Genomic DNA, 72,089 nt, shown 5'->3' on the forward strand with positions numbered 1-72,089 from the left:
GGTTGGTTTTCTTGGTTAACAAAATTTTAATCTCTTTTAGTCAGAATTGAAACCTTAATTGGTTACAAGAATTTTGACCAAAAAAATTGGTTACAAGAAAACAATCAAGCTTATGTGGTTAAAAGTTTAATTGGATTAAAAAAAAGACTTGCTCTTAGTATTCAATTAGTTCAGAATATGAACAAAAGAAACTGATTGCTAATGCAATTATTTTGCTACACTTCAGCAATATGAATTAAAATATTGAATTCATGGATTGGGAGGTTATGTCAAAAATTTTACTACCACTTGATTATAAAAGGTCAATTAAGTTCATTTTACATTGGTGAACACCTATCAAGCTAAAAAGATAAAAGTTCACAACTTGGTGATATTGGTTCGCACTCTTGCTTTGAAATTACACTTTTCACCTGTAAAACCACAATTTTTTTATGGTAATTGCTTAGTTGCTTGGGTGAATCGGTATGATTGTTTGTTATGTTATGATCACAATGAAAAGGTTTTGCTTGGTTTTATGTAAGTGCTCTCCTTCAGGACAAAAATGTTTGTATGAGATAAACTTAGATAAAAATTTGCTAATGCAACAATTTTAGAGTATGCAAGAACCTATTTTCCAAAATGACACTTAATCCAATAGCTCGATTTCTAATTTCATGTAATAAATTAAAAGTGGTGATTTGCAAATGAAAGAATTAAGGTGAGACATATTTTATCAAATTGAGGGAATCTAAACTTAGAAAGAATCAATATTTTCATTGGCATCAAAATTACTTTTTAAGACATGGAATTGAAATTCAAGCAAAATTCTCCCAACCGTCTTGTACAACTGTTTTTGGAAGACATAGTCAAATTTGATAACAATGTTAGCAATTGTAATTCAAGATCATAACCAGCTTAATACACAATTTTTCTAACTTTTTTTTAACAAGTAATTGCTTATAAGTATGTCTCACTCACTATATAATATATTTTTCACATCAATAGCTTTGCACAAATGATCAACCATACATATAGCATTTGTAGTTTCATTTTTACTAACAAATAAAAAGAAGAGTGAAAATTTTATTGGCAATTTAATTGGTAGGTAAAAAGTAAGTAATTTAACAATTAACACAAAACTTCTTCCTTAGAAGGTTAGTAAACCCTTTATAAGTGTATTTAATCTTGAATCTGCTCAAGATTCTAATTGCTTTGAAACTTTACAGGCATGAGTTTTTTTGTCTTCTTTTATATCATTAGCATATGACACATTAGCAACTTGTCTAATTAATTGCTCAATTCTTTATAGGAAGAATTACACTAATCATCCCTCACATATTGCTGATATGAAAATTTAGTCCCTGAGAATAAAAATGATCAATTTTAGTCCCTAACAAACAAAAAATGATCACCTTTGATCCCTTTTCACTTTTTCGAGCGAATTTTGGTCTTAACAAGTCATACGCACATCACATGCCCAATTTTTAAGGGGTAAAAATGAAAAACCATGTCATCATTGACCAGAAATGTGAGGGACTAATGCTTCTCAATCTTTATCATCTCTTCGAAACCCAAAATTTCTCCAAAGTTCACAAATTCTAAAAATAAGGGGAACTAGTTGTAGATACTAGATATCTGCTCAAGCAAAGACTCATTTTATTTCGTCAAGGATTCATTGGTGGTATAGAGCACCAAAATTCACTTTTATTGCTCTATATTGTTGCTCTAGTTTCTTTGATTTCCATCTTTGTGAGGACCCGAAAATTTTGCTTATTTTATTTATTTTATTGGCTCAAATAAGTATTTACTCATCCGATTTCTCCGATTATTATTTTCTAACCTTTTTAGGCCTAATTAAATGTATCCATAGCTTAGTTATATTTTTAAAGCGATTCGTTTCGAAATTTAATTTCTGAAGGCTCGTTAAGTGAAAATAGTAAATACGCGACTGGAGTAAATAATCGATTTGAGAAATTACATATATTTTGAATTTATTTTATTTTCTTGAGTTATTAAAATAATAATAATAATAATAATAATAATAATTTTATGTGAAAATTAATATAATTGTGCTAAACTATTAAATTACGTGGTTTTGTTTTATTAAATTAATATTTCTAGAGTTAGATTAATATTATTGCCTTAAAATAAATTCTTTAAATTCCGATAGCTAAGTTTAATCGTTAATAATGTTAAGGGTTAATAGGAACCTTAGTATTAAAATGCAGTTGATAAATTTTGGACAAAATTGATACAAGAACACTAAGTATACTTATGACGTTAAAATTTCGATAATCGAACTCCTGCGAGATTAGTGTATCATTAGGTGTTTAATCTACATTTGGGGTAAACTTTAGAAGTTGGTTAAAATTAAGGACTTAAGTGGAAGGTCGAATAAGATGCTAAAAGGCCAAATTAACCCTCCATCATTTCAAAATTCCCATGCAACCAAAAAACAATCCCTCGGCCCATCCTTTAAAACACAAACACTTTCACCTTCTACCGCATTTCATTCCCCTTTCTCTTCCCAAACACTCAACCTCTCCCTCACCGCAAATCACCTCCACCTTATCTCAGCTTCACTTCACACCCTCTGCCTAGTTATCATCGAAGAGAAAGAGAGGGAAGCGCACGAACTACAGCTCTGCTGTTCTGGCCGAGAGTGAGGAGTGAGCCGTGAGAACTAGAAACTTTGGAACTGATCGAGAGGGGGAAAGGAAGAGACAGTGTGCGAGCCGCTGCTGCACTCTCCACCTTCACTTCAACCAGCTGCAATTCACCTCCACCAACCGTGACCAACTGCAACCACCGCAGCTGCAACATCCAACCAGCACCAGCCATTCAGTCCGCAAGCGAGCCTAGAGGAGAGAAATTTCAGTTTCTCCGTCGCGTGAGTGAGCTGCGATCTGAGGTAATTTTTTTTGGATTGAGATGCATTGATCAGAGGTAGATTAGGCTGGTTATAGACATGCATGTAATATTGTACCTTCGGATGATAAGTTAAGGCAGTGAAAAATCTGATTTAGGAAGCAATGGTTCTGCCGAGAGCTTGATTAGAATAATGCAGCTCTGAATTCGATTATTGGTGATAATCTGAGCATGCAATTGTGATTAGCTAAGTAAAAATAAAATGATTAAAGCTTGCATGTGAAGATTGTGCGTTCGGATGACAAAATCGAAGCATAAAAAAAATCTGATTTGGAAGGAAATGGAATTGCCGTGAGTTGATTGTGATAATGCAGCTTTAATTTTGTCTCTTTGAAGTAGTTTGAGCTGATAGATGCGTTTATCTATCTAAGAACAAGGTGATTAAGCTCTGCATGCAGCCCCTTGGTTCGGTTATCCAAGAAAAATAAGAATGAAAAACAATCTGGCCGCATGTAAGATCATCCGAAGATAGCAAACAGAATTTCTGGATTTTTGGGATGATTATAACTGTCGTTTGAATCTAATTTTGAACTGGAATGTTAATTGGCTAGCTAAGGAATTGCATGCCGAAATTGAGTACTTAATATCATGTTTTAGCCGAGTAAAAAGTTGGGTTTATGACCAACTAGCTGCTGGAAATTTTTGTGAAAGCCGAGGAACTGAAACTGAAATTTTGCAATTGTTCTGGAATTTTTCTTTGGTAAATGATGGTTGGAAAATTTTGATGGTGGGCTCTATGAACTCCCACCCTTGGATTAATGATTGATGATGGTTACAATGCTAGTTTAGTGCTTAAATGGATAGATTAATGATACCTAGCTAGTCTCGACTTCAAGGGATGTGTAGTTAAAAAATGTTCAGATTTGCCCTATTTTAATCGCAACCCTTTTTGCAAAATTTTGAGGGTTTCATGACTTGTATATCATGTTGATATGTTGAATATTTGGTGTACAAAGTTTCATTGAAAAATATTGAGGTTTGGTTGGTCAAATAAATCGATTTCACAAAGCTAGTAAATCTGGAACTATTTCCGAAATGCTCTGACCAGCTTTCGTATTTCGGCCATAACTCTGTGCTCCAATGTCGAAATCGAGTGCCGTCAGCGGCATTTGAAACTAAACATCCCAGCCTTTCCAACGGTACAAAATGTTTGTTCTGGTTCCATGTGTGTGAGCCGAACCAACCATTTAAAAATGACTGTTCTGTTTCTCTGTTTTACAAGAACGAAATGCTGAGGCTGCAACTTGTGGCTCGAATTCGACCTAGTTGTATGCCGAATTTCAAAATGATTTCTTCTGTGAAATTATAGATTTATGAATTTATTTTCCAACGCCTTAAACTATGCCCAATTCCGAGTTAATTTGAGTGATCTGTGATCAAAATATGAAACCTGCTCTGTCCTTGAAAACCCTGATTTTTAGACAGATTTGATGCAAGGTTTGGCAAAGACTTGCTAACTGAATACTTTGATGCTAAACACTTACCAAATGTACCAGGAACGTTCTTTAAATTTTGCCTAAACAAATGAACCAGGTTAGGAGGAATTTTTTCTTTGACCAAATGTCTGAAATGGAAAAACAAAAGGTTCAAGGCAGTTTTGTCTTAGTATTTGTGAAATTTTAGGCGTTTGATTGACCACCTTTCCGAAGTTATTTTTCCATGAAATTTGGTAGAGGGACAACCCTTATATGGTAGTATTATACTGCTAATTATGGTATTATTCCGAGACCGTTTCATGGGTCAAATAAATTACCCAAAGTTCATGACTCGAGTTTGAAAAACCCATGTTTCACAAAGGAATTTTGGTAACTTTGAGCTACCGTATCTTGGTGCTCAAAACCCCGTTTCTCGTTCCGTTTGTTTTGTTATACTCTTGGATTACAACACTAATAGAGTTGAAAATTTCAAAAGCTAGTTCCAATCAAGTGAATTTTGCCGAATTTTCAAAGTTGGCCAAAAACCAACTTAAATCTGCCTTATGAACCAAAACAGAGACTTTGAGCTTATTTTTGAATGTTTTCCATGTGGAATCTTAGAAAAGTGTATTCTAGGAACTTTTAGTACTTTCAAAGAGGTTTCCAATAGTATCAAGTTTTCCAATGTTGGGCTTGTAGAGAGTAAGATATGATTTTTCAAAGATTACTTGTTAAATCTGGAATTTTCTAACATAAAGGAAACTCAGGGGTTTCGAACTCTTCATTTCTTTCAATATCATTTGATTGTTTTACATTTGAATCCAAAGATGGAAATCAGATTTGTCTTGTGGTTTAAAACCCCACTTTTGAACCTCGAGTTACATGAATTCTTAGGCTCGTCTCCGCGTTAATTTCTTAGATTGCACTAGCGTGCAATCTTCAACGAAAACTAGAGAATTCGTAGCGATATTGAGTGGTACTTAAATTATTGTTTGCTCAGGCAATCGAGGAGATCTCCAAGTGGAACTCGGAGCGGACGCCTAAAACGCTTGTTTGAGACCTATTGCGCTTGTTTGACTAGGTGAGTGTTCCATATAGGAATACGTAATTGAGTAAGTCTAGGACATGCTCATTTCATGATTGTTAAGTATTTACCATACTCGTACCTATTTAAGAAATATATATATACTTGCATTGCATATCGACATGAATTGGTTAAATGATTAACCCTATCAAATGACCGTGTAAACTCAATACGTGCTTAGCCTGCTTGGTTTATGCTTATTTGGTTAAAGTGCATTCGTGACTCGTTACGTGACAATTTGGAAAATGATTTCCGATCCATCGAAGTGAGCAGTGTGTACTTTATCAGACTAGCCGTTCGAGTGGTGACTTGCGTGAAACATTTTCTCGTGAATCTAAATGTAGTTGCGTCGTTGAGTGAATCTCCTCGACTCTCACATGATTAAAATGGGATAGCGGCCGATGATGGCCTATTAACATGGCAAATACCCGTCAAGTAACCGTCAATACTCCACCGTTAACCGTTTACCAACCCACATGACTACCCGATTACTTGACTATTTGCTCACATGATTTCCAATCTACATGACTATTTGCTACCCGTGAATTACATGCTTCCATGATATCAACTTGTATTGCCTACGTGCTTACGTGCTAAGTATCTACTTGATTACTTGTTTATCATGAATCACATGTTATTTGAAGTTGTCCATCATTGTTAGGCGAGTGTGTACTTTATCTCACTCGACCTATTCAAATGATGAATTTTATTTTTTTTTTGTCGAATTACTTGGTTACCTGTGCATGTTGTAAGCTCTAAGCTGAACTGGGCCCTGCTCATGGTTACTAACCTACTCGAGCCAGGACTGGGCTCGGTCGGGTAGGTTGGAACCTTGGGACACCGTTTCGGTATACTCGAGTATTACCACTGGAGGGATAAGGTGATGGCCAGTCAACCGAAGGAGTTACCGATCGGAGTTATAAGGACGGGAAGTGGACCGAGTACTGTATCCTTTTGTGCTTGCTTTGCTATTAATAATGTTATTGCTCTCCTAGTTGACATTTCTCGGGTAAGACTCCTCATGAGCATTGATCTCTGAGATGAAGCAATCCTTGTAATGTTCTTCTAGTCAGACGAGCCACTATTTGTTTGACTAAAAGTTCATGAAAATATATTTATATGGTCATTCATTCCAAAAATACGTTAGTGATTTTAGATAATTTATGAGTTGTACTCATAGTAAGGTTACCAGCAAAAGTACTACTTCTACATGTGTTTTCAAAGTAGCAATTACCCGAGTAATGATTATCACCTCATGATAACATGCCATTGTGTAACCTCGAACCATGCATATGACATGCACAACTTTCTTGATTTGTTTGAACTGTTAGAGTGTCTTGGAACCTCACTGGGCTGTGTAGCTCATCCCACGTTGTGGTTTTCTTTTACAGGGTTTGAGATCAAGGGTGCTCGGAAGTAGTATTAGATTGTTTACTTTTATGAATGTAATTCGAGTTTAAACAATGTAGTTTTGCCTTGGGTTGCCACTTGAAGCTGGAAAAGTGTAAACCCTGGACTTGTATGTGGCTTGTATGAATTTGTTACTTGGCTTGTAAGGATGTATTTGAATTGTATGTTTTGTTTCTTGGGTTGTAATCGGGAAAGTATTTTAAGAATCGACGTTGGCTATCTTAAGGCACTGTTATCTTTGAAGTTAATGTGATTCTAGAAACCGGCCTATTTGGAGGGAAACGATGTTGTAATAGATTAGGTTATACTTCGGAAGGATTTTTGCTAGCTTGCTTGCGTGAGTCCTGGCGAGAGCTAGGCAGACGGCCCGCCAACCCTCTGGTTCGCCTTAGGGGGAAGTGGGGTCGTCACAATCTTACTCTTTTGTTCTAAAACCAAATTGATACCTGGTGAGGCTGCAGGTCTAGATCTTTTGCCACATCTTGTTTCTTGGTTCAAGCTTTGCCTCTTGATTAAACATGAACTCAAGTGACTTCATTTGTTCATCACTGAACCTCTTAGCATTGTTGCGCCTCTTTCTTTTTGGAATTGGGAAAAGGCTATGCTTAGTGGAAGGCTTACAATTGTTCAAAATAGCCTACTTATTCAATCACGTTGCTGAGTTTTGGGTCTTAACTCCTTTATTTAACTCTATGTTCTAGCTTAGGCCTATTGCTCTTCCAAAGCTTGTTGCAAATGTGGGCTTTAGATATAAAATCTTGCATGTAGAAATGGCCCTTAGGTCATGTTGTCAACTAGCCATTTAAATGCACCCTCATCAACGTCCTTCAAAGCATCCATCAAATCTGCAAACAGATTTTTGTAGGATGCTCTTGCAAGAGCCCAAATTCTCTCCCAAGTTCAAAAATTTTGAAAATAAAAAGAATTCAAGAAAAACCTTACTTCATGGTAAGCACAGTCATAGAACCTCCTTCCCGGGTTTTTACCCGTCCACGAGGTCTTCACCCTCGCTAGTACACTGCACTCACAAGTTGGTGCTTCAACCATGGTGATGAAGTTTAGATTTGGGGAGATTTGGGGTTTGTAAGAGATGAAGAAGATTGAGAAGCATTAGTCCCTCACATTTCGAGTCAATGGTAAGGTGGTTTGTCATTTTCACCCTTTAAAAATTAGGCATGTGATGTGGACGTGACTTGTTCCGACGAAAATTCGCTCAGAAAAAGTGAAAATGGACCAAAAGTGATCGTTTTTTATCTGTTAGGTATTAAAATTGATCATTTTCATTCTGAGGGACTAAATTATCACATCAGCAATATTTGAGGGACGATTGGTGCAATTCTCCCTTCTTTATATCATTGGTTTCTGAGATGTCAAGCTCCATTATATTGTTAATTAGCCAATTTCCACCAACAATTTACTCTAAAGCTATTATCATAATACTATGAATATTTATTCAAAAATATACATCCATTCTACAATTTTGAAGAGGATACCTAAGCAACATTACCAAATTATGCTAAAACCTATAGATTTGACAAAACTAGTTACTTGCAGTAATATTAGTTATATTTGATGATTTAGAAAGCCAACTTTGTTTTTGAGTTTCTAGCTTTTGCTCAATATTATTTTGCAATCTTTGATTATCAACAATAGTGTTTTCAAAGGCATTTTCTGATCTAGTCTCGGGGGAGCCTCAAATGCCTGTGGCGATTGAATGGGACATAAGTATTGTTGGACGTTCATCCCATGTTATGGGGCGTACGCCTAAGTGTTTAGGATATTGGATGTTCGGGCGTTACGGATCTTTTTTTTCAGAAAAAAAAGGAGAAGTTATTTGCACTTCATTTTTCATTATTTGCACTCCCACCATTGGTTATCATAAGTATAATAAATGAAAACTATATGATTAAAATTCTAGTGAGAGTGTGATTAACAAAAATGGGAGTGTAAATAACATTTTTGCAAAAAAAAAATTGAACTTTGTTTTTGCTTTTCTTTCTTCCTATTTTTGTTTCCTATCTCATTATTGTTCTTTTATTAATCTTAAAAAAGGATTTTATTTGTTTTCTCTTTGAAAATTGTTTTAAAAAATACAAAGTAGAAGCATTTATGACTTTGCTTCTTATACTTTTTCCCTTTTTATTGATGCCAATATATAGTTATTTTCTACTAACATGACTAGATGACTAATGTATGGTTTAGATTTTAAATTTTGATATTTTATGATTATATTTTTGAAGGAACATAGGCTGTAGGTTCAAGCAATTAAGCATTAGCCATATAATTTGAACACTGTGTAGTCATGAAATCTCATAATTTCTAACAACAATATATTAAAATTTTATATTATGATTTTTCTTATGGTTTACATATGTGTGTGTATGTATTAGTATCTTATATTTTTTTATCTTTTTAAATATATAAAAAAAATAAAAAAAAAATATGTGGGGCTTACACTCCATGCCTTAGGGCTTTCACCCCATGTGGGTAAACATTAAACGCCAACCCAATGCCGCCTTTTGAACCCAACATTAAAAGCCCAATCAAATCTGGTGGCGTGATTGGTCGCACGACTGGTGAGGGAAGGAAAGAGAGAGAAGGGGTGAGGGGAAGAGAGAGGTAGGAGAGGAGGTGATGGGAGGAAGGAGGGGAGGGAGAGAAGAGGAAAGGAGGAGGAGGAGGGGGAAGGAGGAAAAGGAGGAGGAGAAGGGGGAGAGCGATGGCGATAGGAGAAAGAAGGAGGAAAGGGGTCGTTGGTACTAGTCGGCAGTGATGGCGAAGTGCCAGCTAATAGTTGCTGCCGACGAAGTGTTAACCAACGGTAGTTCGTTGAGGTGGGAGAGGAGAAAGAAGAAGAAAGGACAAAAAGGAAAATTTTTATGTGTTTTCGGGATGTGCATTTTAAAAATTGTGAAGGAAAAACTTTTTGTGTATATTTTAGGGTATGTATTTTAAAACTTTGAGGTATTTTTAGAAAGTTATTATAGGCAAAATTGTTTTAAAAAAAATTATCTATTAAAAACGGGACAAAAAAACTTGCCGTTAAGATAGAGCCATCGATCAATGGAACTCCTAATATAATAGAAAACTCAAAACAGGGGTAAAGTGAAATTTGGCTGATACTCCAAGGGCTTTACTTTAATTAACCCATTCATTCAAAATTTTGATCAAAGTACAAAACCCGTTTTACTGTATTTCGTGGAATCTCAGCTCTTAGCGTCCACTCTTTTCCATCGCCTCTGATGAACCTCCCTCTCCTGCACACCTCGTCTTTTTCTGCTACTTTAAAACGTTGTCGCATCAATGTCTACAAATTCACCCCACCGAAAATAATCTCCCGCTCCGTTTCTTCACGCCGGCGCCACCACCGTCGTCGTCTCCTCAAACACCACCCGGACGCCGATCACCGCTCTCCTCCAACGGTCAATCAAAACCTCCAAATTGTCCTAACCGTTGACCGACTTTCAAGCTCCAAACCAGTGACTTACATATCTGAACTCGTGGATGCTTCTCAGTCGAAGCTCAGTCGGTTCATTTATGCCGCCGACGATGCGTTTGAAAACCTTCGGACTCTTGTAACTGTGGATGGAGCTACCAAACGAGTTGTTGTGTCGTGCCGGAGGTCGACGGTTCATTTTCTAGGATTTGTTTTGCTCTCAAGTTTGGTTATTATCTTTGTTTTTAGGGTTTTGATTAAATTGTTAATTGGAAATAGTGATAGTTTTAGTGAAAATAATGGTGGAGTAATTTATAGAAGGGATCGGAGTTTGGGTGGTAGAGAAGTTGCTGTAGCGAAAGTAGATACAAATTTTAGAAAAAACGAAAACAAAAAGAAGGGAAGTGAAAACAATATCTTAATGCTGATGTTGGAGAGCGAAAATGAGATAAAGAGGCCGTTTTGGGAAAGGAGGAAGAAGAGGTCGGCAGAGAAACTGCCTCAATGGTGGCCGGTCTCCAGTCAAGGTCCCGGTTTGCTGGTGGAGAATAAAGAGGAGTATCAGATGATGGCTAACCGGTTAATTCAAGGTTCGCATTATATTTGTCTTTTAATCTATCTATTTCTGGTTTAGAAAATCTTCATTATTTCACTTTCAGTGAATTGCAGTTTCTGGTGGTTTGTTGTTTTTCCTTCTGACTTTGGGTATTTTCTAAAGTTTATGTTCTGCAGACGTGAGTCAATTATAAAGAAAAAGACAAAAGGGCCAAGTACATTTGAATTAACTAAACCATGCAGTTTAGATAAACCCAGAATTCTAGTTCTTAAACATTTTTGGCTGGTAAATTTGGAAACTTATGAAAGTTGTACAAGAGATTTGGACGGATACAAGCACTGATTATGTGGAAGTTCTGCTGACAGAATCAGGATTCAGGACTTCAAGAGAGAGGCTAGAATTAAGTCTTTAACATCTTAGTCTTGTAAGAAGTATCAGTTTTGGACACTTTAATAGTCAAATATATAACACTTAAAGCTTTACTTTGTACATCAATCCTTTTGAGGAGCCTGACTAACCCAGAGTATTAAAACAGGAACTTATAGGTTTGAGCACCAAAATTGGAGATTGGTGAATATGCTTGCAGGATATTTATCTCTTTTTAACCTCTGTATGTGAGCAGAAATAAACTCAAGAACTATTGGCTTAGAAATCAGAGAAGAGAAGATGATTTGACGAGAGAAGAGGAGAGTGTAGGCTTCACGCAATAAGAAAATGAAGTTTTCTGCTGGAAGTTCTTCATTTCATTGAAATTATCAGAAGATCTTTTACAACTGATAGATATGCGAAACAAGACTTCATGGGTAAGAATTTGTAAGTACCAAGCAAACTTCATGACTAGGGTAAACGAATAAATAGCAATGGTGAAAGCTAGTGTGTGTAGGATGTCAAAGTTGTATTTGACTACCTTGTGGAGGCAGTCACCAAATTTGACTTTAAACTTTAGGCTTTGATTTTAAAGCCCACTACTTTCTGATAATACCCTAGAAAAGCAAGCCTGGTAGTTGCTGTCTCTACATGCTGTGACATTGTCCAACATGTGCTGAAATTACAAAAGGTAGCCTTAGGCTACAATATACCTGAAATAGCAAAATAAATCTCATAAAGTTCTGATCAATTTTGAAGTGAAACTTTTTTCTGAATTTAAGTTCCTTGTCTTCTACTATTTTCAAGAATTTCTGTCCTACATCACCTAGTGCTGCTTGTGGGCAAGACCCAGATTAATCTGTAAGACTTTTTCCCCCCCTTCTTTTAAAACATTCTCTTTGGTACGACTGTTGGATGCAGTTAAAAAGGCTAAAAGGATGTCAAATTTGATTGTACTTTGCTTTTCAATTGCTTTTTGATTTTGTTTATGCATATGCTAATGGTTATTGTCTTCTCACTCTTTGAGAATTTAGACCTAGAAGAGACAATGCATTTTCTTTCCCTTTCTGTTTCGTCTTTCTTTCCCTTCCCCTTTTTTTGTAAAATAATTTAGACAAGGAGTGTTATGCAGTAGTAGTTAATAATGTAAAAACAATTTTTTGATACTTTTGTGCATGCTGGATCTTTGGTGAGCTTTTCTTAATTCAGGTATTCAACTGGTTAATGCAAATATGGCATTGACCTCTGAAATTGAATAAGTCATAACTTTTGTGGCAAAATGATAGAAATAAGACAACTTGGACCTAGTAAAGAGTTTATGCCTTGTGGTCTTTTTGAAGTACATACTTGATGCAAGCATCAGGCTTGCATTATGTTAATTGGAGATGACAAGCCCCGAGTTATTTGTCGAGCTCTCGAGGAGGAAGTTTTTTACAGATCAATTTGGGGCTGGGGTCCTAAGTCCTTTAACTTATACTGAATCAGGGGTTGAGATTTAGGATCGAATCAAATCTTGCATAAACACTACTTAGTTGCTAAATTAGAGAAGTAGACTTTAAAAGAATGGGAAGATGAGGAGACAAAGACAAGAAATAACCCCAGAAGAATACCAAGATGAGTAGTAGACAAAAGGTTAATATGAAATGTGCAGGAGTTTGAACCAGAACCTTTTGGGATTTTGATACCTCGAGTGAAGTGTCATAAACATAATAATTTTGGTGACTAAAGAGGATATACAAGGGGAAAAAATTGAGTTTGTTTCCATACTGAAGAAAGCTATTGTACTTTGTGCCAGCGTCCATGCTTTTTGGATAGAAAACTCATAGACCAAGTAAATTGAGTTTCTTGTTGGATACAGGATAGAGCTCCTCAAAGATAACTAATCTCTACTTACTCTGTGATGAAGTTGAAGTCACTTATAGCGCCCTGTACAATGAATTTTCTGAATCCATAATGCATGGGCCCCATGTATCACTTGGGATAATGAGATTTTTTCAACTTGCAACCTTCTGGCATAGTCCTGGCCATATTAAGCTGAACAAAACTCTTTTCTGTTTTCTGAAATCCAAAATGAGGCAATGTAAAATGTTATTGAGAAACACTTTGGATGGGCAACTTTTGTACTCCATATCTTGGAGATCTATGAAACTCAGAGACTGAGTAATCTTGAGCATAACGAAACTTGAACCACCAACATTGACGAAAAATGACTAGTGGAAAGCTTAATTTAAGATAGTGTGGAAGTAATCATGAAGAATGGATGTAAAGCTGTCTTCAAAAGAAAAAGAACAGATTCAAGGACCACCTTATCCAGCATATAAGTTGAAACCCCAAATTTTCTTTGTACATAAGCATTGCATCATTTTTTTTTTTTTGGGAAAACTGCTTTTCTATAGTTTTTGAGGTTGTTTTCTGAAAACTTTGCCCTTATAACAGCCAACATATCTACTATCATCGTCAAAACTTTTGAAAATTGCCCTGCCTTTAGAATTGAAGTTTATCAAATATCTTGTAAAAAATATGATTTTGCCCTCCTAATGTTCTTAAAAGCTATAGTGTAGCTCCCATGTAGTATCTCAGATCTTACCACTAATTATTATCCTTTGGGAGTAGCTTTCCATCAGTTCTCCAGCTAACTGGCTTTTTTATATCTTTTCATCCTTGTTAAATACAATTTCTCGGATAACATGGATTTTATATTGTTGTAGTTAAGAGATTGTCTTGTTGACCATATATCTTTCATGTCTCTCTTCTAGATGAACTTTTGAATTGTTTGCATGTCTGGAATAGTCTTTGGATGTAATTTCAAATTCTATAGTAGTTCTTCAAAATTTTAAAGTTTTCAAATCCTTCGTTTTGGCAACCACAGCATCAGAGGTTGCTTATACATCATTTGATCTTTAAGAGTTTGAATAGCAGCATAATAGTTAGCGATGAAAATGGCTGAGATTATAGGACTGAGGAGGGACAAACAATTTTCCCTGAGCTTATTAAGAGCATATGTTTGGTTTTTATACTAATGGAAAACCAGACAAGGATAGGAAAAAGGTTTGATTGGTGAAAAATACTCCACAGTTGTATATTTAAGTGAGTTCAACTTTCCAGGTTTTATAACTGAATGTCTATCTTCAATGCAGGTAAAGACCTATATTTCTCAAACTTGCAGTGTTGTGGTCATGCATTTCTCTTCGAATTACAGCTTATACATTTCCTTTCCAGCAATCATGGACAAAAGAATCAGAGGGGAAGACATTTCAATGGATGATATAGTCCAAGTTAGTAAGTTTATCTTGTATTAGATTACATTATCTTTGTGTGCATCTGTTAATAAGAATTTGCGTTTGAACATGCTTAAATATGATAGACTTGCAGACATTAATTACAATGTGCTTGTATGCAGTTAGATAGTTCTATGCTTGGATTCTATAATACTGATGCCTTGGTCATTTCCATTACATTTTACAGTAATTGAAATTGATTAATTAGTTAATCGAAATTATGGCAATAACTGTGCATGGACGTTATGAATGTCCTGTGCATTTGGATTTCTATATCTAATAGAATATGAAAGGTATTAGATGGTGCAAGTTTCGTCTCATTGGAGAAGGCATAAATTGGTATGTCAAATTTAAACCATCAACTGCATCCCCTCAAATTTATGAAATTTAAAATAGCACTACCAAGTTGGAAATTGAGTGTTCTTTTTTTAAACATTCAAGTTTTTTTAAACCTGAGGTTCATATCACGTGTTTAAACCATACTTTGCACTTTGAAGGTAGAGACGGTAGCTTCCATGCTGAAAAGTTGGCTTCACTACAGCATGATGTTTGTTTAAAACATAAGCTTTCTGATCATATTGTCACTCTTATTGTTTCTGAAACATGCTTTACTAAGACTTGCAAGCAAAGATGTATTCAAGGAACTGGGTTTTTGTAGTGAATAGCATGGTCCGCAAACTAAAATTAGGTGGTATTCAAAGGAAATATTAATTCCTTGCCACTCATATCAGCTATGCCATTGAAAATTTGGGGTTTGGAATTAGCTGTTTAAGGAAGTTCATTGGCCAAGTAAATCAGCAGCATTTATAGAGATGAAGTTCTGGAAGAGCCATGACCTATTTTAAAGAGGAAGAAGCATTAATATATTATGATTCTAGGTCTTCTAAATCTACTCAAGGAAAGGAGATCTGTAAAATCCAGGAACCATAAAAAAAAGATATCTTGAACTTGTTTGACATTCATAACACCATGCATGTGCTAAATATGAAGAGCAGTGTGTCATGTAAAGTTTGTAATCATTAATTCTTTTAACATCAAAGTTGCTGTCTCCAGCTCCAAAATGATTTCCTTGATGCGTGCTCCATGTTTTGGGTTTCCTGAGTGCCACTGTTTTCTCAGAGCTGTGGCAATAAAAGGATAATGAACTTTTGATGGTATACATGGAATTTCCAGAATTCAAACTTCTGCTGTATATGATAGTCTTTTAAGTCTACATCAATGTAGTTCCTCTTTCTAGGGTGAGCATAATGTGCATGAATATCTCTGATGAATTATATAGGTTGTACAAACTATTCTGCTCTAGCTAAGATACAATTTAGTCTGTTTGGATTGGTGGATTTGGATTTGAGGAAGGATTTGAATAAAATAGATTTGGAATCTGTATTATTTCAAATACCTTGCTTGGCTGAGAATTATCACAAGATGAGTAGAATTTATAGTTAACAATATTTGTGAGGGTGACATTTGAAAAGCTTAAGAGTTCAGAGGTTAAAAATTGAATTTCCCTTTTTGCCTTTTTCCTTCTGTCATTTCAAACGCTTGAACAAAGTGCTACTTCTCTGTTCTCTTGCTAATTTCCTGCAAATGTTGCACTGCCCATGGTGGCCGACAGCTCCTTTTTCTTGCACAGATATATGTCCTCAAACCACACTGAGCGCAAAATGGAACGAGCTCCCAAGTTTCAACTCTGTTGTTTTTGAATTTCCTTTGCTGGTGGCATGTGACGGCAGTGCGGCAGTCACTGGAGGTCCTGGCTTGACTCAAAAGAAAAGATATTTTACTATTTTTTTGTTGGGGGGGGGGGGGTGGAGAGGTGTGAAGGAATAAAATGATATGCAAGTTGAGTGAATTTGAATTCACTGAGTTTAGCCCTTATAATTGCTCCTATTGGTGAATGGATTTTAAACCCAAATCTCTGATAAGTTTACCAAACCACATAGTGGATTTGGGTTCAGGATTTGAAATTGAACCCACCTGAAGCCCTTAATCCAAATGGGAGCTGTACTTTCTGTAATAGTACTTATGCTTTGATGTACATAGCTACCAATTGCATTGATGTGAATCAAATGCATCTTTTCCTGCTTCATTAGCAGTGTTCTTTTTACCAGCAATTTTGTCATTATGTTCTAGGACTGTCTTCTAGATCTGTAATTTTAGATGATATTGATTATATTGTTCGTCACCAAATGTGGCAGTTGCGCCGTATATGCAGAATATCTGGTGTGAGGGTTTTGATTGAGGTGGAGAATGCCCGAGATTCAATTTATCGTGCATCAGTTGACTTTGTTTTGCAGTGCTGTGAAAGGTATGAAGGTTTTCCTATAGTATAGCTTACTGATTCACTTACATGGGAAAGGAACAAGACCCATCTTTTATTCTCATTGCACTTTATATTGAACTTTTCATGGAAATTTTGAAGTTTACCAGCTAACATAACTTAATTTTTAGTAATTATATCTACTTATGGTCATCTTGCTTTCTTGTCTGATATAGCAATATTAAACTGATCTCATTTTCTACAGGATAGAAAATCAATCGGCTTTCATTAACATTGATGGTGAGGATGTCCACCATTTCATTGCTGGGCTCGCTGAAAACATCGGTCTTGAGAACAGTCGTGCGTCAAGAATGGTGTCTGCAGCTGTGGCTGCACGTACTCGCTCCCGGTTCTTGCAGGCCTGGGTAAGTTATATGTATTTCATTTTCTCTATTGGAGATGATGATGAAGGTCAGGTTCTAGAGCATTTTCATGTTAGAGGATTGCACGTGCATTATTTACATTTGAAAACTTATATATTTCATATATAAGGCTTATTATTCGAGCGTATAAGGCTTATTCTTCCTAAATTACTAATTTGCTCTTTTAACTTTGTTAACTGGTATTTTGGGAGGAAAACATTTAGTCACCGTATTATGAGTGACCAACTAGTATTTATAGGAGTACAAACCTAACAAACTATTTACAAGAATACCCTTACTAATTTATTATCTACAAGAATACTTATATTCTCTTAACAAACTTAAAAGAGATTTTACTGCTTGCATGACTATCTGATGTTTCGAGTGTCAAGGAGAAAGGGATTACATTCAATTTTCTACTGGATTTTTGTTGCTGATTGTTGTTATACTTAACATACTTATTTGTTTCAGGCCCTGAAAATACAAGGTAATCATTCTGAAGCAGTTGCTGAACTATTAAAGATATGCCTCATTCACAAGATATTTCCTCCTGAAGAGAGCTCGGTAGTCTGTTTCTCTTTAGTTTTTCTCAATTATCTCTTTTCCAGCTCTCTTGGAAATATTAATATATCTTTTGTCCATTACATCTAAAACACAATATTTTGTGGTGAAGCGTGCATTACATGAGTGTCTCCTAAAAGCAACTAGTCAACAAGTTAGAGGTCAATTACACGTGGCAGGAACGTGTCAGCCATTTAATTTGTGACTTTGTAAACTTGTTGAATGTGGAGACTTTTGGTTGAGTAACTTGCCCAAAGCTTCTTCACCCTCTGGTTCTCATAAAGTAATTACAATTTATACGACCATGGCGCCAGGGGAGAAGGGGAGTAAGGAGATGATTTCTGCACCTAAATGTGAAGTTTGAACACAAAAGAAAAAGTTCTCAAGGTGGAATGCCTAATGTGAGTACAATCAAGCAAAAGGCCACAAAATAAATCCACTAAAAGCAGATAAATAGTGCAAGGGTAGAATATAAGTCTGCCACATTTTTTGGCCATGTCATATAACAAGGGTCATGCAGTCATTAAGTAGTTCCAGAAACAATTTAGGTGAAAGAAGGATATTTGGAAATAGTGTTAACGTTGGTACATGGTTATTGTGTGAGTGCATATAATTATCTTCTACATTTTGGTTTAAGTGTTTTGATTACAATGGAGCACTCCTGTCATGGCATAGTAGGTTAGAGGTGCAAAGTGCACTAAAAGCTCAAAGGCCTTCTGGGGCTTTGTTGCAGGGAGCAAGGCATGTGCTTCACAAGTTTACTACTTAAATTGTCATCTTCTGTTATACCTCACTTGTAGACATGGTATTACACAAGGGCAGAAAATAAGTTCGCTAAGGGCCGATAAATGGTGCAAAAGTAGAATCTGCCACATTTTTCGTTGAGTCAGGTATAATGCAGATAGGGTCATGCAGCCACTAAGTAGTTTCAGAAACAATTTAGGTGAAAGAAGGTGTTTTTGACATTGTTTCAAATTGTTATCAAGTTTATTGTATGAGTGGAGTATAATTATCTTCTGTTTGTGGTGTTTTGATCACAAAGGAGCACTCGTATCATGCATAGCATTGTGCGGGTGCAAAGTGCACTAAGCACAAAAGAGCTTCCGGGGCTTTACTGGGGAAAGTGAGGCATGTGCTTCACAAGTTTACTACTATAGTTATTTTCTTCTGATATATCTCACTTGTAGGCATGATGGTATTAGAAGCATAATTCCACTTGTGCTTTGGATGAACACACAAATTTTGTCAATTTATCGTAGACTATAAAAGCTGTGCTTGGCTTGATTTTGAACCTGAGTTTCCAAGGTGAATTTAATCAATCTCCAAGGAATAAATCCAATAAATATTTTGGCTTAGCAATATTTGTGGATTTACAAAGTCAACACTGAGCACTTTTTCACCCCTCAAGTCATTATACTCTACACAGTCAAGCTTTGAGAAATGGATTTAGCAATATGTGTTGTGTAATAAATATTGGACACTTCAGTAAACATGATAAATTTTCTTATAGAAGTATCAAATGGTTAATACTTGTAAATTAGCGTTCCTTTTGATTTATTCGAAGGCATGAAATGTTCGATATTAGGAAGCTCAACTTAGGAATTAATGGGCTGCGCATAATGATTCATGGCATCTCGATGTTAGTTCATTCCTCCAATTTTTGGTAGATTTGTTTTCATGGTCATGTTGGTAACTGGAAGCTCCTGTGAAATTTGCTCTCTTCAGCAAAAAAGCTTAAGAGGTTTTAGTTATCGAGTAATCAATAGAATGCTTGATATTTCTTATGTGTTTTTGTGATTTTCTGCAGGCTGAGATGGAAATGGTTGCCCGAGGACTTGAAAAGCAGTTAAATGTGGATCAAAGAGAACTTTTGTTAAACATGCTCATTAGGACATGTGGTGAAGGGACACGTAGAAGCATGACTGAAGCTCTGGGTCTGGTATTTCCATGCTTCTTTGCTCTTTCTCTGAAATGTTTAAACAAAATTTGACATCCCTGCTCCAATTGTGCATTGTGATCATTTCATTTATTGGAGAAACTCTTGAAAAATTTTATGTTGAAGCTGGTTGCCCAGTTTTTGATTGTAAATATGAGCAAAATTTGATTATTTGTAGAGAGGTGGTATTGTCACATGGTATCATGCATGTTCTTTCTTCATCTCATGGTCTCAGACTTCAAACTATGTCACCTTTCCCTCTTCCTGCATCTGGAGAAACCAACAGCATTTTGGTAATCAAGTATAATTTCTCTGTTTTTTCGGGTACAAATTTCGCTACTTGGATGGGAGTCTTTTAATTAATTTTCTTGCTCGTCTTGAAGTATCATTGGGGGATAATTCCTAATTGGATTTACTTGTTAAGAGATTTCACGGGCACCATCACTGGATTCTTACTTATTTATGGAGATACAATAGTCTGCTTTTAGCTCTTGATTCCATACTTACTGTTCAAACTACTCGTGCAGATACAACCACCTCAGAGTGATGTTGAACAAGAAAAGAGGGTTTCTTAAGTTGCACAGGACATTTTACAGCAGCTTCAATCAAGCCTTGACGCTCGAAAAATACATATTGTGTATATCAATTAGTTATTGTCTCCTCTTTGTTGCTTTATTAATATTACATTCCATCAACAACTATGATGCATACATATTTGACAAGCTTTTTAGCTCAATTGAAGTCCAGTCTTATGGAATTCCAAGTTGCTCGCCTACTTTCATTTCCCACTGAGTTTTGGTTGACAATGAGGATAATCCTGTTTACTTCAGTTTCCACTTGTTCTACCTTTTTTGGTTGCGCACTTGCTATGACCATCGGGAACACATGGTAGCTAGAAAAGTTCATGCATCTTGTAAGCACAAAGGTGGTTTATTGGCACCCCCAAAAAGAATGAATCCCCGGTATGTATACCTGAAGCCATAAAGGTAGGCGTTTGGGTACCCTCAGAAAGAATGAATCCCAGCTAAATACCTGAAGCCATCATTTAGGCTGATCCTAGCCTTTGTTTCATATCCGCGCGTTGCAAAGCCATAGAAGTGTACAAAAGCATGTGTGGAAGGAGAAGATATGAAAACAAGAAAAAGATTCAAACACCTAAGTCTAGATTCTAGTCAGTGGTATGTTCAAGATGATGTGTATACTTATTGGGGATCAAAGTCTTTGTTTCTGGTCTTTGAATCACTAGTTTGATTCCCTTCCAGGCATTTTCCTTAATCCCTCCCTATCAAAATAATATGTAAATTACCAAAATTAGGATTAAGAAACGATGAATAATTTTATGACATGAACAAAGAGATTTGGATAAATTTTATGAGCTTTATGAATCATTTATAATATTTTGAAATTTAATTATTAACCTGGACAGATAGCACAAAATTGAGGCTTTTTTTCCTGCAATTTTGTTATCAAATCATAACCATAATATCTTCTTTGAGAACTTATGTTTTTATGCGTGTTATTTGTTATTATTAGACATAGTTTGGTGTATTTTGTGTAAAAAAAGAAAAAAGTAATTTTGGAATTTCTTTTTGAAGTTGAGTTGCAAAAAATTTTTTAGTACTATTTCAAAATTTGAGAAATTTTTTAGTCTTACTTTGCATTTTCTTATGATGTTTTGAATTGCAAATAGAAAAAAATGCCTAAACTTATATTTACAAGTTTTATAGTGTGTTTGATGTACAAAAATTGTGTTTCTTTTTTGGTCCCCCATTTTTGGAGTTTTGAACAATTCAATTCTTTGTCTATCACTGTGATCATTTTAGTCATTTATCTTTACCAAACAAGAAAAACTAATCTTGGACCTCTTATGGAAAATGAAAAATTTTAACAGAATTAGTTATATGCACAATTAAAAATGAATGTTTTCATCCATCATCTTCATGATCATGTCCAATTTTGTGTATTTCATGTCATCACATACCAATTGGTGTATCTCTGTGTGTGTGAGTTTTTTTTCCTATTCTGCTTTTTTTTTAAAAGTTAAACTCATAGTGCATAGGACCGAATCCATTAGAGTTTTATAATTTTTCATTAAAAGTCCTATAATAACTTTATTTTGTGAAAATGAAGGTTTACATTTTTCAAAAGGCAAAATAGGACACAACCTTAATGATAATGTACCAAAGCAGTCATGTTTAATAGCACACACGCTACACACGTGACTAATTTCATTAGAACTTTTCAAATTTCCATAAGAGGTCCTAAATTGTTTTTTTTTTGGGTAAAGATAATAGAATAAAATAGTCACAATGATAGATAAGGGACTAAATTGGTCAAAACCCCAAAGATGAGGGACCAAAATGGCCATTTTTCATGAAGTATTTTGAGTCATAGTAATTTTATAAACTTTTTAAATTTTTTTCCCCAAACATATGCCAAAGAAATAACATTAAGGTCTTTCCATTTCATTGACAACTCTCCATTTTCTTGTAAAAACATTTATTGGCCACTTTTTTTTGGAAGTTAAGGTTTATTCTACTTTTTTTTCGCAAGGTAAACTTATAGTGCATGTGATCGGCTCCATTAGGGTTTTGTAATTTTTCATTAAAAATCCTGTATTCACTTTATTTTGTGAAAATAAAGGTTTACATTGTTCAAAAGACAAAATATGGCACAACCTTAATGATGATATACCAAAGCAATTTCTTTTAATATCACACATACTACACACGTGACTAACTTTATTAGAATTTTTCAAATTTCATTGTTACATTAATGTTGCGATGATAGATAAGGACCAAAATGGCCATTTTTTCCTAAAGTATTTTGAGTTTTAGTAGTGTTATGAACTTTTTAAATAATTTTCACCAAACATATGCCAAAGAAATAACATTAAGGTCTTTCCATTTTGTTGATAACTCTCCATTCCTTGTAAAAACATTTTATTGGCCACTGTTTTGGTAGCCAAGGAACTGAATTCATTCACCATCATAACTAAGAGGTAAAATTGGTTAAGGACACAAGGATAAGGCACCAAATTTGTCATTTTCATTGTTACATTAATGTTGCAAGTGCGATTCACGTGATCATTCTGTTAGTTCTCTCTAATTCTCGTTAAAACTCCAATTGCAACCACTTTTTACAAAAGTAATTAGATGACTTTTCCCTCTGTATCCTGCATCTACAAAAACCATTACGACTAGGGGTAATCAGGCATAATTTCTCGATTTTGAGAGGGAGTTCTCTACTTGTATAAGAGTCTTTACTTCATTTTCTTTCTTGTCTTGAAGTACCGGTGAGGGATAATTTCCAATTGACTTTACTTGTTAAGGGATGTGGGGAGCACCATCTCTAGTTAATTAATTCATTCAACTATATGTAAGCTTAGAGATACGTATACAAGGGTATAAAGGTGTACAATTGTACGAACAGCAATATCATTCTTCCACAATTGCCTACTATTCCTATTTTCATTTCGCTAAATTAAGTTTTGATAAGAAGAAACACGTAAATTACATATTTACAAGGATTTGGAAAATACAAAAAAAATTATGGAGTATTACACTCAACGTGCGTGTAACTAGCAATTGAGAAGCAGTGGGCATCTGTCATTTTTTTTTTAAATTGCGAATTGATTGTTGATGAGATTAATCAGTGTTTTTGTTGTATAATCCCATTAGATAATGTTACAAATGACATTAGATTATGTAGTGAATCATTTTTGGCTGTGTTCATTTTCCTTCATTATTAGGAAAGTGAACCTTGGTAATCATGGTTTCGCTAAATTAACCGCTAACTCTTGAATGAGATCAGGTGGAACGAAGTCTTCGTTATGTGGTTAAGTAAGCTAACATAAAGATTATCTGCTAGTTACCAACCTTTTGTAAAGTAGAGTACATCCTTTTAACTACTTTTGACCCAAAAAAAAAAAAAGTTGTATGTTCTTTTAGTTCTCTTGATTGGAGAAAATTTTGCTTCCAAAGAAGAATGCGGTAAGAGGTTGTCCATATTTTATATATACAGCCCTGCATTTTCTGTCCCTTGTTGTGTACCTCCATTTGAGTTCAGTTTCCACTTTTCCCCCTTTGAATAAATATTTTGGTTTTTAATGGGAGTTTATCTAGGATTTTGGCATTATGATTTTATGGGGGCAGGAATAAGCATTCAAAGAACAATTTGAGACTTGATTAATTTCCTCTTATGTAAGAATAGTTTGATGAGCATCTAAGTTGAGCTTGGAATGACCTCATGAGATGAGGGGCTCTTTATGACTTTTTATGATTTTTCCAAATGTGATCAATTTCAGCTACGAGTAATGCACAGTCTATTGCAATTCTTAGAAACTGCATCTGCAGTAGTCTCTTATACAACGAAAATGCATTGAACCATTTGATGGTTAGACAACTTGCTTGTTAAGCTCTTAGGTGTCTCTAGCGCTCTACTAATGGAGACCAATGCCGTCTTATTTTGTTTAGCCTCCTTGCTCGAGTAAAAGTGAGCACTTTTGTATGGTCGAGTTCGCAGGATTACAATTAGAACTAGATCTCTATGTTCACGGTTACTAGATTTTCCATGTCCAAGGAGCATAATGAATGTACCTAAGCTACTTAGCATAGATTTGCTCATACCAATGGAGGGGCCAGAAAAAAAAAAAAAAAGAGGCCAGGCTATTTGGCAATTTACAATGGTAATTTTGCCCTCTAACTCTGATTCAAGTTTGATCATATGCCAAATTTTGGTCACGTCAAACCAAACCATCTCAGTGAATTGTGATGCACAATGCGATCGCTAGGAGGCAATTTGCAATGAACCTTATAGTTAAAAGGGATTCAATGGATTTTGCGCTATATAAAACACCTTAGTATCTTGTGAGCTGCGTTGCCCTTTAGCCAAACCGGGTAGGAAAAAAAAAAACAAAAAAGGACTTAGCTATCTTGCTACTTAATCAATGTATGTGTATGTGTATACGTATGTTAAACACAAGCACACAAGCTATTTAATCTATGTATGTGTGTGTATGTATGCTAAACACACAAACGCTAACGTGCGCGCACACGTAAAATCTGCTGCGCCTAAAGTACCCACATTGAGAGACTAGTATAGTTTCAACTTGAGAATAACACTTAAATATTATCAGATTAGCTGTACATGAGCCTATTTTCTCAGCTACAAAGAACAGCAACTAAGTTATTAGAACCGCATTGTGACTGTCAAAATTGGCAATGAGAGGGGCGGCAACTGTTTCAGAAAACATGTATTACAACTCACATTTACATACAGCAGTATCACCATTTTGAAAGAGTCAAGATGCTTGAGAGTCTAGATTGGAAGTCAAACCAAACCAGTGGTAGTCCGAGCTATCCTCTGAGCTTCTTCAAGGTCCTTCAGAAACCTGGGTGCACATGGATCAATATGACTTTCTGAAAGATTTGTAAGTGGAAGGGAAACAAAGGTGATTTTGTTTTGTAAAGAAATGGAGTCTGGTAAATTCATATACAGCCAACCAGAAAGTAACAAAGCCAACATGCAATCCCAAAAAGTTTTTAAGCAAGCAAAAGGAATATGTACTAGGCCCAAGCAGATAAAAACAAAAAATGCAAATAAATCTACATAAAACCAATAACAGAGATGTATTTGCAATAAGAAAGTTTCATAGCATTTAACGTGATTTTCTTGGACCCAGTCTGAACAACAGTCACTCGGAAGTATATTTAAAACTCACAGACCTCTTAGAATTGAGAACTGCAGAACCCCCAAGAATGAAACGAATACCAGAGTTTGTAGTATTTTGTAAAGCAACTGCACGTGATTCTTCATATGTTGTCCCGCCAACAATGAATATAACCACTTCCTGCAACCTGTCAACAATAATGAATGTAGGGAGTGAGTTTGATCAATGATTCAAAACTCTGATAATAGTTGATGTCATGTGTTAAACATTCTTTGCGCGAAAGAAGATAACTTCAAAGCCTTTCATATTAGACAAAAACCTTGACTGTATAACTGGACTAAAAAACTGATTTTGATACATTGAATAGAAACAGAAAGGAGAAGTCAAATCGAAGACTATGGAGAAAGGCCTCGACATGACTTCACAAGGATCTTCCTACTGCTCTAACTTACTGTGGGTCTACAGCTAATTTTCTGGGTATTTCCTCCCTGTATAAGGAGCACTCACAGCTGCCACCTGAGTCATTGGCTTATAATGCAACATCTAGTAGTAAAAAAATATCCAAAAAGCCAACCTAAAAGATATACCACTAAGTCTACCAAAAACGTGTAGGAGCTTCACTATCTCAGAATCCCAACATACTGTGAATCCTAGGTTTTAAAAAAAAAAAATTCACTCCTTAACTTGGGATGCTGTTAGCAAGCACCAATACTATGTTAATTCCCGTAATTTTTTTCTCAGACCAATTGCAATTCCAGAGAATATCATCCTACATTCATGTCAACCAATAACACAAGCACAGAGAGGCAATCATAAATCTACAAAAGGAAGCCTACGTGGTTTTATGAAGTTTAATATGAAACCTATGTTTTCTTTGCATGTTCAATCTCAAAATTTTGATTCTGAATATAATAGTCAAGCATTACTATAGCTGTCAGATTTGCTGAGATTCTCTGCAGTTTCGTCCATGAGTTTAAAACAGGTAATGTAACCATAGGCAGCCTTATTGAAAGTCCAAGCTGTCCTTGTATGAGAAATGAATGGTTCAGAGTTTGAACAAAAAATCTGCAGAAGCTTAAAAGTCTCACACACCAAAGATTTGAAGTTAAAGAACAGTATGACAATCACATGCTTTCGTTTAAAGTTTACAGCCCTTTTGTTGCTTGAAGCCTTGGTGCGGGGCATTTCTGTGGAATCTACAACACATTCTTAGAGAATCTTCCTAAACTTTCTTCTTCTATGTAGCCTCCAATATTCTTAAAACTTATTCTTCTGCAAGCAGTGCCAAGGATGCCTTGATCTAGTGGCTAAGGTTGAGGTTCTAGGATTTAAAGTTCCTGGGTTCAAATCCCCCTGCCCCCTCCCTGCTTCTTAAATCCGACTCCTCTGCTTTTTTGGTTTTTTTTTTTCGGTTTTGGGGGGGGGGGGGGGGGGGGGCGCTTGTAATTAGAAATCAATGGAAAATACAAGATTGAAAAGCTTTTTCCTACAGCGTGGCAGGGTGAAGAAGGAAGATATGTGACAATACATACTTAGTGGCAACTTAATCCTTGTCATAGAAAAATTTTCAAATTCTATTACAAGGATATAACCTGAATGTGAAAGCTTTCAAGCAGATTCAAATGATTTCCAAATAACCTAACCTCACTCTCTTAGACACCCCCACCCCGCAACACAAGAAAGAATAAATAAAACCCCAAATCATCCTCGCTCCACTTAAGCCCTAATTCCTTGTTCCTTGCTAACAACCAAGCAATCTTCTTCTGTTTCCATAAAAAAGAGCAATACATTGAACAGCGCAAATCCACAACCACCTCTCATGAGCATGTACTGTTCTCAGAATCAACTGCTAAAACTCAAACAGATCTTCTGCTGTATTACTGCTTAAATGAAAAAAAATAAACTCTCAGCCCTAGTGTCATCAACTAAATCCATGTAAATCAATCTAAATGGTGTCTTGCATCGGTATATTTTCCACATAAAAACCAGACCTTCTGCATTCACCATGAGTGAACATTGGCCCAGTCACTCACCTTACAGGCATCAATTAATTTATGACTGGTCAAACAAGGAAGGAATAAAGAACTGGAGTGTGCATGATAAAGACTAATAAAGAACTTTCTAAATTAAATCCATAGGTTAAGGAGCACAAAAAAAATCAGTAAGGCATAAATACGTCAGTCCAGGAGGCAGAAACATGGTCTCAACAGAAAATGATGAATTAATTAATTAACTAACCTCCCTTGCTGAAAGTGATTCCCAACAAAAGGATAATCCACATCTTTCAGTCGCCCCTTGGTAATGCTCTCCATTATATGAAATAAAAGCGGCTGATGTTGGGTGTACACATTCTCAACCCCCTACAAGAAACAGTGACAATTTCATAGTGCCTATAGCAAAATAATGTTAAAGAAACACGAGAACAAAAGTTTGAAGGCAAACCTTGAGCCCACGAGCCATGTTGCGTGCAATATTTAGAAGATCCCGGTTTCCATAAAGATCCCCAGTTCGTTTATCAACTCCAGCCTGCTTTAGTAAAAACTGCACAAGCTGCAAATGGATGGAAGATCATTTAATAGGGGATCTAGTTTGACTCCAATGTCAAGATTCAACAGAAAATATAATAATTAATGCATATGCTCCAAATGATCTCAAGCTCCAAATCTGAAGCCTCAAAAGCAGAAGGAAGAGCCACGCAATCACAATTTGCAAGAATCACACAAGCAAGGGAAATCAATAGAAGCAAACAACCAAATGAAGCCTTCTGAATTTGATCTCTCACCCCAGGCTTATACTTGGGAGACCGGGATGCCAATTTGTTAAATAACTGCATCAGTTGAACAGGACTCTCCTTTTCATAACGCAAAGCATACAGCATGACTAGACGTAAGCGGTCAATGTCAGAGACACTGTCATTGTTAAGAAGATTTGTCACAGCCTGCACATAAACATGGTAGGAAATAGGTCAAGCTCATAAACTCTAATTTAAACTATAGGTATCACATTAATCTGCACAATCCACTACAACCTATAGAAAACCAAAATTGTTCAAACAAAGATGATTTAGCTATTTGAAAATTCACTACCACGGTGGAGGAAAATAAGAAACAAAAACCTAACTTTGAAATTCAAGTTACTGATTCAAGAAGACACCAAATTCCATGTCAAATATAGGTCAACCTATATGGTTCCAGCTCAAACACACATCTAACCTCTATGAAGTTACCAAAGATACTATGTGTTGCAACAACTTAGATATGCTAAACACCACTGTAAATGTCTAATAAAAAACAATCCAAACATTAGCAAGCAATGTATGAAATAAAAAGTAGTTTTCAGTGGTTCCTCCTCAAAATGAAACTAGATATAAAAAAGGAACATTTAATTTGTTTTTTATTCTGCCCATTCAATCATGTACAGCTATTCTACTCTTCCAAGGGCTATTCATTTTCATTACAATAACATACCATCAAAAAAATTACTCATTGACAAAAAATAAAAGGAAACAATATGATGGCTCAAGCTTAAACCTTGGTTAACATATTAATATTACTCAGAGAGAAGAACAAAAGCAAACAGAGGTAATTGAATAAGAAACTGTATTCAAGTCATATTTCCTGCTCTTTTACAAGTCAGCATTGTCTGTTCTTCTACAATCATTTCTAGTCTTTATATGGAGTGATTTTGCATTGGTACTTTGTCTCTATTCTTCTATGGTTAAATCATGCTACTTCTTCAGCCACTTCTTTTTTTCAAAGAAAAAATTCAAACAACTTGAAATACAAAAGTAACATGGCATTGATATCTAACAGATATAATAGAAAGAAGGACTTATTTTTCCAGTGAAGGGTGTGTATGATTATGTCCAATGGCATTTTGCATGTCAAAAGGGTTTAATGTTAACAATTTTTCTGCAGATTTTACTTTGAGTTTTTGAGGGTGCAGTGTTTGAGGCCATTTCATGGGATTTATTTTCATTTTGGGATAGCATATGTCAATGCTGCATGATTGTAAGCAGAACAAGCCCTTCAATCAACTAAATGTGAGCATTACTTTGTGCATTGCACCTAATCCCTCAAAGGGTTTAGTGCTTTTTGCAGCGCCATTTGCCTTTCAATACTATTTATAGCTAAAGTTTTACTCTGCTTGTTGGAGACTTGACAAATGCTAAGCCAAAATGAACTCAATGTAAAATCAGTGATAAACAAACTACTACACTTGGGCAGCAATTTACTCAAGGTAAAGGAATGACTATAATTATTGGTTGTGCATCTGAGACATGTCATTAAACTATAATCATCTTACGGAATTTGAAATCTATATCTGACTTGATTCTAAGAGATATCCTTGGGAATTACATCTGCATTTCAGGCAGAACATTCAACTTAACGGATGAAATGTGATTGGGGTATACAAAAAGCATAAGATGGACCCAACCAAGGACAAATCTTCCAAGCTCTGATATATTCTTAAGCACAATACAGTGAAAAAGAACCGACTTCCAGATATTCACTTTTTCAGCAAGCTAACAAAGAAAATAAAAAGTGCCAGATATTCACTTTACCTCAAATGCAGCCCCTTGGCCACCATTGCAAGCCAATTCCTGTTCTACTTCTGAAACTAACATGAGTTTTCTTTCTTCAACTATCTTGCTCATTTCCGTAACAAGGGTCACATGCTTAGAAACATTGCCATGCATTTTTCTGTATTGGGGGTAATTGTCAACAAATTTAGCCATATCCTCTGAAACAAATCAAAGAATGTGCAGTTCAGAATTGGTCTTGGAAACACTAAATTGACATATTCATCAAAGCAAAGTTCTTATTCATATAAAATACACAAATTTTCCAAACACAAACCTACAGTCTGGATGTTCTGGTTGCTCTTTGCAATTTGTTGGAAATCATCCACCATCCTTTTGATATTCATTCCAATATCTCCAAAGTTTTCATACATATTGGCTTTGAAAAAGGCATCTTGTTCAGAGGATAAGACAACCTCCTAAAAGCATTTAAGTTGTAAATGTATATTCGCAAGTTAAGTAAAAGAAAGCATGTATTGCAAGAGGGGGGTGGGGGAACCTGTTGATCCTTGGGAAATTTGCCAATGTTTCTCAAGTCCACTTTGTTGTCTTGAATGCCTATCAACTCATGGACCATTGCCTATGACAGATTTTAGAAAGTTTCAGCAGCATCCAATTCAGATTGTAAACACATGAACATAAAGGAAGTCAATGAAAGGCACTTTTCTTCTGTAATGACATAATAAATTAAGGTCAGAGCATAGCACATCTACCTGATAAGTCCATTGATTAAGCAAGGGAGCAACTGGGTCATCCCTCCTATCAATCACCAACAACAAAGGAGTAACCTCTGTTCGTCTAAAATCAAAAAGACCACTTTCCTGCTGGTACATCAGCTTCTGCACATCCAGAAGAAAGGAAAAAAATGAGCTCTTGAATTAGTTCCATCTCTGTAGAAATTAGACAACTTCTCATCTCTGCTAAAACAGACATGAAAATTTATGAGTTAGTCCTGTGAAACCAACAAGAGATTTGAAAATTATAAGTTGATTGAGAGGCATGAAACAGTCATAACTAGTAATGTACCATCCATCTAACATCACTTTTTCTTACCGCTGCCTCTTGTGCTATTCTTTTTGCAATGTCAGATGTTCTTGAATAACGAATAATAGGTCTTCGTTTCAAGGCCAAAAACAAAGCAGCAATTCCATCGACAACTCGTTCACAAAAGTGCAGCAGACTTGAAGGATCAACAACTGCTGGGAGCATATACATTTGGTTGGATGCAATGTTCAACGTGAAGTGAAATGGGTCTAATGCAACAAAGTCAGCAAAGAACTCCTGGACAGATCAAGTTGTTATTGATGAGGAGCAGTTAATTATAAAACTGAAAAGGCCAGCTCTTCAGTCATTTAGAATACGTTGCACAATAGTTTTTTCTTTCTTTTTTTTTTGGGGGGTAGATTAACACTAATGAGATCTGCTATTATTTCAAGGATCTCCCATCTGATTTTTCACATTAAAATGACAGCCTCTCAGGTTTCTTGTCAAGACGCTAATAGACTACGCTCCAAGTTAACTTGTTGATCTGAAAAGTCTACTCAGTTGCTAAATTAGCGACTGTAGGTTCTGAAAACAATGGCAGGACATTGTAGAAAACAAAGAGCAAAACACTACATATTTGGTTTAAGAACCAACACTAATAGTTCAATATTTTCAACACTCTCTTAGAAACCTCACAGGAGCTCCACAGAATCAATCCTTTTTAACATTTTTGTAATTTCAAATATGTTATCTTAAATTCTTAGTGATTGGGAGGATAGCAAAATAATAAGAAATATCCTATCCCAAAAAAAAAAAACTGCATCCAGAGGATCCAAAGTAACCTGCACTTGGCGAACAATCTCATGCTCATCTGAATCAGCTAAGATATGCAGCTGGGTATCTTTCAACATGTTTGAGAAAACTGCAAACATCATGACATACAAGTTAGGGAGTAAATAAGCGTCTCTAAATGAAACATAGATGCTGTTTAGCCACTGTGGCAACAGCCTGAAACTAGTAATATTGTTAACATCGCAATAAGAGCAATTCATGTCCAACAAATGTATTATCAAACAAACCATGATAACATACAAATACGGTCCCCACAAGAATTCAAAACTCATTCAACAATGTAATCAGGCTTAACAAACGATCCAATGTCCTTATTCAATTAACTTACAAAGGTGATACTCGCCAAATCGAGGTTTAGCCAATTGACGCCGCATAAGCTGAATATTCTCTGATGTTGGTCGAAGGAAATAAACTGCTTTTAGATGTGACATTGGCTCTTTGGACATGGATATTGAATCTACAAATTCAACCAAAAAAACTTCTTTCTGAAGAAGCTCTGACTGAGAATATGCAACGCTTACGATACTAACCTGCAGCCATGAATGCAAACATAATAAAACTTTGTCAAATCTGCTTGTGTCTCGAAACACAAGTTTTTAAAGTCAAATGAAGCAGCCAAACTCCAACTGAATAGTCCTAATCATGAATTCTTTCTAATAAGCTGCCCAAATCCCATAACTTAAACAGAGTTAATTCAAGATAATTTTAAATGTACCCAAGATAAGACTCATTTTCTCAAGGTAGGAACAATTCAGGCGTTCAACATTACTACTACATTTTCATTAATATACAACATGAGTACCTAAAATCCAGAAAATTTCAGATAAAATAGATTCTCATTACAGAAAATCGGCAGAAGAGATGAAGAGAAAGCAATGCATCCTGAAAGAACCAAGGAAAGGGTTTTTAACGCATCCAACAGAACTATCTCTAAACGCAATACCTCAATCAGTCCAACAAAAAATACTCCACCAAATTTTATCGTCAAACATCAAATTCGAAATAAACCGCATCACTTTCAGAATTCTACAAACTTTAGCTCCTTTTTGACAATTATTACTAACTAACCTCAGTTTTAAACAGAAAATTCCGCTCAACCAGAGTTATACTTGAGCAGACACTACACAAAATCTGCATGAAATTCACCCCAAAAAGGAAAAAGGACCCATACTTTTGACCAATCAATCACGAGATTAAGTGTGCAAAATGAACCCACAAGGGATCAATGGTATTTATAACTCAACAATTAACATCCAAAAGAGGAAATATAAAATATTAACGAAATCCACAAGAAACCCATAAATTTGACCAACTAATGAGAGACATTAGAACCAGGACAATTGACCCGCAATAGTAATGGCAATTATAATCCAAGAATTAACACATCAAATTGAAAAACAAAATTAAACACAAGGAACTGTAAGAATTACGAACCGTAGCAGAATCGAGGATGAGAATTTTCATCCCGGAAATGTCTTGAAGGATTCGATTGATGTAATCCCGTACGGCATTTACTAGCACCATTTCTTGAACTTTGAAATCTCACTTGATCCGACTCCAGAGCTTCGTTGAAATGATTTTCTCCAACTAGTACGACGTCGTTTGAGGCTATATGTACCAATTCAAATCTGCGTTTTGCTTCTCTCCCACTTTGTAACTATATAATCTAGCAAGAATAACCGGAAATTTTGAGAGACGAAAATACGAAGAGTTTTGTATAGCTCGCTTTGGTTTCTTTATTTTCTTTAACTTAAGTCAAAAAATTTTCCCCTTTTCTTTTTGAAAGGCTTATCTAAAGTTAAGAAGGGAAAATGTTGTTCTGCCGACTTTCGCCTCAATTTACCACAGAAAAATTGTTGATCATCAAAACAACTAAAATTTACTGTAAAGAGAAATTTCATTTATGAATTTAACTCTTCTAATTCAAAGAGACAACAAACATCAAATCTATCAAGTCCATTACTAATCTTGAGGTTAATGACGAAAAGATATGCATATGTCAAAAAATGTGAGTGCTACAGTAAACTCTCTGGTTTCTTATATAATAGGTTTTTTTTTTTTTTTTTTTTTTTGTCAAAAGTCTCTTATCAGCATAAGTAGATAACGTTCCAAGTGAATTCAGTCAAAAGTTTCGTCGTCCTCTCACGTGCCCAGCATGCGGATTGGAAGCATTCAATCCTTCGCGTCTTGCGCGTTAGCTTCCCATCCGGCCTCGCTGCCAGTAGCCCATGTGCCTGTGTTTCCTTTTTTTCTGTGCTTCTACTGCATTCTCTCTTTCCGCTGCCCTCTCTCTCTTTCTTCTTCTGTCATTCTTTTTTCCCTTTTTTTTTCCTTCCCTCTTCCCACAACGATTTCGCTCTGTCACTTATCCGCGTGTTCTCTAACCTGGTACAAAAGTTTTTTAAGGTATGGTATTCGGTTCTGCCAAGTCCATTGTCTTCTTACCGCCCAAGAAGCTGCCGCCTTAGCTGTTGGCTGCATCGGTCTAGTTGATTTTCCTCCTCCTTCGTCGTGAGCTTTCTTCTTCTTCTCCCTTTCCAGTGAGTTCTGACCTTTTCTGTGAGTTTCCTCTGTTCTTTCCCCCCCTCTGCAGTTCGTATTTTTTTGTCCCTTGTCTGGTGACGTGCAACTTCCTGTTTTTTCCTCCTCAGCCACTGTTTTCTTACCGCCACGGAGGCGCCACCTTCGCTGTTGGTTGCTGTTGTCCGGATCTTGTGCTGTTCGCCTGGTTCTCTTCCTCCTCTTTCGTTGTAAGCATTCTTCTTCTTCCTGTCCAGTGAGATTCGGTCTTTGCTACAGTATTCCTGTGTACCCCCTTTTTTTTTTTGCCTGGAGTTCGTCTGTTTTGTGCTTTGTCCGGTGAGGTACATTCTTGGTTTTAGTAAACTGTTCACTTGGCTTACTTCCGTTCTGGTTGTGCTGTGTTGGGGAACCTTGTCTTTCCCTTGTATTCTTGCGCTGTGTTGGGTTCTCTATGCTTACTGCCTCAAAAAAGGATAGTAGAGGCTTTTTCTGTGTCTTTGTCTCCCTTGTTCTCATCTGTTGTTTGTGGCTTGCCTTTCTTAATTAGAAAAAAAAAAGTAACCCTGTCGTGTCTGCCTGGAGGTGTTGAGACTGGTTTGTCTGCCAAAAAACCCTCTATGTCTTCTGCCTAAAAGAAAATTTCAAGAGAGGCCTATTTCATATTTTAATTGATACTAAAATTTATTTAATTCAAAACTTTTTGAATTTAACGTGTTTAATAATAGAAATGTCTTTAATTTCTTTCAATATAAAAAAAAATTCTTACCGCTTAATCTATTAAGCACTGTTCTTGCGCTGTGTTTGGTTCTCTGTGCTTACTGCCTCAAGAAAGGATAGTAGAGGCCTTTTCTGTGTCTTTGTCTCCCTTGTTCTCATCTGCTGTTTGTGGCTTACTTTTCTTAATTAAAAAAAAAAAGATCTTGTCGTGTCTACCTGGAGGTGTTGAGACTGGTTTGTCCTCCAAAAAACCCTCTATGTCTTCTGCCCAAAAGAAAATTTCAAGAGAGGCCTATTTCATATTTTAATTGATACTAAAATTTATTTAATTCAAAAATTTTTGAATTTAACGTGTTTAATAATAGAAATGTCTTTAATTTTTTTCAATATAAAAAAATTTCTTACCGCTTAATCTATTAAGCACTGTTCTTGCGCTGTGTTGGGTTCTCTATGCTTACTGCCTCAAACAAGGATAGTAGAGGCCTTTTCTGTTTCTTTGTCTCCCTTGTTCTCATCTGCTGTTTGTGGCTTGCTTTTCTTGATTTAAAAAAAAAAAGTGACCCTGTCGTGTCTGCCTGGAGGTGTTGAGACTGGTTTGTCCTCCAAAAAACCCTCTATATCTTCTGCCTAAAAGAAATTTTCAAGAAAGGCCTACTTCATATTTTAATTGATACTAGAATTTATTTAATTCAAAACTTTTTGAATTTAACGTGTTTAATAATAGAGATGTCTTTAATTTCTTTTAATATAAAAAAATTTCTTACCGCTTAATCTATTAATCACTGTTTGATTTGTTTATAAAATTTTATGTAAAACTTTCGCACTGAATTTTCTGAATTTACTATATGTACTACCCTTCTCACACATATAACACATTTTCGTGCATTTTTTGTTCTCCTATTGTTTGACACATATGCAAACCCGCACACACTCACGCACACAAATACACAAACTTAATGCACTATCTCTAAATTGTTTCATTATGTTTTCTCTCCCTCACACCCATATATACACTTTTTGTCTAAACTGCGTATTGAAGCTGTTTTGTGCTGTGTTGCTCTTTTGCTATTCTTCCTGTCCAGTGAGCTTTCTTTTCCTCTGTTAGTTTTAGCCTACGGTTGTAAGCTTAACTACTTGTTCCTCTGTTAGTTTGCGTGCTTGTTGTTGCGTTATCAGCTCTTTAATCCTATTGCCCATTTGGACTATGCTTTCTTTTTCATTCTTTCGCTGTATTCCCCTTCTTCTAAATCCTACTACGCATTACCTTTCTCTATATGAACCTGAGTTGTTTTTCTCCTGCCTTTCATAACTTGATGAATTTAGGCTTTCCTCAGCTTGCCTTTGTTTCCGTTTTCGTTTTTAGATAACCGTCGAGCCTTTGCGCGTCTCTGAGGTCCATAGTTCCCTGCCCCGTTGGACTTCTGTCATCCAGGTTATTGAGGCTTCTCATCTTAAAATGACCTATGCAGCTCATGCATCCAAGATGTATCGCCGCTTCGTCTTTGCTGATTCACACGTACGCTTCCTTTTGATTATGTTATTGTTTTATTATTTCTCCCCGCTCCCCTGTAGCTAATTCCCCCCCCCCACTGCTTTTTGTCTTGTGATGGATAGGGTGTAAAGGTTTCTGCTGTCGCCTTTGATGATAATGTTGCTCGCATTGAAGGTTTGCTTGTCCCTTTCAAAAAGTACTGCATAAGTGATGCTGCTGTTGAAGAAATTCCCAGACCTGCTCCGCCCGATTTGTATCGCTTCTTTTGGATTATAAACAGCGCTACCCTGATCAAAGAGGTCTTTGAGCCCGAAACGCCGACCCTTCCCCCTTATTTCGATCTTACCCCCTTCACCTCCTTCCAGCATTTTGCTGATAGCCAGATCTCTATAAGTGAGCCATTTCCCCTCAGTTCTTTTATGCTACTTTTTGCATTTTACCTTTTTGTAGTTCACACTGCTCCTCATTAACTCTTATGGCTTTGCTTTTTGATAGACATGATGGGTGTTGTTTTGTACGCTTTGCCTGTGAAGGAATCGCGCTCTGAGGTTCCTTCTGTTGTTTCCAGGGACTATGTTGTTGCCGATCAGAGGTTTTTCTCCATACTAATGCTCCTGGTTGTTTTTCTCTTGTCCTTGTACCGATTTGCTTTTAACATTTGCTTTCTATTTTCCCTCCAGTAATATGCCTATTCTTTTGACGCTGATCGGGGAGATTGAGTCTGAGGAGGGAGGATCTATAGTGAATGCAATGAGATCCACTGAATCGAAGCCAGTTATTATTGGTATTAGAGTCAGAGTGAAGACCGACAATTGTGAGTTCCGGATGCTTATGCCTACACCTATGTTAGTTTCCCTTTTTTTTGTTCTGTTGCTTATTATCTTTTCTTGTTTCCTTCCTTCCAGATTTGTCCCTTTGTACTAAAGCTACTTCCGCTGTTTTGGTTTCCCCTCAAATTCAAGAAGCTACGCATCTTGCACGATGGTTATCTATTCCTGCTTTCTGCATTTTTTGAGAACCAAGAAAAAAAAAATCCCCCTCTAACTGGTGACCACCTCAGCTTATTATTACTGCTTTCTATTTGTCTCTTTATAGGTACTGTCATAATTGTTCTGAAGTAATGACTTCTGTTTTGGAGAAGATATACTGTAATCCCCTCCTGCTTCTCCCTCCTGTTGGTGACACCATGCTGGCCACCATTTCTAGTGTTGCCACAACAACTCATTTTGTTAGGGACCCTTCCCTTCTGATATTCTTTTACTTTTTTTAAAACTTTTTCCCTGTTATTGTGACACCACTTGTTCCATTTTTTCCAGCTTATAAGTTCTGCATGGATTAAGGGCCGAGTTACTGTTGATCGCTTACACAGGCTATGGAATTTGGCCTGTCCATATTGTTTTGCACCTAACAATTTTATTGAGACTCTAGGAATCTCTTGTGTTGCCTGCCTCAAGGATCTTTATACTTTTTCTAGGTGCGGTAATGCTACTTTTCGGTTTGCCCTTGTTTCTGTTCGCTTGGAACTAATGAATTTATTTCCTACCTGGTGCCTCCTTTAACAAGGTTTGATGTATCTTTTATCCTCAGAGCGCGTGTTAAGTTGGATATTGCTGATGCTACTGCTTCCATAAGTGTTGTTGCTTTGGGTTACGAAGCTGAGAAATTGATTGGCTTTATTGCATACCAGTTGAGCCAATCGGAATATGAGGTGCGCTTTAGTTTGGTTATTCGTGCTTGCTTGTCCATTTCACAGTATATATGACACGCACATTTTTCTATTCCTTTTTTGCTTGTTGCAGGGTGTTAGCCTAAACCTCCGGGTTGCTGATACTCTTGATGGAAAAGAATTGTTATGCTATGTTAAGCGTTCTCCTGGATTCATTAGAGTAACTGGAATCAGGTTTACAGTTGTTACGTCTTATTTGGTTGGAGGAGCTGCATCTGTTGGAATGTAAAATGTGCTTTTCCTGATGTCCTTAGAGTTTTAGGTTCCTTTGTGCCAACCAGTGACTTTGTTTATGATGGGCTTTTGTTGTGATGCAATGCTCTGTATCTTTCGCAAGGACCAATTATTCCGTCAAGCGAGCCTTTTGTATTGCCATATCGGTTTCGCCTTTTATTTACTTGTGCTTTAAAAATGATCTGAATCTCCCAGGTAGAATTTGTGAGGACTCGCAAAATTTACTTATTTAATTTCCTATTTCTAGCTTATTTAATTATTTACTTGGCCATTTATTCCGAATATTATTTTCTAAGCTCTTTAGACCTAATTACATGGGTCTATAACTTAATTATATTTTTAAAGTGACTCGTTTCAAAATTTAATTTTTGAAAGCTCGTTAAGTGAGAAGAGCGAATGCGCGGTTGGAAGCAATAACCGTTTTAAGAATACTATAAGTTTGAAAAATTGGAGACTTGTACATTAGTCTTAAAATAGGTAATTTTATACTTAAGTATTCGAGTATTAATTAGTGAACCTATCGTTATAAGAATTTCTTGGAGATTTCGCTTTATCGCGCAAAAATCGGAAGTATGTGTAGACACCAAAATTTTAACTTTTTTATTTTATGTATTTATTTATCTTATTAAGTTGATTTGGTTTTAATTTTTTGCTCATCTTATTTTTATTTCTATTAAGAAAATTGTTTTATTATTAATTAATTCAAAGAAAAAAAAAGAAAAAAAGAGAAAATCATCAATCAAGCACAAAAATTTTAGCATGTTGTTTTTATCTTTTTATTCCTAGTTTTTGTTCATTTTATTCGATTTTACCTAAATTGTTATTTTTCGTTATTTTTGTTTATTATTGATTAACCGATTCATTGGGAAAAAAAGAAAAAAAAAGAAAAGAAAAGAAGCATGCGGGAGTAACCTAGAAGGGAAATGATCCGATGGCTAAAAGAAAAGGCAAGAATTGAGGATTCTTGGGGAGCCCTTTAGATGAGGGTTAGAGAGTCGAGTTCCCGATAAAAGGGTCACAGCCGCAGCAAAGTGAAAAGAAGAGGGGAATCGGATAACAGCTGAGAGTGGAGGTTTGCGGCTGAAGAGATAGAGGACGGCGGATGAAAAGGGTCGGGAGCTGGGTAGAGAGAGCGAGGGTTTTAAGGACAGCTAAGAACACCGACGACGGAAAAATCTGGAAGGAAAGGAAAAGGGTGACGGCTAGAATCTGGGCAGATAGGAGATAAGAGAGGGAGAGCTGAATATAGAAGGTGGCGGCTGAGAGTAAGAAAAATCAAAGGAGAAGACCAGGGGAGAATCGGGGTAGCGGCTAGGACTCGAGAGTTGACATGAGAGAGGGAAACGACAAAGAAAGTAAGGAAGATTGAATGGCGGCTAGGTTTTGAGGGAAAGGAAAGAAACAGAGAAAAACCGAGAGCTGGAAAGGAGGAGCTACTTCATCAGAGGAAAAAAAGCATTTCGTGGGTCTTCGTTTCCAGAAACAGCGTGTTTCTTTTGAGGTAAATCCAGTTTTGTTTCGTGAAGGCTTGAATTCATCACACCTGTTTTATTCCTTCCTTGTACATGCATCTGTTAATTCATCTTTCTGTGGGTTCTGATGCTTTTGAGAGATTCACGTGTATTTAAAAGCTTTAGGGTAAGTGGAGGTTCAATGATTAGATGTTTTGGTTAAAAAGGCAATAACTTTCGATGAATCTAGTTCCTGTTTGCCGCAATTTCTTTCTTTTCAGCATTTCTGTGGTTAGCAAAATGGTTAGAATTTCTGGAATTGGGCAATGTTATGTGGGTAATGCGATTATAGATGGGCTAAAATCATTACAGTGGGGTTTTGTCTACTGTGGGGCTTGTCTGAGTTTTTTTTTCACATAAGTAGACCTAAGCTGAATGAAACGGCTGCAGAAGGGTTTTGTGTGCATGTAAATGTCGATTTGCTATAATTTTGTTTGCTTGAAATTAGAGCACGACATTTGGGTAATCTCGTTTGGAGGCTGCATAATCTTATGTGCTTGAACCGAAAATTGGAGACAAAGTCTGCTGTGTGAATGGATCTTCGTATGATGATTATACAGTTGCAGAAAGCTTGTTCTCCATTCTTGCATGCCTAGTTCTGATTTTTTTCCTTGTGTATGTTTAACTCAAAGAGTTTTATGCTTGTGAAGTAGGAAAGTGTTTGAAGATTCGATTTTATTTTTCTGGTATGGAATTGAGCATAAAAATCTGCTGCAACAAGCTGGAGTCTCTCGGCTTGCTGCAGCAGCATGGAGAAGTGTTTTTTTTTTTTTTTGTTGGTTCAAGTTTTGGCATGTGTGAAGCTTATGATCTCCTTGGTTTTCGTTTAGCATGCTGTGAACATGAGCACTACGAGTTTACCTTTTCCTCTGCTGTTATTTTATACCGCATTGCATCATGGAGCTGCTAATGCTTGTAGTGTTTCCTTAATGCATGAAGGCTCGGGTGTCTTTTTGTTGCTCTGTGTTTTGGGTCATCATCATTGCCTTAATCTAGCCCATGAAGTGTCTTATCATTAGACTTTGTTAGGATGAGAGTTGGAAATTTTGGTTGAATGAAAAGCTGCAATTCGTCCTCATTTTTCGCTGTTCTTCCTTCTTCATGCAACAGTCCACAAAGCTGGACTTTCATCATCTTGTTTGCATACTCCATCTTGTGTCAATAAAGGTTGTAGAAGGGTTAATGAAGCGTGAGCTTTGTTCAAAATTTTGCCATCTTGTTGGGTTGCTAAAGAGAATTGCAGAATAGCAATTTCAGCCTGCCGAAAGTTATTGCAGAAGTTTGTTTGATTGTTTCGTAGTTGTTGCATGAATTTTTTGCATGAGAAATGTTCCAAAAGTGGCATTCTAACCCCTCAAGTCTCCCCTGGTTTCACTTTGTCCCAGAAACTTTGGAAAATTAGTCAATCTGATCCATTTTAAATGCTGACTTTCCTTGCCATGATCTTATGAGTTTGTTGGGTAGGATATGCATGAGTTTGGAGATGAATTTTTTTAATTCGATTTTTTTAAGGAATTTTGGCGTTTTGATTGTGTAATGATAGCAAATAGTTTTTCATTCGTTCTTTGTGAATTTTCATCATTTTGGTTTGGGTAAGTTTCATTTTAAGTCCTTAATTTTTAAATTACTTCACTTTAACCCCCTGAGCTTCCCTTTATCTTACTATGGCCCAAATAATTGGGAAAATCAATCAAATTGACCCCTCAAATTTCTTTAGTTTTTTGCAATCAAGTCATTACTTGTTTTAATTTTACATGGGTTGTTCACCTTCCTTTAAACGCCTTGGATTGATTCAATTTATTGTTTATTCCCATTTCATGTGATTATTTGTTAATTAAAGTGATGCTTTGACTCTTTTATTATTTTGGAGGGTAAATAAGTAATTTCACTCCATTAGGGCTCCAACTCAAGGGAGGTACATTCTATCCCTTATTTTGGTCTTTTCGTGATCCTACGTGCCCTATGTGACTTTACGTGTTTAATTGCATGCCTTTTGAATGTTTATTTATTTATTTCATTTATTTATTTGCTTTATTGGCTTTAGTTTTGTATATTTATCTTAGTTCAATTTTGATCATTTGAAAGGCACTTGAATGCCAAATTTGTAATAGTTAGGTATTTATTTTAATTATTTATTTTCACTTCCCCCTTTAGATTGTAGTAGGGCTCCCCGAATGTAATAGTTAGGGTTTATTGGTTTCATTTTGTTTTGTGTGGTTTGCATGCTTACGTGCCATGTGTTATCACTTTCTTAGGGTCTTGCATCTAGATACCATGCTTATATATGTGATTTATGTGTTTATTTGCTTTATTATGCTTTACATGATTTATTTGATTGTAATGAACGTGTGACGTCACCACGCTAATCCAACGCTAGTTGTGGTCCATTTCCCGAATCCACGCTAGTCCAACGCTAGTTGTGGTCTTTTGCCTCGATTTCCCACTAGTCCAATGCTAGTGAGAATTCATAGACATGGGTTAGTCCAACGCTAGACCCTTAGGACTTTCCCGCACGTTTGACCATGATTGTGTGATAAAATCATTACATGTCATGCATATTTTTTCATTTTTTAGGATCCTTATCATTTTCACATAATATTCCCTCTAATAAAATATCCTTTACCCCTATGTATATAACATTTAGATTTTCATCTCATTTAGGAAATTAGGGGTAGATTTGTGCATTTTGCTTGATTAGATTAGGGATAACCCCTTGGATATAGGATATGGACGAGTTTGGCTTTTCTATCCTTAGCACGCTCGTATTCCCTCTATTAAAAGGGAAAATTGAGTCACGAGCATTAGTCCCCTGTACCCGACATGATGCATTCCTTTAGCACATGTATAATTATGATATTTTTATTATTTTTCCTTTTTTAGAGTCTCATATTTTTGCATTATTCGTGACCTCTCCAAAGAGTCACTATTAGGCATCATAATTAATGTGATTTGCACCAATTGAGTTTTGAAGAGAAATTCCGACCCCCCGATACCCTCATAGGTCTAGGGTTTGCATCCATATAGTACATCCAAATGTGATAAATCTTTAGGTTAAAAATATGAAAATCTTTGACTAAATCACGCAACTAGCCTTGGTTAGGTTGAAAGGGTGCCTTGAATTTTTATCCTTGTCTTCCCTTTCTTCAAATGTGACTCCCGAATCTTTTTCTCTGATTTTCGTGGACTTGGAGTCGTTTAAAAAGGGTTTTTCTACTTTCTTCTTTGAAAAATTCATTTTTAGGTGACTTGGTACACCTTAACTCAATACCAAGTAGCGACTCCGATTTTTATTTCAAAAATCCTTTCAAAACTATTATTTTTGGGTCAAATTGTTGCATTTTCAAGTCCCATTTAGACCCATTTTCTTTATTTTCCAAAAAAAGAAAATTTCATTTTTCAATCAAAGATTCATATCTCTACAAAACAATTGATTTTCATTTTATTTAAAAATTGGGCGCGACAGCTGGCGACTCCACTGGGGACTTAGAGAGTCCGAACAAATTTGATTTAGTCAATCTTTTTCTTCTTTTAACATTTTCATATATCGCATTTGGATGTTTAGGGTTGCATTTTTCCTTTTTTTAGGATTTTTTTGCATTTCGCGCGTATCAACTCACTCCCTCACCCATTTGCGTACGATTGATTTGATGGATGGATGGTTTATTTATGTGAATCCCGCGCTTTGCATTGCATTTGGGTGGGGGAATATTACCCTAGAGCCTCGCATTGATTCTTGATCCCTCCCCTCGAAACAGAGCACTAGCATACGTGCATACGCTTTATTTTTTATCCCTCATTTATTTTTCTTTTTAGTGGCTTGTCACGCCACTCCATCCTACTAGGATTAGGCGACCCACTTGGACGTGTGATTGCGACACGATGTGTGCGTAGCATGATCCGAGGGGTCACTCAATCTTCCATTTTAATCTTTGGGTTGATAGCCTTTAGCTTTTAGTCGAAGGTTGATGATTTTTTGATAGATTCACTCAAACACGTAGCCGTGACACGATGTGTGCGTAGCGGTGTTTGGGGAATCGCTCGAGCCACCGACAAAGGGCCTTGGAATTGATGACCCTTGGCCACGAGTCTGAAGGCTCGGGGACCTAAAACCTATCGAGTCTAGATGCATTAGTGAGCCAATACCTCATGCATCCATGGTAGTTTGCCTAGGGTAGAGTCTGCCTTACCCTATTAGGGACACCATTCACGAGGGGAGGGATCCAACCCCTCTATTCCTTTTTTTTGCTTTATATCTTTGTATTGCTTTGCTACAAATGTGTTATGTGTATTTGTCTGATTAAACTAACTTTTCTTGGCTTTTGTCTCCATTGTATTCATAAGCCTAGAAAATAAGAGTCCTGACATGGTACTCTCTAGGAGCCTACCCTATTTGATGTGACATGTTTAAATTCAATGTTTCGCATTTGCACCATGAATCCATTTCATTTTAGACTCACCCCGGCATACAAAAGGGGTTCCTTTAGGTCACGTTTCATTTGTGTACTGCATATTTAGTCGCTTTGATAAAATGGCATCATGCATAAACCCTAGAAAGGGAACGCCGCATGAGGAATCCCGTTTAGGAATAAAGCCAACCTTTCTTTTTTCCTGTGGGTATTTAACCCTTCAAGAGACTGCACGTTTAAGTTATTGCTTAACTGGAGGAATGAGACTCGTAGGTAAGGTAATTGACAAACTACTTTCTCCATTTTAGATGGATTGCCCTCGCCAAATTTATCAGTTGTTGATACCGTCAACCGAGGTTCAAAGATGGCCTACCTTCATGCTACCCAGTGAATTGCATCAAGTAGCCCTGTAGACACCAAATTTTTAAGGTATTTTTGTTTACTGGTATTTTTATTTTGATTAATTTCATTTACTTTTAGTCCTTTATTTTTAAGTCATTTTATCATTTAATTAAACTTTAATCATTTAATCATTTTATTTTATTTTATTTGTTTTGATTTTAGGTCTTTATTTTATTTGATTTTATTTTTGTTTTGATTCGTGTCTCTTGTCTTATTTTAATTGAATTAAGAGTTTTTTGCACTAAGTTTTCGAAAAAAAAAGGGAAAAGAAAAAGAAAAAAAAGAAAAAGAAAAAGTCAATCGAAGGGACAAGAATAAGACACATAAGCCTACTTTGGGGTTTGAAATCTTGGCCTTTCATATTAGGTTTAGTCTTGGGAGGTGCCTTTAAAAGGCAAAACAGCCGCAACCCAAAAGGGGGACAATTAGAGAGGGGAGCTTCGTTTGAGGTTGGAGGAAACAGAAGAAAAGAAAGAAACATGGGGCGACTAGGGAGAAAAGAATAAGAGAAGCGGAGACGAGAGAGAGAACCGAGAGAGGGCCGAACGAGAAAAATCTGAGAGAGGCTATGGGGTTGTGGGGGAAGAGGAACTAGAAACCAGAAAAGTGTAGAGAGGTCGGACGGAGAAGAAAACAGAGGAACGACCGAACAAGAAAGCCGAGCAAGAAAGGGGGAAATCTAGAAAAATCGGGGGGAGGTACGAAAAGGCTAACGAAAAAAGAAAGGAAAAAAGAGCTGTGTGACGAGGGGAAAATCTGGGAAAAGGGTGGCGACAAAAGATAGAAAAAAGGAGCGCTTCGTCTGAGAGGAAAAGAAAGAAAAACGCGGGGGAAAAAATAGAGGGCGGTGAACGGAGGAGCTAAGGGAGATTGGCAGTGGCGGCTAAAAGAGGAAGCAACAAAGAAAGGCTGAAAAAGAAGCTTCGGGCAGTAGGAAGCTTGGGCGAGGGAACAAAAGAAAAACAGAGGGGATTTTTCGGAGGAGTAAACCAGAAAGGGGGTTTGAGAAAGCTTCGGCTTCGGTTGAAAAACAGAAACGGAGGAACCAAAGCAGAGGCGCAAAGCTGCGATAAAAATCGAGCAAGGAAGATTCGACCGAAGAGTTGCCGGAACCACCAGTCCGCATCCGCTGCTGCACACTCCTTCCGTCGACCACTGCCAGCGCCGCCACCATCCAGATTCGATTCAACTTCAGAAACTGAGAGCACTGTAAGTTTTCTCTTTAAGTTTCAGCTCTTTTCAAGCTCTTGAAGCATGTCTTCCGTGACTTTGCTTATGGCTATATTTCTGTTGGGTTATTCGAGAATTTGACCACATATGCCTTATGTGTTAAATCGGATTGAATTTCCTTGGTTTGCTGTACAAATTTTGGGGCTGATTATAACCCCCAATTGAGCAAAATTTCGATGAAATTTTAATACCCGTTTGCTGTTTGATGAAATGCCCAACTGAGAGTTCGGTTTGGAAGGACGAATTGATTTCTGTTTGCATACGTTCGGCCAGTCCATGCTTGTCAAAATAGTTGATTCGGATAGTTTGTTTGGCATTTGTTTCTTTTCTGCTTGATGTCTTTTGGTGTGAATTCGAATTATGTCATGAGATTATATGAAAAGGGAGTTTGTGTGAGTTTTATTTTCTTTTGAGAATGGCTAGGGCTGAATTTGAACTAAATCGTTGGCAACCATGCTGGTATGTTTATTGTTGGGTTTGCGGAACTTGCAGAAGTCTGCGAAGAAGATGCATGTTTTTTTTTTTTTTCTGAAATTTATATTCCAACCCATCAATTTCTGTCTAACTTCATCGTGCCCAAAAATCTGGAAAAATCGAACTAATTTCGCCCTTTGAAGTTTAATCCTTCGTTTGCATATTTTATGTGACTTTTTGGATAGATTGATTCTGTGGTTTAATGCATAATCAGAGGTTAGTAATTTTTAGTTGGGTTTTATCTGGTTTGGTTTTCATAGAGTAAAAATGAGGTTTGGTTTGGAATTGTTGTTTGGGCTGACAAATGAATTAATAATTCATTTTTCTGGGTTGTTGACATGGGCTGAGGGATAAAGCCCACATGTTTTTAGTTGGATTTTTCTTGGACTTAAGATAGGCTAGTCTGTCTGTTTTGCTTGGGCTCCGGTTGGGCTAGGAAGGTTTTGGCCCAAGTAAATAAACAAAATAGCCCAGTGGCTTGATCCATTAAGAAACCAGAGAACGAATTTACAGATCAGTCCCTGTACTTTTCTTTAATTTCACTATGGCCCTATAAACTTTCAATGCTTTCAATTGGGTCCCTAATTTAATTGCAAATAGGTCCCTAAACTCTATTTTTCTTTAATTTTGACCCCAAAGCTTTGTTAATTTTTGCAATCAAGTCCTTTCTTCTTTTGACTTCTTAAATATGGGTTGTCTACATGATTTAATTGATTCAATTTCATGTTTATTTTCATCTTTTGTGATTATTTGTTAACTAAAGTGATGCCTTGACCCTTTTCTTTTATTTTGGAGGGTAAATAAGTCATTTCACTTTGTTAGGGGCCCCAACTCAAGGGAGGTACACCCTTTCCCTTATTTCTTACTTTGTTTGACTCTACATGCCCTATGTGACTTTACGTGTTTGATTGCATGCCCCTTGAATTTTTTATTATTATTATCATTTCATTTATTCATTTATTTGTTTTATTGACTTTAATTTTTGTATATTTATTTTAGTTCAATTTTGATCATTTGAAAGGCACTCGAATGCCAAATTTGTAATAGTCAGGTATTTATTTTAAATTACTTCATTTCATATCCCCCTTCTAGATTGTAGTAGGTTTCCCCCTCTTGATGTAATAGTTAGGGTTTCTTTGTTTTTTTCTTGGTGTGATTTGCATGCGTATGTGCTATGTGTTTAATTGCTTTCTTAGGGTTTGGCATCTAGACATGCATGCTTATGTGTTATGTGTTGTGAATTATGTGCTCACATGTCTACTTGCTTTAATTATGCACATTACTTATATATGTATTTGATGGATGCAAATGCACGTAACCGTGGCTAGTCCAATGCTAGTCATGGTTGTCCCCTCGAGCTCTTGCAATTCCAATGCTTGTGAGAGAGCGTAGATGTGGGCTAGTCCAACGCTAGACCCTCTAGGGATCTCCTTCGCTAGATCATGTTTGTATGATTACATTACATGTCATGCACATTTTTCTATTTTTAGGATTTTTATCATTTTCACATAATACTTCCCTTAATAAAATATCCCTTACCCCTATGTATATATAACATTTAGATTTGCATCTCATTTAGGAAATCAGGGGGTAGATTAGTGCATTTTGCTTGATTAGATTAGAGAATAACCCCTTGGATATGGGATATGGACGAGTTTGGCTTTTCTAGCCTTAGCACGCTCGTATTCCCTCTATTAAAGGGAAAATTGAGTCACGAACATTAGTCCCCCGTACCCGACATGATGCATTCCTTTAAGACATGTATATTTCTATAATTATTTTATCCTTTTCCTTTTCTTAGAGTCTCATATTTTTGCATTATTCGTGACCTCTCCAAAGAGTCATTATTGGGCGTCACAATTAATGTGATTGGCACCATTCGAGCTTTGAAGAGAAATTTTGCCCCCCGATGTCCCCCTAGGTCTACGGTTTGCATTCATATAGCACATCCAAATGTGATAAATTCTTAGATTAAAACAAGAAAATCCTTGACTGAATCACGCAACTAGCCTTGGCTAGGTCGAAGGGGTGCCTTGGATTTCTATCCTTGCATTCCCCTTCGTCAAATGTGACTCCCGAACCTTTCCTTTGATTTTCGTAGACTAGGAGTCGTTTAAAAGGGGTTTCTTCTACTTTTTCCTTCGAAAACTCATTTTAGGTGACTTGGTACACCTTAACTCTATACCAAGTGGCGACTCCGATTTTTATTTCAAAAACCCTTTTTAAACTATATTTTGGGTCAAATCTTCGCATTTTCAAGTCCCATTTAGACCCACTTTCTTTGTAAATCAAAAATCATTTTTCAAATCAAAAATTCATTTTTTAAACCATTTATTTATTTATTTTTCTTATAAAAAATGGGGCGCGACAAGCCCAATATTTAGGACCGATTGGAGACTTTAAGGAGATCAAATCCAACGGTTATTTGGTAGAGGCTTTAGTGCATCTTTGGGACCCAGAGTGTTCTGCTTTTAGAATAGGTAATAGGCAAATGATTATAACATTTGAGGAAGTAGTTGGCCTCCTTAATCTACCCATGCATGGAACTGCCTTGATTTTTCCATCCGCTTCAGACAAGGCCGAATTTCGTAAGATCATAGGATTGAAAGAGTCAGTACTACGAGGGTCAGACCAACACGTTGCCGTGAATATTCTGTTTGAGCGTTTTGCACCACGGGACGGGTTCAAGAGGCATGTGACAGATTTTGTGTTCACGTCCCAAGCCATATGGGAGCGCAAAAGGCCACTAGTATACGGAATAGTTATGGCTGGGATCTATTTCTTTCCGAGGAAAGATCAAAAGATAACTTTTAAATTAGCAAAAATTGTGAATGACCTATTTTTGGGAATCCAAGGTAAGCAATGCTCTATAGTCCCGACCATTCTCGCAGACATTCTTTTAGCTTGTACCAGTTGCCAAAAGGGAGAAAAGTTCTTTTATGGGGCGAATTTGGTTTTGAACATATGGGCTACAGGGCATTTTAGGAGACAAGCGTCCGTTGCCAATAGTTTGCCGGTAGTTGGGTACAATTGGATAGTTACACATCCCAAAAGAGTCAACGAAGAGGGTCTACCGAAGAACGCATCCGAATATGTGGACTACTTGGAAATATTGCAAGATCATGACATTAGGTGGGTATTAGATTGGACGGACTGTTTTAAGCCAGTACTTCACACTAAGGCATCAGAATGTGTTCTCTTGCTCGGTACTCAAGGAATCATCTCATATACCGCAAAGAGGTTTCTCAGACAACTAGGTCGCATCCAGGGACTGCCGTCTACATCTGAGTTAAGTGAAGTCGTCGTATTCTTTGATAAGGGGGTATGTCCAAAAGAGATCCCTATGAAGAGCCAAATCACTGAAGCTTGGAGAACAATATCGGACGATGAAAGCATTAGTTACCTTCCAGAGCTCAAACAGAAAGGTGTAGCAATTTCACAATATGATGATTGGTTAAAAGACTCCATCACGCAAGGGTTGCAATGTGAGCCGTATGAGGAGATCAAGAAGTTGAAAGCCATCGTTGAAGCCAAGGACAAAGAGGTGTTACAGTTGAAGAAATCCATCGAGGCACACAAGGAAAGGGCAGAGGAAAACACAAGGTTATATGAAGAGGAGCGAGAAAAGCGCCAAGAGATGAAGCGGAAATGTGGCGAATTATATGATCAAGCCGAACGTGTCAAGATACCATATGCTAGAGAAAGTAGAGATTCTGTACTAGATAGGCTCAGAAATTTTGATGACCTTGTACGAAATCGCCTTCGTGACATGATGTAAACAAATGTATTTGGTATTTTGCAATGAAGTGAAATCTCTCCCTTTCCACAAAGTGTTTGTCAAATAACAGGTTTGATTAACGGGTCTCATTCCGAAAGTGTTGCATCATGCTAGGCCTACCCTTTGCACAAAAAGGGTTCCCCCATAGGACATGCATCCAAATTTTTTGGATATTTACTAACTCTTATCTTTTTCTTTTTCTTTATTTTATTTTTGTTGAAAAAGCTAAGTGAGGGCCAAATCTAAAGGCAATTCCTTTCAAAACTTTCAGGTAATTTTTAAACATAACTTCTCGTCGAAACCCCATCATAACATGATCCCGTAGTCAAGTCCAGAGGAATCGTGTAAACATGAGTTCACAACCGGAACCGTCGGATAGGTCTACTACTACAACTCAACCTGAGACTACAAATTTGGGGGTCCAGCTAACCGAGATGCTTGCTAAGTTCAGCGAGATGACCACCGAGATGGCGGCCCAGAGGAAATTGATTGATCAACTTATCAGCGGCGGAGTTCAACCCAAACCTGCACCCGTCAGACAGCCTGAGCCAGAACTCTTTGTCATACCCCCGTTTCAAACTACTTTTACTCCATCTTTCCCTATTCCACCCAAAGAAACTTTCACCTATACCACCAAATTTGACATACGCTTACCCTCCTAATCCTTCATTCTTTCCTACTCACATGCAAGGTCCACAACCCCAGATCACTTCAAATATACCCCCCGAGCCGCATACTTTTTATCACACCACTGCAGAGCCCTTCCTACCGGACCATACTGTCCAAACTAAACCAGAGATAGGAGAATCTTCTGCTCCTGTGGATATGAAGTTGCTCAAGCGCCTGGACCGTTTTGATGAATTTATGAGGAAAAGTCAGGGATTAAACAAGCAAGAAGTGTTGGACTACGATGAGCTTTGTCTCTTTCCAAATGTGCAATTTCCTGTGGGGTTCAAAACCCCGAAATTTAACAAGTATGATGGGACGGGTAATCCTAAAACGCACCTCCGACTGTTTGCTAACAAGTTGGGAAGACCAGTAGATGATGAGAATCTTCCTTTAAGGCTATTCCGGGAAAGTCTGGAGGGGGACGCGCTCGATTGGTATTCCAATCTGAAATCGGAGGAAATAAAGACCTGGCTTGACTTATCCAATACTTTCATGAGGCAGTACGAGTACAATTGTGAGCTGGCTCCGACGCGAACCACACTGGAAGGAGCGAAGAGGAGACCATCTGAGGACCACAAAACTTATGCTAAGAGGTGGAGGAAAATAGCTGCAAAAGTTGAGCCACCAATGACTGAGGACGAAATTATCCGCACCTTCATTAAGGCACATGATCCTCCGTACTTTGAAGAAATTTTTCGCATGACTGGATGCTCGTTTGCCGCTATTGTCAATAAGCTCGAAGAATACGATGATTTCGTAAGAGTTGGGAAGATCGTTAATGTCTCTGCCCTCAAATCACAATTGGATGCTTTGCAAGGACAATGGAGCAGTGGGAAAAAGACGCAGTTTAAAAAGAAAGAGGGGGAAGCCGCCTTTATTTGGGACCGAAACCCTACACTAAGACCTAGTTTTCAACGCAGCCCAACATATTCACCACCTTATCCCTACTATCCAAGTCCTCATCCTGTTTACAACACAAATATCAACCACCCCCGACCTCGCCCAAATTACACCAACCCGCTTACAGTCCCTTTCCAAATATCTCAACCAAATTTTCAACAAACTCGTCCTCGTCCTCCCTACAATCAGAGATTTCCCCAACCAAACAGACCCACTTATAACTATCTCCAACCCACTGAAACCTACAATCAAAACCGCACCCGAACCTTCACCAACTTAGGCAGGCCTTTGGACCAGTTATACGAGCAATTGAAAGCTGCCGGTAAAATAGGCGTGATTTTCCCTCCAACTTACCCGTATGGCATACCGGCTGGGTACAATCCACAGGCCATTTGTGCTTATCATTCAGGGGCACCTGGTCATGCCACTGCCAATTGCCGACTTCTCAAGCATAAAATTCAAGACATGCTCAAAGCAGGGGAAATCGTGATTAAGAAGAGAGAAGAACAAGGACCAAATGTAAACAAGAACCCCTTGTCGGAGCACGCCGATACTGTTGGAGTTATCATGGATAATGAGGAATTCGAAGAGCTGGTCCGAAGCATGTCAAATGAGACAGAAGTATTTGGGATAATGGATCAACCTTTTGTGATAGAGGAGGCACCGTATGAGGAAGACAAAAAGCCCTTCATTTTAGACCTAACTCCGTCTGAAAGTGAGGCTTTAGAACCTGTGGTAATTGAACTCCCAGAACAAGTGCCAGTTTTAAGCTTACGGCAAGTGCCGTGGAATTATAGTGAGCCCGTTTTGGAAATCGGAGGTAAACAAGTTTTAAAGGAAGAAGTGTCTATTATTACGAGGTCAGGAAAGATTGCAAGTTCATCCACGCTGGCGTCCCAATCAAAATAAGCAATCATGAGCCGACTACCAAACCCGCGGTGACCGAAAAAGAAGCATGGGATTTTCTTAAGAGGCTTAAGAGAAGCGAATACAACGTGGTTGACCAGCTGAACAAAATGCCTGCCCAAATCTCCATACTAGACTTGCTTTTCTCCTCAGACTTGCACAGGGATGCGTTACTTGAAGTTTTGACGAAAGCTCAGATTCCTAAGGATATTTCGGTCGACAATTTCTCGCACATAGTTGAAGATGTACTGACTGCCAAGCAAATCACTTTTTCTAATAAAGAGCTACCCGCAGAAGGAATTGGTCATAACAAAGCTCTATATGTAATTGTGAGGTGCAATAGCAAAATGCTGCCTAAAGTATTGATTGACAATGGGTCTGCCCTTAATATTTGTCCCTGGAGCACTTTAACGAAGCTAGGGTTGCAAGATATCCAATTAAGACCCTCAGAAACCATAGTCAGAGGATTCGATGGAGCCCGAAGGGAGTCTATAGGAGAAATAGATTTGGTGGTCGAAATGGGGCCCGCTCAATTTCAGATAGCCTGCCAAGTCATGCATTTTCCCAGTGTCTATAATGTTTTATTTGGGCGGCCGTGGATTCGTAGTTCTGGCGCTGTGCCCTCTTCATTGCATCAGATGTTGAAATTTATAGTGAATGATCAGTTAATAACTATTTTCGCCGAAGAAGATTGCCTTGTAATTGCTGATTCCGAGTCTGAAGAGGATGGTAACCGAAATGCTTCAGTGTCTTCCTACCATACAGCTGACATTGTCTCCGTTAGTTGGGTAGCAAATGAAGATTCAAAGGACAAAATGGTTTTGCCAACAGCCAGTGTCATGATGGCAAAGGAGATGATTCGCGGAGGATACGAATTTGATAAGGGACTGGGACGCAATCTACAAGGCATTCTGAAGCCAGTGGAACTCATCGAGAAGAAGGACCTTTTTGGGTTAGGATTTCGTCCGACTGCCAGAGATATAAAAGAGATGAAAGCGCGCAAAAGGGTAGAAAAAGAAGGCAAGCAAGGTGCTCTAAACATTCCACCACTACGCTATACCTTTCCAAGACCGGCCGAAGTGATTACATCTGAGTTTAGTCCAATTGATGAAGTGGAGACAAGCCTGACTCAGTTGTTTGTGGGAGCAATATCCGAAGATGGTCCATCAGATGATGCGGAATTTCCAAACATCCCCGAAGGAGCTATACACAACTAGACCGCCGAGTACCTCCCCGTGCGAAAGGAGTTTCGGTAAATCTAAAGGGGGTTGTCATTTACTGAAGTTCATGAAAACTTTTTCTTGCATATGTAAATAGTCCAATGAAAGTATCTTTTGCAATTATGCTCTTAGATTGTTTCCGCTTTGATTTAAAGTTTTATGAAAATGCACAGTTTGTTTTTATCATGTTGTTCGTTTACGTGTTTATTTACTTGTTTATTTGCTTATTGTCTCGAATTTCTTAATTCTTTCAGATGGCCAAAAATAAAATTATTTGACCCTTTGGATATCACTGTTCTGGAATCTGATGATGACAATCTCTATATCAATTACGACTTGGAAGTTATGGAATCCGAATTTCAAAACAGGAGTGATAGTGAGGAAGTATTTGATTCTTTTTCAAAAGATCTTGAACAATATGAGGAGAAATCTAAATCGAACCTAGAAGAAACAGAAGTTGTTAACATTGGCACTGAGACTGAGGTTAAGGAGATACAAATTAGTATTCATTTGAACGAAAAACAGAAAAAGGAGATGATTGAGTTATTGTCTATGTTCCAAGATGTATTTGCATGGTCTTATGACGATATGACTGGCATTTCGACCGATATAGTGGTGCACAGATTGCCCACAGACCCAACTTTTCCACCAGTGAAACAAAGGCCCCGTAAATTCAAACCGGACATGAACCTCAAAATAAAGGAGCAAATTGAAAAGCAGCTTAGGACCAATATTATCATTGTATCTCATTACCTGGTTTGGCTTTCGAATCCAGTCCCTGTTCCAAAGAAGAGTGGAGAAGTGCGAGTCTGTGTTGATTATAGGGACCTTAATAAAGCCAGTCCTAAAGATGACTTTCCTTTGCCAAATATCCACATCATTCTGGACAACACTGCCGGACATGAAATTAAATCTTTTTGTGATTGTTTCGCTAGATATCATCAGATCTTGATGGCCGAAGAAGATAGAGAAAAAACTGCTTTTATCACCCCTTGGGGCACATTTTGCTATCGAGTAATGCCATTTGATCTAAAAAATGCCGGGGCTACTTATCAAAGGACCATGACTACTTTGTTTCATGATATGATCCACAAAGAGATGGAGGTTTACGTGGATGATATTATAATCAAATCCAAGAAAGCAGAGGACGATTTGATTGATCTAAGGAAATTGTTCGAAAGGTTGCGGAAGTACAATTTGAAGTTAAATCCTGCGAAATGTGCCTTTGGAGCACCAGCTGGTAAACTGTTTGGATTCATTGTCAGCAAAAAGGGTATAGAGATAGATCCGGCAAAGATCAAGGCAATTCGAGACATGCTATTGCCAAAAACTTAGAAAGATGTGAAAAGCTTCTTGGGGAAGATTAATTTTATTGGAAGATTCATTGCTCAATTAACCGCTAAGTGCGAGCCACTGTTCAAGTTGTTAAAAAAGAATGTGCCATTGCATTGGAATGAAGAGTGCCAACAAGTTTTTGATAAGATTAAGGATTATTTGCTGCAGCCTCCGGTTCTAGTGCCACCCAAATCGGGCCGGCCTTTGATCATGTACTTATCTGTGCTCGACGGAGCAGTAGGTTGTGTTTTAGGGCAGCACGATGATTCCAGAAGGAAAGAACAAGCCATCTACTATCTTAGCAAGAAATTCACACAGTATGAAGCTAATTATTCATTTGTTGAGAAAAGCTGTTGTGCATTGGCCTGGGCAGCCCAAAAATTGAGACACTACCTGCTAAATCATACCACCTATCTCATCTCCCGCTCTGATCCTCTGAAATACCTCTTGGAGAAACCGATGCCAACCGGACGTCTTGCTAAGAGGTAGATAATTCTTTTAGAATTTGATATTGTTTTCACTTCGCAAAAGGCCGTCAAGGGACAAGCGATAGCCGATCATTTGGCAGAAAATCCAAAGGACGATGATTATCAACCGCTCCATACCTATTTCCCTGATGAGGAGGTTTTATTTGTTGGTGCCGTAGAAGATATGAGCGAGCAGTGCCCTGGATGGAGATTGTTTTTCGATGGTGTAGCTAATTCTTTTGGATATGGAATCGGAGCCGTCCTTGTATCTCCGGAAGGAAAGCATTATCCCGGAGCCGCTAAATTGCAATTTGCCTGCACGAACAATATGGCCGAGTATGAAGCCGGTATTTTTGGTATTAAAATGGCTTTGGAAATAGAAGTAAAAAAGTTAATAGTCTTCAGTGATTCGGATTTACTCGTGCACCAAACGTTGAAACAATGGATAACCAAAGATTCAAAAATCCTGCCATACCATTGTAATTTGCTCAATTTGGCTAGACAGTTTCAAAGTTTGGAATTCAGACATCTTTCACGAGCCCGAAATGTATTTGCCGATGCCTTGGCCACCTTATCTTCTATGATACAGTATCCGGACGAATTAGGAATCGAGCCTATCCGGATTCAACTCCAAGACAAGCCTGCTCATTGTTGGGTCATAGACAAATCTTCTAGCAATAGCCCTTGGTACAATGATATTACGAAATTCATCAAAACCGGGTCTTACCCTCCAGAAGCTAGTGCAAATGACAAGGGTTTCCTGCGTAGAATTGCCTCGAAGTTTTTCTTAAACGGAGAGGTATTATACAAAAGGACCTCAGATTTGAACCTCTTAAGGTGCATCGATGAAGATGAAGCTCAATACATGATGAAAGAGGTGCATAGCGGTGTTTGCGGACCTCACATGATCCATTTATTAGCAAAGAAAATCATGAGAACCGGGTACTTTTGGCTCACTATGGAACGTGATTGCATAGACTTTGTCCGGAGATGTATTAAATGTCAAGTACATGGCGACGTTATACGCGCTCCTCCCACCGAATTGCACAGTATGATTGCCCCATGGCCCTGCTCAATGTGGGGTATGGACGTGATCGGCACAATTGACTCTCCTGCTTCAAATGGGCATCGATTTATATTGGTGGCAATTGAATACTTTACCAAGTGGGTCGAAGCAGAATCATTCAAGCATGTGACAAAGAAGGTAGTGGCAAATTTCTTAAGAGATCACATCATATGCCGATTTAGGGTACCAGAAACATTGATTACAGACAATGCCAAGAATCTCAACAATGACATGGTGGACGGACTATGTGAACAATTCAAAATCAGACATCGCAACTCTGCCATCTATAGACCGCAGATGAACGGAGCTGTGGAGGTTGCAAACAAAAACCTGAAAAAGATCATTCGCAAAATGACTGAAAAGCATCGTGATTAGCATGAAAAGCTTCCTTATGCACTAATGACATATCGGACTTCTATCCGAACATCCATTGGGGCAACCCCATATTTACTCATGTATGGGATGGAAGTCGTGCTACCAGCCGAAGTTGAAATCCCCTCACTGCGTATTCTAGTGGAAACTAAGTTGGAAGAAACTGATTGGATAAAGCAGCGTCATGAACAACTGTCTTTGATTGATGAAAAATGGCTTAATGCTATTTGTCACGGCCAATGTTATAAAAAACGAGTGGCCCGGGCCTACAACAAAAAAGTCCATCGGCGTACATTTGAGGAAGGTGACCAAGTACTAAAACGAATTTTGTTAGTACAGGATGAGGCCAAAGGAAAATTCGCTCCAAATTGGCAAGAGCCATTCATTGTTCAAAAGGTACTACCTGGCGGAACACTTGTTTTAGCAGAGATGTGTAGACCCCAAATTTTTAAATAATTTTTATTCTATTTTATTTTTTGTTTTTAGTGATAATTCTTATCTATTTTTATTTGTTAATTTCATGTTTTTGGTTTTAGATTTTTTTTAGCATTTGTATAGCATTTTAGATTATTATTATCTATTATTTTATTTTACTTTTTATTTTTATTTTGTATTCGTTTTGCCCTTTTAGCTGTTTATCTTTATTTTAAAGACTTTTAGCATAAAATTGGTCAAAGGAGAAAATTATTCATAAAAAAAAAAAGCGAAAACAAATGTCATGCGCGCTTGCCCTTTTTCTTCTTATAAGCAGCCGAAGCAAAGCTGAGAGATCAGAAAAAAACGAGCGCAATTCCATTTCTTTTCCCATTGTTTTGTCCATCATTTTTCTTTACCATCGGATTACTTTAACTCCATTCCATTTGGCTCTCATCAACACCATTGATGTGAGGGTTTAAAGAGTTGGGTTCTGATATAAAAGAAAAGGGCAGCCAAGGTTTTATGGGGGAACTGGGCATGACGGCGGAGAAAGAAAGGCAGTGAAAAGGATAGAAAAAAGGGAAGGGTAAAAAAAAGAGACCAGAGAGCTAGAGAGGGTGACGGCGGGATAGCTGAGAGAGAAACAGAGAGGGGGTTGGCAGCTGGGGAGAGAAGTAGAGAGAATAGGGGTTGGCGCCGGAGTTTGTGGGGAGGAGAGTAGAAAAGGAAGGAGTTTCAGGCTCGGCAAAGAAAAGAAGAGAGAAAGGGAGGATCTGAGAACAAGCAAAGGAAATCTGGAAAAATTTTGAGAAAGACTTCGAAGCTGAGAACGGGAGGAAGAGGATCGCTCGACAAATCAGCCATTTCTGCAGCAAAAGTGACCGAGCGTGTTTTTTTGGAACCCTTATGCGTATCTGGGCAGACTTCAAGGTCAATCAAACATGCTAACATTTTCAGGTAAAGATGTTTTCTTATTTTGTGGATTTTAACATGTTTTCACAAAAGATGAAGCCATCGGATGTCACTTTTCTGATGTTTGCTACTGGTTTGAGCTCTCGCTGATTCTGTGATTCTGCCATGTTGCTCATTTGCTAAGATATGATTCAGTAGGAGTCTATAAGATGGGTATGATCAAGAACAAGGGTTTAGAGTTTTTTTATAGTAGTCACCCGATGAATCCATGAGTTTCTGCTCAATGTTTACAATCAGTCTTTGCGTATTTGAATAGGCAAACCCAGAAAAATGGCTTAAAATTGCAGACAGGTCTGTTTTGATGTTTCTTTGGCTGTTGCTTCTTTGTTTCTTGTTGTTTGCGTTTGGGTTTCAATGTTAAACGAAGTAAATGGTAAGTTTTGGCTGTCTGCTTGGAGTTTGATTATTTGGATACGCATGTTTGATAATAAAATGGTTGGAAATCTTGTTGAACGAATCTGGTTTATTGTCATGGTTCGGCCATTGTATGCATTTGCTGAAATTTGTGAGCATGATTGGTTGATCCTTGCTCTATATGTGCATCTGTGTTCGGCTAATGTTTCGGCTTTGAACAAGTTTATAATGTCAAAAAATGATTTTTTCTTGGCTTGCAAATGTTCCGTTGTTTTCTCAAGTCATGTTAGCACAAAACCATTCAAGCATTAATTTGAGACAAGCTGATCTGTTTTGATGAAAGTAGTGTTATCTGTATTGGATGAATGAGAGTCAGGTCCAAAGTGCCTACGGCAAAAGCTGCTCATTCACATTTGAATTCGCTGATATGTCTCTCATTTTTCCCGATACATGTATGTCCACATTTCTGTTCTTCATGCTTTCATGTCTCGTATTTATAGCATCAAAGTTTATCAGTTGATGGATGATTGTTTCATCATGATCAGATTTTAGTTTTTCAAGGGCATAAAAATATTTGGCTGCACCTTTGTTTTGCTGGTATGAAAACCACTGCTGCACTTTGTTTTGCTAGCAGTCACCGAACCAGATTTTTCTTATTTGATCTTGCAACAAGAATGTAATATTTGGCTTGGTTGTTGATTGGGGGAGTGTCTTGTGATCGTTTGATTCAAAAGTTGATGTTTGTTGGTAATGTTTGGGTCGGTAATGAAACACAGTAGGCTGCAGAGAAAGGGAAACCAGAGATGAGAATTTGTTTCTTCGTAGCATGCATGGAAAGTAATTCTAAAAATTACACTTTAACCCTCTAAGTTTCCCTTTGTCTTACAAAGGCCCAATTATATTTTGATTTCTTGCAATTAGGTCCTAAAGTAATTGCATTTTGAATCATTGCTTGACTTTTTCATTACTTATGGACATTTGAGGTTTCCTAAGTGTTTTAATTGGACTTGAACGATTGGTTAATGCTTCCAATTGGGTCTTTATTTAGTGAACATGAACTGTTTAGTTGTTTCAATGTTTTAATGGTTCAATTTCATAACTATCTGTGAGGCCTTGACCTTTTCTTTGATTTTGGTGGGGAAATAAGTGTATCTCATTCCATTAGAGTCACAACTCAAGGGAGGTAACCCTCTATCTTCTTGATTTTATTTTTCCAACGTGCTCCTATGTTGTTTTTCGTGAATTTTATATGTTTTACTTCGTTTTTGTTTATTATATTTTATTTTGTTTTTATTTTTTCTTGATTTGATTTAGTTATTTACTTTGCTTTCCATTAATTTTCATTGCCTTCTAATGTAATTATTTGAAAGGCATTTCAATGCCAAGTTGTAATAGTTTGGCTTGCCTTATTTCATTTTATTTCACATTCCCTTCTTAGATTGTAGTAGGCTCCCCCCTCAAGTGTAATAGATAGGGCTTATGTGCTATTTGTTTGTGTGTGCCTATATGCCTATGTGTTTATCGCTTTCCCAGGCCTTTGCATCTAGATAAGCATGCTTATGTGCTACGTGCTATGTGAAACTAGGTGCTTTGCATGTCTATTTGTTTTCAGTATTATATCTGATTATGTGAATGGAATACACGTACCGTGGCTAGTCCAATGCTAGTCATGGTCTTCCCTTCGAACTCTCACAAGTCCAATGCTTGTGAGAGAGCGTTAGTAAAGGGCTAGTCCAATGCTAGACCCAATAGGACCACCCCTCGCTAGTTCATATTCGCATGCCTTCACTACATTTCATTCATTTTTCCTTTTAGTGTTTTTACATCTTTTGCATGAACCTTCACCCTTTTCCCGTATTTGAAACATGATTTTAGGACTTTGCATTTCATTTTAGTTATTAGGGTCATTTACTTGTATAGGTTAGGAAGTTATCCCTTGGATATGGGATATGGACGAGTTTGGCTTTTTAGCCTTAGCACGCTCGTATTTCCTCTATTAAAGGGAAAATTGAGTCATAAACATTAGTCCCCTGTACCCGACATGATGCATTCCTTTAGGCCACGTATATTCGTATAATTACTTTTATTTTCTTTTTCTTTTCTTAAAGCCTCATATTTTTGCATTATTCGTGACCTCTCCAAAGAGTCCACATTGGGCATCACAATTAATGTGATTGGCATCAATTGAGCTTTGAAGAGAAATTTCGACCCCCGATACCCTCTTAGGTCTAGGGTTTGCATTCATATAGTACATCCAAATGTGATAAATCTTTAGATTAAAATAAGAAAATCTTTGACTAAATCGCGCAACTAGCCTTGGCTAGGTTGAAAGGGTGCCTTGGATTCTTATCCTTGTTTTCCCTTTCTTCAAATGTGACTCCCGAACCTTTTTCTTTGATTTACGTAGACTAGAAGTCGTTTAAAAGGGGTTTTTCTACTTTTTCCTTTGTAAAATTCATTTTAGGTGACTTGGTACACCTTAAATCTATGCCAAGTGGCGACTCCGATTTTTATTCAAAAATCATTTTTAAACTATAATTTGGGCCCAAATCGTCATACTTTCAAACCCCATTTAGGCCCATTTTCTTTTTAAATAAAAAATTCATATTTTTAATCAAAAATTCACTTTTTTAAACCATTCGTTTGTTTTATAAAAAATGGGGCACGACAGTTGGCGACTCCACTGGGGACTTAGAGAGTCCGAGCAAATTTGATTTAGTCAATCTTTTTCTTCTTTGAACCTTTCCATATATCGCATTTGGATGTTTAGGATTGCATTTTTTCCTTTTTTAGGGTTTTGCATTTCGCGCGTATCAACTCACTCCCTCACACATTTGCGTACGATTGATTTGATGGATGAATGGTTTATCTATGTGATCCCGCGATTTGCATTGCATTTGGGTGGGGGACATTATCCTAGAACCCTCGGCCGCATCTAATGGTACAATCCCTCCCCTCAATAAGAAAGCACCTCATACGTGCATGCATAGTCTTATTTACCCTATTTTTTTCTTTTTCGTGGGCGTTTCCCACACCTCCTTGTAGGATTAGGATCGATTGCCTTGGGTAAGCAGATGGTGTGCTCTGCGCCCATGGCGCTACCTAAGGGATCACTCGAGCCACCGATCAAAAGCCCTGGGAGTGATGACCCTTCGCCTTTAGGTCTGAAGGCTTGGGAGCCGAAACCTTATCGAGTCTAGATGCATTAGTGAGCCAAACCTCATGCATCCATATTAGAATTGCCTAGGATAGAGTCGACCTTATCCTGAACTAGGGACACTATGCACGAGGGGAGGGATTCCAACCCTCTCACCTTATTTCTGCTTTCTATATTTTATTATTATTATTTGATTGCCACAATGTGTTATGTGTTGAGCTAACTTTCCTTGTTTCTTGCCTTTTGCATTCACAAACATTAAGAGATAAAAGGTCTGGCATGATCTTCTTTTAGAACCTACCCTTGCAGATAGGCTATTGCACGTTTAAGAAATTTTGGTATATTTCGTTCATAAATTAATAATGCCATATCATTTTAGGTCTACCCTGGCAATTAAAGGGTCCCTTAGGTCATGTTTCATTTCAAATTGCATATTTTACTGCTTTAATAAACTGGCATCACGCATAAACCATAGAAAGGGAATGCCATTTAGGGGATCCCACGTTAGGAATAAACCGCCCTGTGTCTCGGATATTTAATCCAAGGAGACTTGCACGTTTATATTTTTGTACCATCCAAAGGGGTAGTGCACAAGGTAAGGTAGGATCCGATCCTTTCCATGACCCTGGGGCGATCTTTGGTACATTAGAATATGAGCATCTAACGATCATTCTTTGGCCATTTTTAACATAGTTGGTAAAATCCCTTGCTTAAAGGACATTAACTTGAAGAAATTCGCAAATAATTCCTCATTATTGAGATGGTAAACTTATTGAGGCCAAATCTTGATTGTAGGAGGCTCATAGGCTAATGCATCGCAATGCATTTTTGAAACTACCAAAGGGGAGATAATTCCATCGATTTTTGAATAAACCATCAATTCCATTCAATTCATTTGATCAAATTATTTATCAATTTCATTTTGTTAATTCATTCATTTTAGGACAACTTAGTCAACAAATCATCAATTCTATTCAAACAATTTGACCAATTTATTCATCAATTCCATCCAGTCCATTTTATCAATTTGCTCATTTTTAGGGCAATCTATTTTGAAAATCACCAATTTCATTCAACTGACCAATTTACCTTTTAGGATGATCTGGTCAATTTCAAATAAGTTATCAAATTTCATTCAATTCATTTGACCAGTTTACTCTTTTAAGGTAATCTAGTCATTTTTTTTGAATAAATCGTTAATTTTATTCAATCTATTTGACCAAGGTATCCATTTTTTAGGGCGATCCAACAAAGTTCATCAATTTCGTCTGATCCATTTGACAACTTAGGGGTTTTGATGTCAAGAGTTGGGATAGCTGTTTGTTTTTGAGAAAATCGCTCATCGCATTCATTCCATTTGGATAGATTAAGGTTTCGATCCATGTAAGAAATTGCAATCTCCCCAATAACAAAATGATTTGTACCAAATTCCTGGGCCAACCAAAACCATTCATTCGTTTGGATTTGTCCTCATTTTGTTAAAAGGCCTCCCACTATTCAATTGGCCCAAAATTTTCAAATTGCTTTTCAAATCAAATGTTACTAAGTTGATCGGATCCATCATGTATGGTTAGTGCCTACCTCAGAGGATTACATCATATTAGGCTTACCCTTGGCACAAAAAGGGTTCCCCCATAGGACATGCATCCGAATTTTTTGGATATTTACTAACTCTTGTCTTTTTCTTTTCCCTTTCTTTATTTTTATTGGAATAGCTAAGCGAGGGCTAAATCTAAAGGCAATTCCTTTCAAAAATTCTCAGGTAATATTTAAACATAGCTTCTCGTCGAAGCCCCATCATAACACGATCCCGTAGTCAAGCCCAGAGGAGTCGTGTAAACATGAGTTCACAACCGGAACCATCGGATAGGTCTGCTACTGCAGCTCAACCTGAGACTACGAGTTTAGGGGTTCAGCTAATCGAGATGCTTACTAAGTTTGGTGAGATGGCTACCGAGATGGCGGCCCAAAGGAAATTGATTGATGAGCTTATCAGTAGCGGAGTTCAACCCGAGCCCGTACCCGTCAGACAACCTGAGTAAGAACCATTTGTCATACCCCCGACTCAAACTATTGTTATACCATCTTTCCCTATTCCACCCGAAGCAACTTTCACCTATACCACCACAAATTTGCCATACACCTACCCTCCTAATCCTTCATTTCTTCCTACTCACACACAAATTCCACCACCACAAGTCACTTCGAATATGCTTCCTGAGCAGTATACTTTTTATCCCACCGCTACAGAGCCCTTACTGCCAGACCATACTGCCCAAACTAAACCAGAAATAGAAGAATCTTCTGCTCCTGTTGATATGAGGTTACTCAAGCGCCTGGACCGTTTTGATGAATTTATGAGGAAAAGTCAGGGGTTAAATAAGCAAGGAGTGCTGGACTATGATGAGCTTTGTCTCTTTCCAAATGTGCAATTGCCTGAGGGGTTCAAAACCCCGAAATTTAATAAGTATGATGGCATCAGCAATCCCAAGACACACCTCCGATTGTTCGCCAACAAGTTGGGTAGGCCAACAGATGATGAAAATCTACCTTTAAGGCTATTCCCAAAAAGTCTGGAAGGCGACGCACTTGATTGGTATTCAAATTTGAAGTTTGATGAGATAAAGACTTGGCTGGACCTGTCCAATGCGTTTATAAGGCAATATGAATACAACTGTGAACTAGCACCGGCACGGACCACACTAAAGGGGACAAAGAGGAAGCCATCTGAAGATCATAAAACCTATGCTAAAAGATGGAGGAAAATAGCTGCAAAGGTTGAGCCGCCAATGACTGAAGATGAAATCATTCGCACCTTTATTAAAGCACACGATCCCCCGTATTTTTAGGAAATCTTTCGCATGACTGGATGCTCATTTGCTGCTATTGTCAATAAGCTTGAAGAATATGATGATTTTGTGAAGGCTGGAAAGATTGTTAATGTGTCTGCCTTGAAAACTCAAGTGGAAGCTTTGCAAGGCCAAAGTAATAATGGGAAGAAGCAACAACTCCAAAAGAAAGAGGGGAAAATCGCTTTTGTCTGGGATCGAAACCCTATCCCAAGACCCAGACCTCGACAATACCCTACCTACTCAAACCCTTACCCTTACTATTCAAACCCACATCCTGTTTATCACACCAATATCACTCATCCTCGACCTCGCCCTAATTACACCAACTCGCCTATAGCCCCTTTCCAAATATCTCAACCTAACTTCCAACAAGTTCGACCCGACCTCCCTACAATCAACAATTTTCTCCACCAAATAGACCCACCTATAATTACCCTCAACCCATTAAACCCCAAAGTCAAAATCGTTATCGCACTTTTACTAATCTTGGCAGGCCTCTGGACCAATTGTACAAACAATTAAAAGCCGCTGGTAAAATCGGCGTAATTCCCCCTCCAGCTTACCCTCATGGAGTCCCTGGCGGATACAATCCACAGTACACTTGCGCTTATCATTCGAAAGCACCTGGCCACTCAACCGCCGATTGCAAAGCACTTAAGCACAAAGTCCAAGACATGATCGAGGCAGGGGAGATAGTGCTAAGGAAAAAGGGTGAACAAGGGCCGAGCATAAGTACAAATCCTTTTCCTGAACACAAGGACACCTTTGAGGCATCCACCTCCAACGAAGAAATTTGAAAATCTTGATGGAGCTTTGCACAATTGGATTGCCGAGTATTTTCCCTCTCGAAGGGAATTTCGATAAATCTGGGGATTGTCATTTGTTAAAATTCCTGAAAATCGTCACTGTTTGCTTTTGTGTAAATAGTTTTATCATGTTCAATCAAGTTTTGGCTAAAATAATTTTTACATTATCAAGTTCCTATGTTGTTTTTTGAATCTTTCAATAGCATGCATAGTAACATCTTTTCGTTATTTTGTTAATACCATTTTGTTTATATTGATTGTTTATTGGTTTTAATTTCACTCTAAACTCTTTCAGATGGCCAAAAAAAAAAAATTATTTGACCTTTGGATGTCACTGTTCTGGAATCCGATGATGGCAATCTCGATATCACTCAAGACTTTGAGATTATGGAATCCGAAATTCAAAACGAGAGTGATAATGAGGAAGTATATGGTTTTTTTTTCAAAAGGTCTCGAACAATATGAAGAGAAATCCAAACCGAACCTAGAAGAGACAGAGATTGTTAATAATGGCACCGAGACTGAAGTCAAAGAAATAAAGATCAGTAGACATTTGAATGAAAAGCAGGAAAAGGGAAACTGTATTGCCTGCCGAGATTGAAGTCCCTTCATTGCATATTTTAATGGAAGCCAAGTTGGAAGAAGCTGATTGATCAAGGCAACATCATGAACAATTGGTTCTGATTGATAAAAAGTGTCTGAATGCTATGTCACAACCGAAACTACCAAAAACATATGACTCAAAAAGTCCACCGGCGATCTTTTGAAGAAGGGAACAAAGTGCTAAAGTGAATTTGCTAATGCGAGATGAAGTCGAAGGCGAATTTGTTCTAAACTGGCAAGGCCCATTTGTCGTTCAAAAGATGCTACCGAACGGAGCACTTGTCCTAACAGAGATGGATGGACAGACATTCCCTCAACCTATCAACTCAGACATATGTAAGAAGTTCTTTATTTGATTATGCAAATTTCTTTTAGGAAGTCATGCAAGGGACGAGACAAAAGTCAGGCCATCTTCCTTTCCTATCAAAATATTTCACCTCTAGTCATCCCCTTTGAGCTATCAGAACAATCATTTTCGTTTGGCAACCCCTGAGAATTGCAAACCCCACACTGGGGCAAATTTATTTTGAAAGAGAGAAAAGAAGAAAAAGAAAACCCCACACTGGGGCAAATTTAGTTTTTAGAAAAATGCAAAAGTGAGGAAATTGTAATGAAGAAAATGCAAAAAGAGAAGAATTCAATCAAACTGGGGCAAATTCTCCTCAGTTTCGTTCAAAAATTGGAGATGATCTCAAAATGATGCAATCTCAGGTTATTTCACACCTCTCATCAAAAATTTGCTTTCAAGTCTCAACTTTTCTTGAAAACACCCCACCTGACCTCATTACAAAAACCCAAAGTCCTGGCTTTCGCCACTTACTGTATTCCTATTAGGAAATTCGCTAATCAACTGGCAAGTGATGTCCATAATGCCTTCACCTAAACTTGTAAGGGAAGCGCATTTTACTGATGCCAGCAATCTTCAACTCACATTCTTGAGTCGATCATGGCCGAGCTTTTCCATCGTTCTTTAAGTGAAAACCCGAAAGAGCACCTCAGAAGAGGAAAAAGAAAAAGAAAGAAAAGAAAGAAAAGAAAAGAAAGCCAAAACAAAAACAAAAGGATGGGGGCAACCTTGATGAAAACCCGAAAGGGCGCCAAGGTAAGGTTTTTACAGCGAGCAAGCACGAGAAGGAACAGCTGGTGACTTGGTTCATTTGGATTTCTCTTCGTTTTGTAATACTTCTGTCAATGTTGAATTCCGGAACAAAGATATCCAGAGGTTCGAATATGACATTCGTTGGCCAAAAACTGTGTCACTTTGTAAAAATATTCTTTTGCAAATACATTTTTTATGGAACTCAATTTTCCTCAATTGCTTGTATTCATGGCATTTTGTAGATTTAAGTATAGTTGGTTGTGTTTGCATTCTTTTGCATATTCATTTTTACGTAACATGTGAAATTACCTTGCATAAATCATTTTTTAATCATTGAATTTTGGTGAATAAAAATTCCTGTGGTTTATTCAAAGCATACTCAGATTCAGTCATCTTTCGGAAATGATTGAGATTCCGCAAAGCCGGCTACGCAAGTTTCACAACAAGGCAAAGTGCATACCGGGTCAGTCTGGGAAAAATGCCACAGCAAAAAGTTGACGAAGGTCGCACAAAAACTCATGTTTACACGATTTTCGAAGGCGAGCGGATACAATGATGGTGGCAATTTCTTTATTTTTCTCTTTTGCAGGAAAATTTCAAATGAAAATAACAACACAACACACTGGGGCAAATCTTGGATAAATTCTCAAGTAAGTCTTATACAGTTTTTTCATACAAACCAGCATTTCTTTTGCACCGCCACTAGCCGTTGGGTCAGTCTCACTAGTGAGCATTTCTTTTGTACCGCCACTAGCCGTTGGGTCAGTCCCACTAGCGTGCATTTCATTTACACTGCCACTAGCCGTTGGGTCACTAGCCGTTGGGTCAGTCCCACTAGTGAGCATTTCATTTACACGGCCACTAGCCGTTGGGTCAGTCCCACTAGCGTGCATTTCATTTACACTGCCACTAGCCGTTGGGTCAGTCCCACTAGTGAGCATTTCATTTTGCATTGCCACTAGCCGTTGGGTTAGTCCCACTAGTGCGCATTTCATTTTGCACCGCCACTGAACATGGGTTAGTCCCACCAGTGAACATTTCATTTTGCACGGCCGCTAAACATGGGTCAGTCCCACTAGCTTGCATTTCATTTTCATTGCCGCTAAACATGGGTCAGTCCCACCAGCGTGCATTTCATTTTCATTGCCATTAAACATGGGTCAGTCCCACTAGCGTGCATTTCATGTTTCATTGCCACTAAACATGGATTAGACCCACTAGTGATCACTTCATTTCTTATTCGGGTCAGTCCCATTTAAATTTCCTGTTCGGGTCAGTCCCGATTTAAATTTTCTGTTCGGGCCAGTCCCATTTAAATTTCCTGTTAGGGTCAATCCCCTTTTAAAATTTCCTGTTGGGGTCGGTCCTCCTTTTAAATTTCTTGTTGGAGTCAGTCCCCTTTTAAATTTCTTGTTTGGGTCAGTCCCATTTTAAATTTCTGGTCCGAGTCAGTCCCCATTTTAAATTTCTGGTTCGGGTCAGCACCGTTTTAAATTTCTTGTTCGGGTCAGCCCCGTTTTAAAATTTTATTAAAGAGGTCAGTCCCCATTTCAGAAAGCGTCAGTCGCTCGAGTACTTTGCAGCCGAATAACACAGGTGGGTATTTGGTGTCTATTTTTTTGTCTCAAGTTTTTTCAAAACTCAGACAAAGAGGGGCAAACTGTAGACACCAAATTTTTAAATAATTTTTATTCTATTTTATTTTTTGTTTTTAGTGATAATTCTTATCTATTTTTATTTGTTAATTTCATGTTTTTGGTTTTAGATTTTTTTTAGCATTTGTATAGCATTTTAGATTATTATTATCTATTATTTTATTTTACTTTTTATTTTTATTTTGTATTCGTTTTGCCCTTTTAGCTGTTTATCTTTATTTTTAAGACTTTTAGCATAAAATTGGTCAAAGGAGAAAATTATTCATAAAAAAAAATGAAAACAAATGTCATGCGCGCTTGCCCTTTTTCTTCTTATAAGCAGCCGAAGCAAAGCTGAGAGATCAAAAAAAACGAGCGCAATTCCATTTCTTTTCCCATTGTTTTGTCCATCATTTTTCTTTACCATCGGATTACTTTAACTCCATTCCATTTCGCTCTCATCAACACCATTGATGTGAGGGTTTAGAGAGTTGGGTTCTGATATAAAAGAAAAGGGCAGCCAAGGTTTTGTGGGGGAACCGGGCATGACGGCGGAGAAAGAAAGGCAGTGAAAAGGATAGAAAAAAGGGAAGGGTAAAAAAGAGAGACCAGAGAGCTAGAGAGGGTGACGACGGGATAGCTAAGAGAGAAACAGAGAGGGGGTTGGCAGCTGGGGAGAGAAGTAGAGAGAATAGGGGTTGGCGGCGGAGTTTGTGGGGAGGAGAGTAGAAAAGGAAGGAGTTTCAGGCTCGGCAAAGAAAAGAAGAGAGAAAGAGAGGATCTGAGAACAAGCAAAGGAAATCTAGAAAAATTTTGAGAAAGACTTCGAAGCTGAGAACGGGAGGAAGAGGATCGCTCGACAAATCAGCCATTTCTGCAGCAAAAGTGACCGAGCGTGTTTTTTTGGAACCCTTATGCGTATCTGGGCAGACTTCAAGGTCAATCAAACGTGCTAACATTTTCAGGTAAAGATGTTTTCTTATTTTGTGGATTTTAACATGTTTTCACAAAAGATGAAGCCATCGGATGTCACTTTTCTGATGTTTGCTACTGGTTTGAGCTCTCGCTGATTCTGTGATTCTGCCATGTTGCTCATTTGCTAAGATATGATTCAGTAGGAGTCTATAAGATGGGTATGATCAAGAACAAGGGTTTAGAGTTTTTTTATAGTAGTCACCCGATGAATCCATGAGTTTCTGCTCAATGTTTACAATCAGTCTTTGCGTATTTGAATAGGCAAACCCAGAAAAATGGCTTAAAATTGCAGACAGGTCTGTTTTGATGTTTCTTTGGCTGTTGCTTCTTTGTTTCTTGTTGTTTGCGTTTGGGTTTCAATGTTAAACGAAGTAAATGGTAAGTTTTGGCTGTCTGCTTGGAGTTTGATTCTTTGGATACGCATGTTTGATAATAAAATGGTTGGAAATCTTGTTGAACGAATCTGGTTTATTGTCATGGTTCGGCCATTGTATGCATTTGCTGAAATTTGTGAGCATGATTGGTTGATCCTTGCTCTATATGTGCATCTGTGTTCGGCTAATGTTTCGGCTTTGAACAAGTTTATAATGTCAAAAAATGATTTTTTCTTGGCTTGCAAATGTTCCGTTGTTTTCTCAAGTCATGTTAGCACAAAACCATTCAAGCATTAATTTGAGACAAGCTGATCTGTTTTGATGAAAGTAGTGTTATCTGTATTGGATGAATGAGAGTCAGGTCCAAAGTGCCTACGGCAAAAGCTGCTCATTCACATTTGAATTCGCTGATATGTCTCTCATTTTTCCCGATACATGTATGTCCACATTTCTGTTCTTCATGCTTTCATGTCTCGTATTTATAGCATCAAAGTTTATCAGTTGATGGATGATTGTTTCATCATGATCAGATTTTAGTTTTTCAAGGGCATAAAAATATTTGGCTGCACCTTTGTTTTGCTGTTATGAAAACCACTGCAGCACTTTGTTTTGCTAGCAGTCACCGAACCAGATTTTTCTTATTTGATCTTGCAACAAGAATGTAATATTTGGCTTGGTTGTTGATTGGGAGAGTGTCTTGTGATCGTTTGATTCAAAAGTTGATGTTTGTTGGTAATGTTTGGGTCGGTAATGAAACACAGTAGGCTGCAGAGAAAGGGAAACCAGAGATGAGAATTTGTTTCTTCGTAGCATGCGTGGAAAGTAATTCTAAAAATTACACTTTAACCCTCTAAGTTTCCCTTTATCTTACAAAGGCCCAATTATATTTTGATTTCTTGCAATTAGGTCCTAAAGTAATTGCATTTTGAATCATTGCTTGACTTTTTCATTACTTATGGACCTTTGAGGTTTCCTAAGTGTTTTAATTGGACTTGAATGATTGGTTAATGCTTCCAATTGGGTCTTTATTTAGTGAACATGAACTGTTTAGTTGTTTCAATGTTTTAATGGTTCAATTTCATAACTATCTGTGAGGCCTTGACCTTTTCTTTGATTTTGGAGGGAATAAGTGTATCTCATTCCATTAGAGTCACAACTCAAGGGAGGTAACCCTCTATCTTCTTGATTTTATTTTTCCAACGTGCTCCTATGTGTTTTTTCGTGAATTTTATATGTTTTACTTCGTTTTTGTTTATTATATTTTATTTTGTTTTTATTTTTTCTTGATTTGATTTAGTTATTTACTTTGCTTTCCTTTAATTTTCATTGCCTTCTAATGTAATTATTTGAAAGGCATTTCAATGCCAAGTTGTAATAGTTAGGCTTGCCTTATTTCATTTTATTTCACATTCCCTTCTTAGATTGTAGTAGGCTCCACCCTCAAGTGTAATAGATAGGGCTTATGTGCTATTTGTTTGTGTGTGCCTATATGCCTATGTGTTTATCGCTTTCCTAGGCCTTTGCATCTAGATAAGCATGCTTATGTGCTACGTGCTATGTGAAACTAGGTGCTTTGCATGTCTATTTGTTTTCAGTATTATATCTGATTATGTGAATGGAATACACGTATCGTGGCTAGTCCAATGCTAGTCATGGTCTTCCTTTCGAGCTCTCACAAGTCCAATGCTTGTGAGAGAGCGT

At 37.4% G+C, this 72,089-nt stretch overlaps 2 protein-coding genes and 1 pseudogene across 3 annotated transcripts; 2 read left to right on the top strand and 1 right to left on the bottom strand.

The window, feature by feature from the left end:
* Nucleotides 1-10,040: 10,040 nt before the first annotated feature.
* On the top strand, nucleotides 10,041-20,406 carry LOC113765664. Of its 2 annotated transcripts, XM_027309900.1 has the most exons (7): nucleotides 10,041-10,842; nucleotides 14,394-14,449; nucleotides 16,648-16,757; nucleotides 16,975-17,134; nucleotides 17,603-17,695; nucleotides 19,500-19,631; nucleotides 20,156-20,406. In XM_027309900.1, exons 1-7 carry the CDS (start codon nucleotides 10,059-10,061, stop codon nucleotides 20,201-20,203), a joined length of 1,383 nt encoding a protein of 460 aa, XP_027165701.1. In that variant the 5' UTR covers nucleotides 10,041-10,058; the 3' UTR covers nucleotides 20,204-20,406. The 2 variants fall into 2 exon arrangements, with proteins under 2 accessions (XP_027165701.1, XP_027165702.1); XM_027309901.1 differs by lacking the exon at nucleotides 20,156-20,406 and having other exon boundaries at nucleotides 17,603-17,618; nucleotides 19,500-19,585.
* A 4,308-nt stretch (nucleotides 20,407-24,714) lies between these two features.
* LOC113767116 (vacuolar protein sorting-associated protein 45 homolog) lies at nucleotides 24,715-33,582 on the bottom strand. Its single transcript, XM_027311292.1, has 13 exons — nucleotides 33,152-33,582; nucleotides 32,046-32,247; nucleotides 31,708-31,787; nucleotides 30,935-31,162; nucleotides 30,595-30,720; nucleotides 30,381-30,461; nucleotides 30,159-30,300; nucleotides 29,864-30,042; nucleotides 28,082-28,237; nucleotides 27,742-27,849; nucleotides 27,538-27,659; nucleotides 25,355-25,486; nucleotides 24,715-25,020 (listed from the first exon to the last, which is right to left on the bottom strand). The coding sequence occupies exons 1-13, from the start codon at nucleotides 33,239-33,241 to the stop codon at nucleotides 24,960-24,962; spliced, it is 1,707 nt and encodes a 568-aa protein (XP_027167093.1). The 5' UTR covers nucleotides 33,242-33,582; the 3' UTR covers nucleotides 24,715-24,959.
* Nucleotides 33,583-54,250: 20,668 nt separating this feature from the next.
* On the top strand, nucleotides 54,251-57,148 carry LOC113766335 (annotated as a pseudogene).
* Nucleotides 57,149-72,089: the final 14,941 nt, after the last annotated feature.

Source organism: Coffea eugenioides, chromosome 3 (assembly GCF_003713205.1).
Source record: "Coffea eugenioides isolate CCC68of chromosome 3, Ceug_1.0, whole genome shotgun sequence".
Lineage (NCBI taxonomy): Eukaryota > Viridiplantae > Streptophyta > Magnoliopsida > Gentianales > Rubiaceae > Coffea > Coffea eugenioides.

Bases quoted from the DNA above. Each gene is read 5' to 3' on its own strand.
- LOC113765664 (XM_027309900.1), top strand. From the start codon at position 10,059: ATGAACCTCCCTCTCCTGCACACCTCGTCTTTTTCTGCTACTTTAAAA. The intron at 16,758-16,974 runs GTATGAAGGTTT...CATTTTCTACAG, and splicing joins GTTTTGCAGTGCTGTGAAAG to GATAGAAAATCAATCGGCTT. The intron at 19,632-20,155 runs GTATTTCCATGC...CTACTCGTGCAG, and splicing joins TGACTGAAGCTCTGGGTCTG to ATACAACCACCTCAGAGTGA.
- LOC113767116 (XM_027311292.1), bottom strand. From the start codon at position 33,241: ATGGTGCTAGTAAATGCCGTACGGGATTACATCAATCGAATCCTTCAA. The intron at 30,043-30,158 runs GTTTGTGTTTGG...GATTTGTTTCAG, and splicing joins CCAGAACATCCAGACTGTAG to AGGATATGGCTAAATTTGTT. The intron at 28,238-29,863 runs GTAAAGTGAATA...GTTTATGTGCAG, and splicing joins GCCAAGGGGCTGCATTTGAG to GCTGTGACAAATCTTCTTAA.